This window comes from Ceratotherium simum, chromosome 1, assembly GCF_057802395.1.
Source record: "Ceratotherium simum simum isolate JZ-2026a chromosome 1, ASM5780239v1, whole genome shotgun sequence".
Lineage (NCBI taxonomy): Eukaryota > Metazoa > Chordata > Mammalia > Perissodactyla > Rhinocerotidae > Ceratotherium > Ceratotherium simum.
Window position 1 is genome coordinate 62,446,597 of NC_141900.1, and position 69,815 is coordinate 62,516,411.

The following is a 69,815-nucleotide window of genomic DNA, read 5'->3' on the forward strand; positions in this document are numbered from 1 at the left end:
CTTGCCAAGCAGCGCGTCGGTGCGCGCCCGGGATCCGAACCAGCGAACCCCGGGCCGCCGCAGCGGAGTGCGCGCACCTAACCGCTTGCGCCACCGGGCCGGCTCCGAGTCTTAAATTTTTGAATAGACCTTTTGGGGTAGAAAGCCTTTTACTGAAGCTTATTTCTCTTCTGCCTGGTGCTTTTTAGGCATTCATTATTAAATTAGACAGATGCTGGTAGGAAGGCTTCCTGAAAGAGGCTCTTTGAATCAGGTCCTGTAGGATGGACAGAATTTGCCAGATGGAGGCCACTGTAATGGTTCTGTGGTGGGGGAGGCGTGCTACAGCTCTGTGGGAGGGCCTTCAGCTGTAAGGAAAGAAATCCCTGACAGGAAAACCTGGAGGAAACTCAGTCCACAGGGCAGTGATCTCAGTCCACCCTCTACCTGGTCCTCCTGCTAAATACATCTCTAAGTGGGGCTGTCCCCTCAGGAGAATTAGTGGCACCTCAGGGGCAGAGCCTGGAGACCATACTGAGCGTATTGATGAATAAATTTACATGCTTTAATCCTGCCTCTTTCCCTCCTGCTACAGCTGCCTTCCCTTTGAGGTTTCCAGAAAGGCAGGTCACTCACTTTCACTTTCTGCAGTACCCAAGTGTGTGTGTGTGGTAGAAGAAGAGACAGGAGATGTTTCCTTGTTCAGTGGCTCCCACACCAGTCAGCAACAGAATCACTTGGGGGCTTGTAAAAAGTGCAGATTCCTGGATCCCACCCAGTCTGGAAATCAAGCTTCCCAACGTCTGCTGTCAATGAGTAATCCAGCTGGTTCCAATGTGACACCCAGGTGTGTTCTCAGGGCAGTGGGCCCCTAGCCAGGCTCCCTGGCTGAAATGTCACTCTGGGTAAGGACTCCCCTTGGTACCCCCAGACATGCCCCAGGCCGCCTCAGACCTGTGAAGGGGACGACTTGTTGTGAGTCTGCCCTTCACCTGTCTCTCCTGTGACAGCCCGCTTCTCATCCAGCTGCCTCACCACACATGCAGCCCCGTCTGCCACGGGGCTCTGAAGATGCTCAGGAAGTACGAGCGGCAAACACTGGGCTCCTTTCCCAGTTCTGTCTGTCTCTGAGGCCTGGATGGTGGGAAGTAGGGAAGAAATGGGGGAGGGCGGCTGAGGTTCTTGCATCCCATAAACCTCATCTGTCTGGGGGCCACTGTGGGCGTGGGCTCAGAGATGTGGAGAAGGCAGGTGCAGACTGCAGAAGCTGACTCGTTTCCAGTCCTCAGGCCTGACTCCCTTCGCCCCACCAGGACAGGTAGAAATGGATGCTGAGAGACCCACCCAGGTAGAGACGCAGAGCACAAATCCTTTTTCCTGCTTTTACCTTGTACTGTTTTGGGAGCTGTTGCTTCCCAACTAGATTTTGAGTTTCTTGAAAACAAGACCCTTGTCTTCTTCATAGTATTTTTTCCATACCTTGCGCACAGTGGTGCTCAGTAAATGGGGAGTGAGTAACTGGTGGACGCCTGTGCAGCTGGTCTCCGGGTCCACCTTGGCGTGTCCCTGGGAGCCTCTGTTTGTCCATCTGGGCCTCCCTCTGGCCCCAGGAGTGTCTGCCTCCACGTCTGTGAGCCTCCGTGTGTGTCTCTGCCTCTACCCAAGTCTACGTGTTGGTGGTCAGTTTCTGCGAATGTCTTAACTCCACTTTAAGTCCATTTACTTTTCTGCTGCTAGTTAACCTCCTCCACAGGAAACCGGGGGTCTTGAGGCTTCAGCCCTCTAGTAGCACCTCCACCACAGAGCCTCCCAGCCGGGGCCTCAGGGAAGGAAATGTCCTCCTCATCTTTCACTCCCCATCCCACAGATGCTCCAGCACCTGCCACTCCTGCTGGCCTGTTTGTCACTTACTGGCTCCTACCGCAGCAGGCACCTTATGGCCCCACTTTGATGATGGACTTGGGGCTTGGAGCCGTGCTGGGGTCAGGGCTCTGTCTGTGGTCTGTCACTGGGAGTGGGGCCAGCGACTGGTGTGAGGAATACCCTGTGAGCTCAAGTCTTCTTCAGCTTTATAAATCGAGGGGTGGGGGTGAAAGGGTTAAACAGGAGAGCCTCAGGGCCCGAGGGGTCTGGATGCTGGAACTTGCCAGCAAAAGAGGAGAGTCTGCTCATGAGGCCACTTCCCAGGAAGGCCAGCTCAGCCAGGGGCTGCCTGTGCTGAAGCAGACGCTAACGAGGACTGGCTTGGCTGCGAAGAACAGGTGCCTAACGAGGCTAACAAGTGGGGGACGCAGAGAGAGGGCCTAATGGCTCTGGTGGCATTTCAGGGTCAGATCTCCGCAGGGGACATGGCCAGGGTCCCCAGTAATGAGGGGAGGCAGGATCAGCGTGGGGCCAAGGAGGGGCCTCCTCCAAACTGGAGAGGGAGCAGGTCAAACTGCCTGCTGAAAAAAGGTTAGCGACTTGGATGCTCTTCACGGCAGGCCCTCAGAGAGCAGGGTCAGCAGGGTAACGAGCCGGGTGCGGCATCTGAGGAGCAGTGATGAGTGGTGGGACTTGGCGCTGAGGCTCTGCGGAGCCCTGGGTTCTGCTCTGATGAGCGCTCAGTGTCTTCCGGCCGGTAGAGCAATCAAGTGGCCGCTTGGGGCCGAGCCATTTGTAGCTTCATGCTCTACAAGAGCCCCCAATGATGCTAATGGAAGCAGCCATTACAATTCTTTATGTACGTGCACAGGAAGACTTTCCATAACACTTGAGTTCTGTCTTGTGGGAAAGCGCAGAGTGGGCGCTCCACCACCCTCCTGCTGGACAAGAGTGAAGCGGGGCTCACCCAGCCGCGTCTCACTCTGGTGCGCTGCCCAGCGCTTAACCCCAGCCCGGCCCAGACCCAGTGCCAGCAGGCACACAGGTGCCCATGTGCTGAGAAATTGAATGAGCGCATGCCCGGGGCAGCAAAATCCTTGGCAAGTCTGATGATTCTCAATTCATTTCTTTCAGCCAAATTTAAAGAGGACTAAAGTGGCCAGCTGACAGATCATTTTTGATGGTAGCTCACTATGCAATTTTTGGCATACATCTCTAAAGTTTGGAGAATTGAGTGACATCTACTTATTTGTGTGACATCTGCTGCTTTATGTGAAAAGGCTTCTCAGCATGTAGAGCTTTAAAAATTTTTAAAAATAAATGATGCTGAGTCCTGATTCATTCTAGCAATAAATATTCATCCATAGATTCATGAGCAATTAAATTCCTATCCGTTTCATTGAGATGTGTTTTCAATTAATTTTCCTTTTTAGGTTTAACACTTATTAAAACTTGGTATCTCTGTTGTTTTAATCAATTGGATACTATATTTTATATCAAAAAATAGTTACAATAACTCAATACAGAAGACTTTTTAAAAAACCCTTAGAACCTTTTGAACTAGGAAATTAAATATTTCAATGTCAATTTCTAAATATATTTTGTGGCAGAGAAGTATGATAAGGTGAGCAATAAAAGACTGCCATAAAAAATACTGCATTCATATAAAATTCTATAAGAGAAATAGGATGAAGATGATGCAAATTCAAAGAGAAAAGGGGCCAGCCCCGTGGCTTAGCGGTTGGGTGCGCGCGCTCCGCTGCTGGCGGCCCGGGTTCGGATCCTGGGTGCGCACTGACGCACCGCTTCTCCGGCCATGCTGAGGCTGCGTCCCACATACAGCAACTAGAAGGATGTGCAGCTATGACATACAACTGTCTACTGGGGCTTTGGGGGAAAAAATTAATTAATTAATTCACACTCTAAAAAAATAAATAAAAGAGAAAAGGAACAAGGTAAAATTTCCAACTGTTAAAAAAGAGCGGGTTGTGTTTTTTAAATAGGTCAGAGTAGGTATTAAATCACTGTTGTGTTTGAATTCTGTGTGATATAAAGCGTTGTGACAGTTTTATTTTAAAATGTAAATATTTACCAAATGCCAGAAATTACATCTCTTGCAAGTTTTAAAACTTATGGAAAAATATTAGATGTCAACTTAAAAACATGCAAGATGGGATACATAATTTAAAAAATTTAGGGGAGGCGTCCCTAGAGCAAAAGCGCTTTCGAATGCTGGCCTGATGGCTCCTCTTGCCCCCTGACCCCCACCCTTTCCTGGAGGGAAGCAGGGATGGAAGACGAGGTGTAAACCCCTCCGTGGTTGGTGCCCACGGAGACTGCAGGGCCTTGTCTACACTGCCCTCCAGATCCCAGAAGCTTGGCCTCTGTGGCATTCTGGGTGAGCTGCACTTCTCCCCTGTGTGGAATTAAACGGCCTTTGGTTGGGAAGGAGGGGCAGATAGTGGCCTGGGTGAATGACTAGGGACAGACCTAGTGGTGCACAGGTCAGAGAGGAAGAACTGGCCCCAGGCCAGGGCCAGAGTCTCTGCAAACAAGGATGGACCCAGCCCACCATCTTCGGCCCACAGCACCCCTGCGGATGCCTGGTCGACTGGACCTGAGGGCAGGCCGTTTCCACAGAGGCATGGTTTATTTCACAGAGAGTCGAGGTGTTGGTTCTGAAGGGGAGGCTGAAGCCGTCTCAGGTGGGGGCCGGGGGTTAGTTCCAATCAGCAAAGACATACTTTGGTTCTGCGATTTCTACCCCATTCCTTCTCCCAACCTGTCTCCCATGCTGCTTCTCCTCGTTTCATCCTGCCCTGTGTATCTGGTCAGCCTACGAGTGTACGGCTGCCCTGGCCGTGCCTTCCTCCCAACCTGCCCTCCCCAAGCCCCTGAATCTCTGGACTAGGCTGAGAAGATGTCTCCCAGAAAAGAGGCAGTATCCTTCATGGGGCTCCAGGGGCAGCAGGATGGCTGGGAGGGGTGGAGGGATGGTGGGGTAGGGTGGGGTGTGAGGTTCTCTGGGAGAGCCCCTGGGATGAACCCAGCTGAATTAATCCTTTACTCCAGCTGCTGTGCCTCCTCCAACAGCAGAGGGTGCCATTGAGCATGGAGGCAGAAGGCAGGGAGCAGGGCTAACTGTGACCCTGTTGCTGGCAGGAAGGCCCACATGGTGAGTGGGGCAGAGGAGCCCCGGGTCCACCACGAACTAGCTGTGTGACTTGGGCTGACCCTTCCTGGCTCTGGGCCTCAGTTTCCTCATCTGTGAATGGGGCTACAGTGAGGATCTAGCTCTCTGCCCCCTCTCGCACTGAGACTTTGGGCTCAGCTGGCCCTGGTTCCTTGGCGTCGCCTCGCGCTGCTGCACAGCCTCTCTCCTGCCAGGCTGGGGAGCCGGTCTCTCTCTTCCCTCCTGCCCCCACCAGGGCCTGCGTGGCAAGGAGAACCCAGAGCAAGGCAGTGAAGGAGGATGGGGAAGCTGTCCCGATGGAGCGATGGGTGAGGTGGGCGACTGAGGGGTCATACAGCAGCCGTCTGCTTGATGCTGTGGAAGCTGATCCGCGTGGGCGACGTGGGGATGGACATGGCCCGGGCCACAGGGACTCGGAGGGAGTGATGGTCCTGCCAGCGGTGCCACCTCTTCCTCACGGCCGAACGCACCTGTGGGAGAGGCAGAGGCTCAGCTGGGCCTGCGGGGGCCAATCCTGGGGTCCGGGACAGCTCTCTCTTGCTCCCCAACCCTGGCAGGGCCATCAAGGGAGACTGGGGTGTCCCTCTCAACTGCCACCGTCACACCCAGGGACTGGCTGGTTCCAAAAGCAGGTCCTTCCCCTGACGCTGCTGGACCTTGAAGCTCAGGCCTCCTCTGCAGCCTCTTCAGGGCCCCTCCCTCGGAGAAGCTCCACTGCATGCTTCCTTTGGACTCATTGCCTTCCCCTCCCACCTTGCTCTGCCACCTCACATCTGCCATGGCGGGACCAGAGGACCCGGCTTCGCGAATCCGCCCCTTGTGCTCTCCCGGGCACCTGCTGAAATCTGTGCTCCACTCTTGGCTGGCATCCTCCTCCCTCCTGAAGGACCCTCCTCTCACCTCCTCCGCAGCCCTGACCTCCACCTCCCTAGCGACCCTGCCTCGCTTACCATAACACGCACTGCCAGACAGAAAGCTAACAGTTCTAGTCGTTTCAAAGCCTGATGGTCGCTGGTGCCATTTTATTCTCATTTGCATTGTAATAGAAGAATTTTTCTGTAAAATGATCATGTCTCCCACATGCTAGCCTAGCATATGGTTGAACAGAATTAATGCTCCGTGAGCGTCCATTGTGTGCTTTGAAGGAGAAGTGGCTCCTTCTCTCCCTGCCCTCGAGCCCAGGCCAGCCTCCTCTGCTGGGCTTTCCCATCGGAGGTCTGCTTTGACTGACAGAGCCCCAGGCTTGCAGAGATACCCCACCATGGCGCTCTGCACAGGCAAGTGAAGCGGCCTTGTCCAGGCTTCGCATTCCTCTTGAGTGTCTGGAAGCTCTCTGGCCCTGGGGGCTGTGTCTGCTCTTTGCTCCAGAACCCACTGTGTGTCTTCACCCACCGCAGGCCTGCGTGAGCATCTCTCCCGAGTCAGCCGCTGGGATTCTGAGCCAACAGGCTGCACCCAGGGCCTCACCTAGAGCCCACCCAGAGGTGTGTGGTCTTCTTGGCATCGGGGGGAATGTGCTGGTATCTTTTCCGCTCCCTGGGTCCATAAAGGCCTGGAGGCATGGCTCACACCTGACTTGCTCCTGGAAGCTTTCTCCTCTCACCACCTCTGTTCTGGCTTCTCTCTTCTGTGAGACCCTGCAGCCTGGGCTCCCCTGCTCACCCAGATCACCGAGCGCCGTTTGTGGAGTGATGACATATTGTTTCTGGCCTGCATACTGACCTAAACTGGCTCGAGTCCCTCAGGCAGGATTCCTGTGCCCCCTGAGTGGTTTCTCCAGCCTTCCCCTCCCTCCTGCAGGGCAGAGCTGAACAGAGGGACCCCTGCACTCCTGAAAGGCTGGGCAGCTTGACTGGAACAGCCCTAGAGAGGGGTCTGAGGACCTCCGAGCCCAGGCCTCCCCGGAGCCCGGTCTCATACCTCTCCATTGAAGAAGCAGTAGAAGACAGACACAAAGAAACCCTGGAAAGGAAGGGAGAAGGGTCAGTGACCTGCTTGGGGAGCCACTCTACCTGGAGGGGTGGAGCAGGGACAGGATCGCCGGGGAACACACTGACCCAGGACCCCAGAGGGCCAGAGCTGGCTAGGGCCTCACCCTTTATGGTGCAGGTGTACCGGGGCCCACTGCGAGTGACAGGCTGCTAGGAACCCTCAGAGCAGGTGCTGGGCCAGCAGCAGGTGCAGACTACGGTGATCCAGACCCTGTCAGGGGGTGGACCCACCCAGGCCCTGGGGATGGGGTGACGGGGACCAGGCTGGGGTTCAGTGTGTGCATCTGCTTATATTTAGTGTGTATATAAGTGAACCACGTGTGTGCCAGTCCCGTGTGACCGTCTTTGTGAGGGCACGAGCACCGGAGCATTCCAGGTCAGGAAAGCTCACCGCGGCCCCCACCTGGAAAGACTGCAGGAAGGAGTTGAAATAGATGAACACGATCTGCGACAGGTCGTCCTCCCCAGGGTTGATGAAGAAGAGCATGTAGGTGATGCCCAGGAGGGGCAGGAGAACCAGAGTGGCCTTCACTGCCTTCCTGGGGGGCGAGACAAGACGGCCTGAGCCCAGACTGCAGGCCGGGCCTCACTCATGTTGGTTCTTCCCGGAGCCTGAGCGAGCTCCCTGGAGGCAGGGGAATGGCCCCGGCCTCCCCCTTTGTCCCCCGCTGGGGCTCACGGCACTCATCACCCACCTGTACTGGATCGTCTCTGACGTGGTGGAGGCTCGTAATTTCGTCATGAGGATCCTGACGATGTTGAACAGAAATACAAAGTTGATCTGGAGGGAGGGAGGCAGAGGGAAAAAGGAAGGACCACGAGGTGGGGATGAGCCCAGAGGCAGCCACCTCCCCCGGTAACCCACTGAAGACCCGCGTCCCACGCACACGCCTGTCCCACCTGGCGCCCCGGCACCTGCCTGGGGCCCCAAGGCCTCTGCTTCTCCCTTGTCGGGACAGGAGACATCCCCATTTGCTCAGCTCCCCTCCTGGGGGCTACAGGCCCTGCTTCTCCACCCCCAGACTGGAGGGAGGAAAAGCAGCCTGGGAGGCAGTGAACAAGAGCACAGAGCCACTCCTCCTGGGACACGAGTGCTCAGAGAGTCCCCAAGCCCCAGCCCTGCTCAGAGACGCCACTGGAGCTGGGCCCACGACTCTGCCAGGGCCCCTTCCACTCTGTGCCACAGGGTCCCCACTTGTCATCAAGGGTCTCCCTGAGGCCCTTCTGACTGAGGACAGCCCTGCCCCGATGGCACAGACCCGGCTGGATGGAGTGATTAATAACGGTTGCTGACAGAGTGATTAATCTCTCACCATCCATCCCCTGGGTCCAGGAGAACTCTAGAAACTTCACATACACCCCGGAGGCAATGAAGATGAACGGGCTGCTGGACTGACTCTGAGGCTCCTGGAAGGAGCTGATTTGTCTTCATTCTGAGCCGTCTCTCAGCATCAGAGCCCACTACACCCAGTCTCTCCCTGAGACCTGCCTGCGTGGCCTCCTGAGCCAGCCTTGTGCTATGTGTGGTCTCTGGGCGCCTGTTAATCTGTGTCAGCTTGTCTGCGTGGCTGTGTGCTGCCCTTGAAATGCTCTGGGTTGCGTCTGTGGGTCTGCTCTCAGTGCTGTGTGTGTGTGCCTCGGCGGGTGTGTTCACGTGTGAGTGTGTATCTGGGGACGTGGGCATGCCCGTGTTTCTCTTCATCCATCTCCAAGTGTGAGCAGACAAGAAAGTGAATGTGTGTCAGCCTGACACACTGGGACTCTCTCCCAAGAAAGTGCCCATGGGTCAGAGTGAGATACATATTAGCCCAGGGGTGTCTGCTGGCTCATGTGTGTACACATGTGTGAGTACACACACACACACACACACACACACACACACACACCCCTCCCAAGTCTCAGTCCTGAGAATCCATCGCTTCTTAAGCCCTCCTAAGTTCTGGATCCCAGGCTAGAAGTTGGAAGACATAGGCAGACATCACAGGGACAGACTTCCCTGTGGCCTCTGGATGACCCCTAGGCTAGAGGATGCTCTGGGGTCCTGGGGGGCTCAGACTCCTCAGCCACAGCCTGCTGCTCTCACACCCACAGTGGCACAGCCTGGTGAACCCGGGGTAAGGGGTGGAGTGGGAAGCCGTCAGCCAGGGCTGCCCATGGCCTGCTGCACACTTGCCTCTTAAGGCTGATCTAATTTCTAGCTCCTTGGTTTCTAGTATATTCCCTTAGATCTCAAGGTCACCTTAACACGTAGGTCAATCCTAATTTTCTCATACAAGTTGATACAAAATACTTGACCTTTTCTGATTCTTCCTGACTTCTCTGAGAGTAAAGGCTGTTGGAATCAAAATATATTCTAATTTCTGTCATATTTCCCTGCATTAAATCTTATTCATCCATCATCTATCAACCCACTAACCAATTTATTCAATTATCTACCCACTCTTATCCATGCATCCATTCATCCAGCCACCTATCCAAATATTTACTCAACCATCCATTCATCAATTTATCTACCCACACACTCACCCATTTATTTAATGGGTAACATGCACACGTCCACCTACCCATCCATCCAGTCAATAAACAGTTGCTGAGCACCTCCGGGCCACAGGGCCCTGTTCCACGTGCTGAGGCAAGAGCAGGACAGGGTCTAGTGTGGAGAGTCTGGGAGACAAGGCCTTATCCCCTCTCCTCGCACTAGTTGGTGTAAACACCAACTAGGGGCAGGCAGTTGGTGATGCTCGCACCCCATCTCAGCCTGGGTCTGTGCAGCCTGAAAGTCACTCTTTCCTTATAAGCGTGGTTCCCAGCCTCCCCCTTTACAACACCTGCTCCGCCTCACCCCCCACAGCACCTTCCTCCCTCCTCCAGGGAGCCGCCGACCACCCCAGCCCACACTGAGCTCTCCATTCTAGGACTCCCCTCTCCACCTACTCCAAAAAAATTCTGGCTCTTCCGTGAGCACTGGCTACTGTACCCTGGTTTCTGGTTTTATTCATTCATTCAGTGAATTGACTTGCCAGGTGCCAGGCTCTGAGACGGCCACCAGTGATGGGAAGTAGACACGGCTGACCCAGCTCCTGCAGGTAGAAGGCTTGTGGTCTGGGGGGAGGGGGCACTGCATCTTTCCTAAGGAGTCAGAAAGGCCTAGAGAAATGGCACGTGGGCCGAGAAGTGAAGGAAGGTGGGGGGGATTGTGTTCCAAACAGAGCAAAGGCCAGGGGAGGAAGCCTGGGGTTGGGGAGACAGGCCGGCTGGCGGCAGTGTGGCTGAGGTGAGCCAAAACAGTGACATCTACCTCCTTCTACAACAACCCCTGCAGGGCCCACCCAGCCCAGAATGTTCTTAGGGCAGCCTGCGTGGGGTGGGCTCTGGGAACGCTGAGGGGCGAGGGTGTGGGGTGAAAGGGTAAGGCCAGGCCCTGGAGAAGCTGCCCCTGAGAAGTCCAGCCTTGCATCATCCTGCCCCGTCTTTCCCGGTGCTCTGATGCTGGTGGCTCAGGCCCCCACCAGCATGTTAGCTCCCCAGGGGAGCCAGCTTTACCCCTAATGAGGTTCTGTGGGGGTCAGGGCCCCAGCCTGGTCACAGCTCGGTCCTGGCAGGTGGTGGTGGGCATCAGGTCACCTTGCGATCTTTTGACTGGGGGTCTGGACATTACAGCTGCTCCACGACAGACAAGGGAGGCCCACTGCTCCCTAATGTGGATCATTCCAGGTTTTGTTCCAAGTACTTCATGACTATTCCTCAAGCGGCAGCTTTATCCCCATTTACAGATACACAAGCTGAGGTTCAAATAGGCTACATCACTTGCCCATGCCACTGAGGTAGCAGGCGCTGGCGTCAGATTCCAACAGAGGCAGCCGGCCTCAGCATCCTTCTTCTAACCCCTACATCACACTGCTGCTCCTGCAGGGGTTAATGAAACGTGGGCCAGATGGACGGAGCCAGAGGGAAGGCACTGTTCACACTGCCAGGGGCGGGTGATGGCAGCTCAGGAGAGCACTGCAAGGCCCAGCAGCTCAGGATCCCAACCTGTGGCTCCAGGTGTTGGAGGAACTGCTGGGGGCAGAGCCCCAGGGCCACCAGCATGTGTCCCAAGCCACTAGTCCTCACAGTGACCCCGTGAAGCAGGGACTGGCATCCTCCTGTTATAGGTGGGAAACTGAGGCTCCAAGAGGGCAAAGGGCTCCCTCAGGATCACACCACAGACCCCACGTGGCTCCAGCTACTGCTTGTTGCACGACTCCACACAGCCCATACCCCGACCAGGCAGAGAAAAGAGACAGCCCTGCTCGCTGGTTCTTAACCTCCAGTGCTCGAGGAGCACCATTTGCCTCCCCAAGCCCTGCAAGGGGAGGGCACCTGCTAAGTCACGGTGCTCACGGGAGCCCCTTCGCTGTCTGCACGTGCGCAGAGGCAGGCAGGCAGGCAGGCAGGGAGGAGGGCCCAGCCCTTGGGGATGCCCTCTGCTCCCCTCCAGTCCTGGGTATTGAAGGGGTTTATTGGGGTGCTGCCATTACATCTCAGGTCCCTCTTGTCACCTCTCTCCAGCTCTCAGCTTCTTGTACAGCACACTCACCAGGTCAAGCAACACGGCCAGCCAGTCTGTCCCACCTGGGTCTGTGGAGCCTGGTGACTTGTCACCAGGGAGCCCCACAAGATGGAACTGAGGGTGCCCCCAGCAGCCTGGTGACCAGTCTGTTTCATGGCCCCAGCAGCCTGGTCCTCACTGGACACCTCAGTTTTCTCCGCCTGTGGGCATTTTTGAGGTAGGTGAAGTCTCAAAGGCCCAAGTCCGGAGCCCTACTGCGAGCCATGGAGAAAGGCCAGACACACAGCCCTCCCGCAGGGCCAGGACACCATGAGTCTCCAACCAGAGTGTGTGCATCAAGGGCACCGGAGGTGCTTGTTCCAAATGCAGATCTTGGGCCCACTCCAGACATTCCCAGTGGCAGGCGGGGGCCCTGGAATCTGCATTAGGAACAGGGCAGCTGGGGTGTTGCTGGGAGGAGCAATGAGCGAGGAGACACCCTCGTAGTATGAAGAGCCAAGGCTTTAGCCCAACAGACCTGACGTGCCACACACTGTAGGTGCCCAGCCTGGGTCCCCTGGGCCCCTGTACTTGTAGCTGCTGGGGACAGTTCCCAGCCTGAGGCTTTCTCTGGTGCCAGGGGAGCTAGCTCAGCCTGAAAACAGGGGCGTCTGGAAATGTGGGAATTTAACGTCCCAAGGGCAACCTCCACTGATGAGGCATGAAGTCTGTGAATAAGTAACCCAGCTTCCCGACCCTCGGGGGCAATTCTGAGATGACTCTTCAACATGGTGGCCCCCTGGTAGCCTGCTCATCACCTCACCCTTTGTTGGTTTCCCCCCTTCCTTGTCTTCTCCTCCCATCCCTTGCTGTGCTTCCTGGGACCACCTCCCAAAGGCGCCTGGCACCAAATCCTTGTCACATGCCTCTAACTGGCTATTCCAATTGGCATTCATGTAGCCTTGGGCAAGTTGCTTAATTAACCTCTCTGAGCTTCTGCATCCTCACCCACCCAACGGAGATAGCCACAGAGCCGGGCGTGGAAGGTCGGCACAGGTTAAAATACTCCTGTAGAGCACTCTGCCCCAGGCCTGGCCCAGAGCAAGGCCCAACAAATGCCACACGCCTTTCCTGTGACAACAGCAGTGACAATGGTCTCCTGCAAACTCAATCAGACAACTCACTTCCTGGAACCCAGAAATAAGCGTGTGTCTCAGCAGCAGAAATGCAGCTATAAACTGCTGGGGAGGGCAGGGGTGGCCCCGAGAGGACGGCAGGCAGGTGGTGGGTGACCCGCCCCTGAGTCTCAGCTCAGTTAGCTATGAGTGGTGGCCTTGGGCAGGCCATTCGTCTCTCTCAGTTTCTTCACCTGTAAAATGGGGAGCACAATCCCTACTTCCAGGCATCGAGGATAGGAGGATTGGAAGTAATGAAGACAGAGCTTCTGGAAGGGCTCAGCTTGGAATGTGGAAGCCCTGGCAGTGCAAACAGCTGCGGGTGGGCTGGGCCCAAAGGGAAAGACACGCAAAGGGCTCTTGGGCCAAGGGGTGAGGGTGGAACCAGAGAAGGGGCATGGAGAGGGGCCAGGAGTCCGGTCTCTACACTGAGCCCTCCACGCCTGTCTCCCTTTCTCTGTTCATTTCCTCACTTCCATCCAATATCCTTGCAGGGGGGCTCGCTCCCCACTATGGTTCATTCCCCATCCAGGCTAGGCCATCTTCCTTGGCGGGGTTCCAGGCTTACCAAAAGCCCTATCCTGAGGCCGGCCCAGTGGCGTAGCGCTTAAGTTCGCGCACTCCGCTTCAGCAGCCTGGGGTTCGCAGGCTCAGATCCCGGGTGCAGACCTATGCATTGCTTATCAAGCCATGCTGTGGCAGGCGTCCCACATATAAAGTGGAGCAAGATGGGCACGGATGTTAGCCCAGGCCAGTCTTCCTCAGCAAAAAGAGTAGGATTGGCAACAGATGTTAGCTCAGGGCTAATCTTCCTCACACACACACAAAAAAGCCCTATCCCTCCAGGATGGGCTCTTGGCAGCTAGCCAGGAGGGGAGGGGTCTTATGGAAACTTCTGTTCACACTGGGGGGTGAGTGACTCACTGCAGCTGTGACTCCAAGGACAACCCTTCCCCCACTGACTGCTGGCAAGGATCGGCTTCTGCCTCTGACATGAATGGAGCCCTGATGGTGGAATTTCAGGCAGTGGGTGAAAAACCTTCCTAGTCATCAAGGACACTCCAAAGATGGGGGTCAAACGAATCCCAGAAGAAGTCACAAAAAGGACGACAGTCAGGAAATAAAAGAGATAAAGAGTGGCTGCCTGCTGTGTGCAAGAGGAGGATGAGCCCTCTGTTTCCCACAAGGGGCAGGTGGCCCTTTAAGGAAGCTGGTACATACAGGAGCCTGAAATTACCGAGCCTGAAATAAGTCTTACGTAAATGCCAATTTCTTACGGGGCTCTTTTGTACATCTCTTTTTTTAAATGTATGATATATAATGGATTCGTTTTTGCAGAATGCAGCCTCTACTGAAACTCTACCTTAATTAAAGCTCGTTGTGGATTAAAGACGTGGCAGCAATTATGCCTTAGATGTGAATACATTTGGCAAAGGCAGGGGGCTGGACAGGAACAATTGCTCATTAGGCTTCATTCTGGCACCACTGTTCCAGGCAGGGGGCGGTGGGCGGGGCCCCAGACGGGGTTCCTGGGGGCGGAGGGGGATGTAGGTCAGGGCTGAACAGAAGCCCGCACACCCTTCTCTTGCCACCAGCTGCCCCGTCGCCTGGCTGTCTTGGCATTGTACCTGGCAAGGGGACTCAGATGTGGGAGGCACTAGAAGTCTGCCAGTCAAGCCCATTCTCTGCCCAGAGAAAGAACTCGAGGTCCAGAGAGGGGAGGGGGCTGCACCTGGGCATGGAGTGTGGGTGAGAGAGAGCTGGGAGGGGGGGTGCCGGGTAGGGGGGTGGTGTGTACAGAGTGTGCTTGGGGGGCTGCTCCAGGCCACATCCTTCCCCAGCGTCTCTGCTGTTCCTCTGGTGCCCAGCCCTGTCTCAGTCCCCACTGAGGACCTACCAGGAGCACAAGGATGATGGGGCCCTGGTAGATGTAGTCCACCAGATCACCGGGCTCCTTGCCAAACCAGCACCTGCAAAGATGGAGTGGTTGTAAGTGGCCTGCTGAGTGGCCTGGGGACCACTGTGGACTGGGGCCCAGGGTCCTCCAGCTTGACCCTTCCTGAGACCCCATCTCCAGGGCTGCACCTTCCTGAAAAGCTGGGGTTCCCTACAGCCCCCAGCCCCACTGACCACCCTGCTCACCCCTGGGCTGCCTTTTGCCCTGCATTGAGGGTCTGGTCTCCCCAGCTGGACTTAGGGCAAGGAGACTGGGGTCTCCTCCTTCTCCTCACTCACTCACCCCATCTCAGACTGCTGGGCCCAGGGCTGGGCGTGCAGGAGGCTCATGAATGAAAGGAGAGCCGGGCTCCCCCTGGCTGGCCCAGGGCCCAATCGCCCTGTACCACCTGTACCCGCCTCGGTCAGAACTCGCCGCTCCACGCGCCAGGCACTTAGCCACACAAGCAGCAGATGTGCAGCCTTATCCCACCTTGAACCCCGGCCTGTCTCCAAGCTGAGCCTCGTTCACCCAGTGAAGGGGGCCTGCTGCTACCAGAGGCTTCATTATCCTCTGAAGGAGGAGAAACTTCAGGGTCCGGGGAAAGGCTGGGCCAGGACCTGGTCCGGCTCTGCCAGCAACTCCGACTGGACCTCGAGAAGGGCCATATGGACTTCGGAGGACTGTGTCCTCCGCAACCTCAGAGGTCATCCAGTGCACAGTGCCTCAAATAGGATCTCCCTTGCTGCCTCCCAGCACTGAGGTTTCTGGTCTTTGCTTGAACACCCCCTTCGACAGGAAGCTCACTACCTCCCAGGGCAGCCCTCTTATTCTTGGGCAGCTTTTATCGTTAGGAGCTCTTCCTAATATTGAGCTCCTAGAACCCAGCCCTTCCTGCCCCCGCTCCCAAGTTGCCTCTGCTCTCTCCAGCCTTGGCAACTCCTTGGAGATCTGTATACTGAGACTGACGTTCTCCTATTCCCTTGTCTCAGCTGGTGGCGCCCGGCTTCCCAGCTGCTCCTTGGCTGGCCTGTGGCCAGAGTTGCCATCATCTGGGCTGCAGCTTAGTGTATCAACGTCTCTGGTACAGGGAGGGTCCCAGGGTGGGACACTGCACCTTAGGCAGAGACTGGGATGCTGGAATAAGACAAATGCTCACTGCCCCCGCCCAGGGGTCTGTGAAAGCCTCCAGCCCTTGGTCCCTGGGCCAGACCTGCCCCATTCAACTCCGAGGAGGAAGCCTTACCAAAGGCCAAAGGCGTCATGCACTGGGGCCCGTACAGGAACCACGATTGCTAACTCAATTCAACAAAGTTGACTTGACACCTACCACTTGAGGACCTCCGGGTGCCGGGATATTTTTTCAATTTAAGAACAATGGGAGGGCCGGCCCTGTGGCTTAGCGGTTAAGTGCGCGCGCTCTGCTACTGGCGGCCCAGGTTCGGATCCCGGGTGTGCACCGACACACCGCTTCTCCAGCCATGCTGAGGCCGCGTCCCACATACAGCAACTAGAAGGATGTGCAACTATGACATACAACTATCTACTGGGGCTTTGGGGGGGGGAAAAAAAAGGAGGAGGATTGGTAATAGATGTTAGCTCAGAGCCGGTCTTCCTCAGCAAAAAGAGGAGGATTAGCATGGATGTTAGCTCAGGGCTGATCTTCCTCACAAAAAAAAAAAAAAGAACAATGGGAAAGTGAATCCATCCTGGCATGGCTGCAATTCCTGCCCCATGGCTTGGCTGGACTCCATGGCTGACCTGTCCTCACATCCCTCTGACCCCCGTGGCTGGCCTGTTCTACTTACTGTTCGTTCTCATAGTAGAGTTTCCCAACAGCCCAGGCGATGATGATGGGGCAGGGGATGCCTGAAAGGAGGACAGACAAGGCTGCAGCGGCCAGACAGATGGACAGGGGACCCTCCTGTAGAACACAGGTGGGAGGACCACAAGGGTCTGGGATCATGTATCCAGTCGCCCAACTGTAGGCCATCCACGACCCCGGGGGCCTTGTCCCTAGACCTCACCCCCATCCTTCCCCCACTCTCAGCCATCCCCTCCAAGCAGGTCAGAGATGAGGGGACCACGTGATTTTCTGAGATTTTTTGACAGAAGTGGAGCTGGCCAGCTTCTCTCTTGAAGTCAGACAAAGGTCTTTGGCTTGGCCGTTCCAGGCAAGGAGAGGAGGGCTATCTATGGAATGTTCTTTTGAAGGAACCATTTGCTTCTTCCTTGCCAGCATGGAGGGGAGTGACTGCATCCTCGAACTGTCCTGAGGATGGTTGGCAGGGCTGTGGTCCCATCCCTGGACCCAAGATGAAGGGAGGTGACCTTGTCAGCAGTGCCCCCTCCCCGCTAGGCCCTGCTGGCCCCCGGGATGCTCACACCATCCGATGAAGAGGAAGAGCCACTTCCGCAGACACTCGGTGGAGTAGGTCATGACGATGGCCGTGTGCAGGTAGCAGCCCTCGACGAACATCCAGAAGAAGTTGGTCACCACGAAGTAGTTGAAGATGGTGGTGATGCAGCGGCACCAGACCTGCATGGGGCAGGCGGTGGTCAGGGGCTGCCTGGGGCCAGGGCCCAAGGGTGCGGCATGGGCGCCCACGAAGGGAAGGTCATTTTAGGTCAGGGACATAGCATTAAATACCCCCGAATTTCATTCTGGGAATTCATCCTTCGTCATTGCCCCTTCTCTTTTCCGGATGAAGTTAAAGCGCCAGTCTCGCTGGTGCTAATGTGTCTTTGACTTCTCCCCAGAGCTTTCTAATCTCCTTTTTTAATAAAGAAAGAGGAGTCTGGCTCCGAGCTTTCTGCAAAAGAGGCTAGAATTGAACAACACTGTTGTGTTTTCATTGTCATTTTTTTGTGGGTCACATTCAATCCACAGCAAGTCGGGCTGGTTTCCACTTAGGGATGGAATATGAAATTTCATGTAGAAAAAAAGTTGTGAGTCAATCAAAAGAAAATCGTTATATGAATAACAGTACATGGCCTATGCAGGTGAACTTAAGCCACGGAGGAGACGCTCCAAAATATCTGGTTTGGGAGATTCTGGTTTTAGTATGATCACTGCCAGCTCTGGAGGGAGACTTGCCAACTCTGGGGCCTCTGGCAAGTGGCTGTACCTCTCTGAACGTCACTGTGACATGGAGAAAATAATGATGCCGTCTTACAGAGTGGTTAAAGGAGATGAAGGATGGCAAAGGCAGGCACCAAGAAACGAGTGTTGTTGCCATTTGCCTTCCCAGCAGAGGGGAATTGGTCCCTGTCCCTCTGAGCAGGGCTACCCTCCCAAGTACCTTGCAGAGGCAAGACAGGGTGCGGGCAGAGGAAAAGCCTGCCCAGAGCCATAGTGAGCCACAGCCAGGTCTCGGGCCTCCAGGCCAGAGCTCTTCTCAACAGACCCTATCTGGCCATCTTTCCCAGGGATTCGTCCCTGGCATCCTCAGGGCTGAGATTGGGATGTAGGGAGTGGTGGCTAGTGGAGCCCTGCAATGGGGAGCTCTCTGCTCCCATGCACAGCCCAACCCCTCTCTGTCCGGCTGTGACAGCCCTGGCTGTCAGATAATCACCCCGTGCTGAGCTGGTCGCTGCCTCCGTGGCTTTCCCCCACGGTCCCAGTCCTGATCTTGGACTGCATGTGGCTATCTGTCTCCTCTGTTCTGGGCAAGTCCTGCTGAGGTGGGAAGCTAAAGAGCCCCTCTCCCAACTCTGCTTGTTCTCCAGGTTAAGTGACATCTTATCAGTACAAGCCAATAGTGGGCTGCAGGGCATCCAAGATTGGATTGATCGCAGTTGGTGCTGGAGCAGGGCTTTATGTGGGGCCAAGTTAGGGGTCGCACCAGGCTGGGTGTCTGCTCACGTCCAGCCCTCCAAAGAGAATGTACTGAGAAGTCTCTAATGGCGTGCCAAAGAACTCTGCTTGCCCCATTCTAGTCTCCGGTTTTACAATGACTTGGACACAGTACAACAGCAGTTGACACAAGCCTGGGGTGGGCAGCCAACACGTGGGATGGCCTGCACAAGACCTTGCTGGCCTCGACGTAGAGCCATCATTACAGTGTCTCCTGACCTCTCTGAGCCTCAGTTTCCATGTCTGTATAATGTGGAAAATAATCCCTACAGGTCTGTCAATGGAATTTAAGTGAGATAAAGCTCAACAGAGGTTAATTCCAGCCTCCCTTCCTCTCAGGGGTCTTTGGGAGGTTCTGAATTCACGAGACAGGGGGTGGAATGGGATAAACCAAAGTCTGATGTCAGGTTGGTGCTGCTCCAAGACCCTGGCCTGGCAGCAACCCCCTGACCCTCTGGCCCCAGCTCTGGAGGGACAATGACTGGGGTGGAGGTGAGCTCAGGTCCGGGTCTGCACCTGAGGATTAGGAAAGAAAGGCGGGTGTCCCCAGAGCCCGGAGCCCCCCAGGCCCAGCCCCAAGCCTCCGCCCAGCGACCTCGTTGCTCTCATGCACTTCGTGGTCGATGAGCTGCAGCAGGAACCACATGACATTTCGCAGGATAAAGGTGGTGATGAGGTTCCAGTGAATCACGTTCCGCAGACAGCGGATGCTCCTGTGGGAGGCCCAGGTCAGGGGTCAGACAGGATCAGCGCTCAGCTGGGACAGGCTCCACCTGGGGTCAGAACTCGGTTGGGGCTGGGATCAGGGGTCAGCTGGGGTCAGGGGTCAGCTGGGATGGGGGCCCCCCTGAGGCCAGGTAGAGACTCAGCCTGGGGTGAGGGCAGGGCTGCACCAGGAGCCACACGCCCACTCATGGTGGCCCTGGTTGGGTCTCTTAAAGCCAGCTCCCCGTCTGCACGCTGCATGTCTGCCAGCGGTCAGTGCCCTGGCTCCTCCCCAAACCCCGTTTGTCCACTGGCTCCAGGGCCCCTGCAGTGAGGGTGACATGTCTGGGAGAGGTGAAGGGGGCGCTATGGGAGGAGGGGCAGGGAAAAAGCGGGGGGCAGGATGGACTCACCGCAGGGCCAGGAAAAGCAGGAAGGCGGCCACAAGGGCCGCCACAGAAACGCAGTGGCCCAGGTAGTTGACAACGAGAGCGACACGGTAGTGCAGGTCATACTTCCTCTGCTGGACAGACAGACAGACACAGGGCAGACGGAGGCATGGGGCATGTGGAGGGCAGGGCTGGGCACCCTAGTGACAGCCATGTCGTGTCCTGACGTGGGGCAGAAGTGGCTCCTGGTGTCATCGCCATGCCTGGTCCCTAGAGCTCACTCCTATCGGCCCTGAGTGGCTCTTGGTACAAATGGCCGTGGTCAGGCCTCCCAACATGCAGCTTTGGGGCAGCTCTGGACACTGTGCATTCTGAGATATGCTAGAGGTGCTGGTACGTAGATTTTCTTTTCTTTTTAATTCTGGAGTTGCCACACCCATCTTTAGTTTTAGCTCAGATCCTGGCTGGCTGAGCAACTGGGGGTGAGTTGATTTGTATCTCTGGGCCTCAGTTTTGACATCTGTATAATGGAGCCAACCTGCCCTCCTGCCCCTGAAGCAGCGACTATGAGAGGTCCGGGTGGGGGGCGCCTTGGGCTCACTCTGCCCTGGGTGCAGCAACAAGGGGGAGAGTTTAAGAACAGTATAAAACCAACTGAAAGCCAGTCTGCTTTTTGTCATCCCCATGTGCTGGCAATTCTAAACAGAGGCAGTGACACTGCTTCCTGCCAGGGCTGACTATCCCCCCACTCCACCCGGCACCCACTTTGCTTTGCCACCACTCAGAGGGGCTGAAAGATGGAGAGGTGGGGACAGAGGACGGGAGGGGGCCGGCCCACTTGCCACTCCTGCGGCCCTCAGTGCAGACCCTCTTTGGCTCACATTTTGTAGCATCACTTTCTCAGAGTAGACAAATGTTTTTCCCCTGGACTTGGACTTCTTTTGGGGAAATGCTCCAGCCCCGCTGGGGCTGTAACGGGTGAATGAGGAGGGGGATGGAAGTGGGACGTATCACTGTGGGTCAGGAATGCGGTGTAGCTTCACTTCGGGGGGAGGCAGGCAGCATGGAATCCAGTTCCTGAGCAAGGGGGGCTGGTGAGGTCTGAGCGGGGACTCAGCTTCCCGTGGGAACTGCGCTTCTGGGGGCTGCACTTGTTTCCACGTGGAGTCACAGAATCAGAATCCCAGATGGAGAAACTGAGGCCCAGAGGAGGAAGGACGTCACCCAGCCTGTTAGATGTGAGGGCACTGGTTGTATGGTACGCTCTTCTTGTGGCACGTGCCATCCTGGTTGCATCCTCTGCCAGCCCGAGCTCTCCCAAAGGCGGGGCTCCATGTCGCCCTTCTCTACCCACCACAGTGTCACTGAGCACAGGACAGGAGGTGGGGGCAGGGGCAAGAGGTGCAAAAAGGAGTGGTTGGGCTGCACAAAGACTGGTTCTGCCCCCCTTGGGGTCCTCTGTGCTCAACCTGAGTCCTAATACCTGTACAAGGATCAGGGTCAGATCAGGCGGGGGCCACTCACCTTGTCATCAAAAATGGGCTCACACTGTGAGTAGTTGATCCGTGAGGCCCACGTCCCATTCTCCAAGCACTCTCTGTAGGCATTCCCTACAAAAGACCAAGAGGCAGGTTACTCCCCTCCTCAAGAACACTCCCTGGTTCCTGGGTGCCCACAGGATAAGGCCCATACTTCTCAGCCTCTCTAGGCCAGGAAACACAACGCATGTCTGCAAGTTCATGTGAAAATTGCACAAAAGGCTTACCACACATGGTTACTAAAAGGCAGGATAAAACCCATTTTTGATACAATCTTTGACCAGCATTTCATATACTTTCTTTAATTTTGTTTGAAACCAAACCCAAGTGTGAGCCCTGGGTTGTGACTGAAGATTCACTGTTCTCAGCACTCCAAATAATTTCCATCCTCATCTCAATCACTTTACGCTTATGAGATCCATACTTCTTCCCACCAGTGTCAGCACTTCCATTTTAATAAAAGCTCCCATTTACATAGCAGGGGTTTTCTGCATACCAGATCCTCCTCTAACTGCTTTATATATGCTCGTCCATCCCATCCTCACAGTAACCCCGTGAAGTAGGTACTGATATCAACCCATTTTACAGAGGAGGAAACCGAGGCACGAAGAGATTAAGCTGCTTGCCAAAGATACAAGACCTGGCTTCAGGTTTTATGTTCTTAGCCCCTAGGCTACTGAGCAGTGGTAAGATAGGAATGAGGGAAATTTGGGGAACCAGGACTATGCTGCTGACCTGGAGCTGCGACTGCCTGGGAGACTACCATGTGATGTCTCTAAATGTTCGAGAACTGGCCTTTGTATTCAAGTCGGAATGTGATGTGTGAAGAGACGGTTCCGAGCATCCATGTCTGATGTACAGAAGTGTAGGTTTTATTGAAGGGGAATGTACGAAGGTCAAAGAATGCTCATACCTACCTTTCTTTAAATCCTAGCTTGACATCAAAGTCTGCTCTGCGTGGTACCATTAGTTTGTATCTTACTTTCCCAACTTGACTGCAAATTCTAAACACTCCATTGTTGGGGGTGATTTGTACCAGGGTTCTGCTCGCTGGCTAATGGGCAGCTGTTTGTGGATTTTTCTTTTGAGTTATGTTAGATACACAATCTAAAGCTAATTAAAATAAATAGCTCACAGAGCTGGAGGGGGAACCTTAGATTGTTTTGGGAAGCAGTGAGTTCTGAAATAATTAAGTTACTTAAAAAGCCCACTTCCGTTGAGCCGACAGTGAGTTAAAAGCAATCGAATTATTAAGGAGCACTTGCCGAAGAGCAGAAACAATGGGGGAGATTCTATTAGCTTAATTGTTTTTTAATTTGGTGCTCTGAGCTCATAGATTTTTCAAATTCAGGGTTGTTACAGTCCTGTTCCTGCCTCCCCAGCCTGTCAGCAGGGGCCTGGGTGTGAGTCAACCAGGACAATGATGGTCTGACACTGATTCTGACCCCAAAGTGAGGACACAGGCTCTTCACCCCTGACTATAGCACCCAATTCCCCACTAGGGTTTTCTCCCTCCTCGGGGTTGTTTTACAAGGAAAGATTGTGTGTTAATAGAATTTGATGCACAGGGTCAGTGATGTTACTGAACTAAAGGACAGAGTGGGGTGAAGCCAAAAGGACCCACGCAAAGGTATCTTGGGAGGGTGGGTCCTTTTGTAAAATGAACAATCCCTTCCTGATGGGGGTTTAGAGTCCCTCTCAACAGGCCTGTGTGAGGTGAGACAGATCTTGATCCTGGCTGTGGTTCAAAGGGCAGAAAAATTGATCTTCTGGGGATGTGTTTGTAGATGTTATCTAGCTTTCCTGAAGTTCAGTGCTAAGCCCCTTCCTCCAGGAAGGCCTCCTTGATTGCTCCCATCTCACCAATTTCTTTCTCCTGAGTCCCTCTCCCACCACTGGCCTGATGTCCTGACAGCCTGAGCCCCACACTCCAGCCCTTGCTCATGACTTGGCCTGAGTTGTTCAGGTGTGTGAGTCTGGTCTCCGATCAGTGCGGGGCTCCCCAAGGACAGGGCCTCAGAACGGTCATTTCCCAAATATGATATTTTGTGGTGGGTTTGCAAATGGGAGGGAGTCAGGATAGAGATGCTGCAAATCTGAGACCTTTCTGGTCCCTTAAATCAATGCCCTGGCGTACCAAGTCCTGTGGATTCTGTCTCCTCTTTCTTTTTCCGGAGTCCACCCTGCTCCTGCCCATCCCTCCGCCCTCTCTCTAGTCAGCCTCCTATCTTGCCTCCCTGCCTCTTCTCTTGCCCCCTCAATTCTCTCTATCTTTTACTCTGACTGACAGAGTGATCATGTTGATTGCTGCTTAAAAGCCATCAGTGGCTTTTTATTGCTCTTGGGAATAAAGTCCAACTTTCTTGGTGTGGTATTCAAGGCCCTCGACACTCGTGCCCCAGCCTAACTTTCCTGGCCCATCTCCACCACTCTGCACGGCAACTGACATTTGCATTAGCAGGCCTGGCACATACCCAGCTCTATGCTGAACCACCTCTTGAAACATCTTCCTCACTCTGCCCCACTGCTCACTGACAAACTCCTAGCTATCTTTTTTTTTTTTTTTTGGTGAGGAAGATTGTCTCTGAGCTAACATCTATGCCAATCTTCCTCTATTTTGTATATGGGAAGCCACCACAGCATGGCTTGATGAGCAGTGTGTAGGTCTGCACCCAGGATCTGAACCCGCGGACCCTGGGCCGCCGAAGCAGAGTATGCGAACTTAACCACTAAGCCACCAGGCTGATCCTCTACCTAGCTTTTAAACTCCAGATCATACGCCACCTCCTCCTGGCGGCTTCCCCAACACCCGAGGTATTAAGCAGTCTCTTTCTTTTTTCCTCTAAACACCTCCTCTACGTCGTCTCGTCTCTTGAGCATAGGCCTTCACACTCTATTGCCCTTGAACCGCAGCAACGTATCCATTTCTTATCACAATCCAGTACACACACATGACTGAATCCAGTTTCACAAAGTGAAATTTACCTTGACCACAGCTATAATATTTTTCTTTCTATTCTATTCTAATGAATTCTATTTATTTTATACACAAATGCCGCTCATGACCCACTAAACTGACTTCACAATCCACTATTGTGCTATAATCCATAGTTTGCAAAACAAAAATCCCTTTTAGAGCATTTGCCATAATTCTCTATGGACTTCCTCTCTTTGGACTTGACCTTTCTTTTCTTTGCTACTGAACTTGAGCTCCCTGAGTACAGACAAGCAGGCAGAGATCATATTGGAGTCACCAGCTCCCCCCTCAGGAGTGAGCTGTCGAGTACACATGGGCTGAATCAATTTGACTCAGATCTTTCGAAACCTTGGAAAGCAGGGTCTGAGATGTAGGATGTAGTGGTGGGAGGGGGTGTCCCTATGGAGGCCCCCCCACACCTGGGATGAGGTTCTGGCTACAGACACTGGGTGCCAGGGGACTGAAAGACAGGTGTTCCTAGCTCTCTGGGGGAGCTGGCTAATGAGGACACTGAGGCTTCAGGCACAGCTTTGGACAGGAGAGGGTAATACAGGAAAAGTTCCCCCTGGGGAACCATGGGAGGATGGGCACGGAAAGTCTGAGGGCAGGTGGCTGGGCCAGAATGTTGGAGATGGATGCAGACAGGTGGGTGCCTGTTACCACAGCAACACAGATGCGCCTGCTGAAGATCGAGTCGATGGTATGTGGGGTGGCCTGCCAGGGGCACTGGGGTCTGGATGATGCAGGCAGGATCTTCTCTTCCAGGGCTCTGTGGCCTGGGAGGCCTGAACCCTATCCCTAGCAGTTTTCCAGGACTCTGCCTCCAGAGTGGCCCTGGCCTGTTGAAAGCACCCATTACAGTGGGCTCCCCCCTTACAGATGCTGACACTTTGATAAGAGTTCCTGGTTCAGGCAGTCACCTGAGTGGTCCAAAAGCCCAGCTGAGAGAAGTTGGAGGCCTATATTCTAGCTGTAGTTTTGTCTCTGCTAGCTAAGTGACCTTGGCTAAGTCCCTTCCCTTTGGGTCTCAGTTTCTCCTCTCATAGAAAGTAATGTAAATTGTTTCTCAATGATGCTACTGGCATCTCAGGGGGGTCAATTATTTTTCGTATGGGACTTTTGTGTGTGTGTGTGTGTGTGTGAGTGAGGAAGATCAGCCCTGAGCTAACATCCATGCCAATCCTCCTCTTTGTGATGAGGAAGACTTGCCCTGAGCTAACATCCGTGCCCATCTTCCTCCACTTTATGTGGGATGCCGCCACAGCATGGCCTGACAAGCAGTGCGTTGGTGCGCTCCCAGGATCCGAACCCAGGCCACCAGCAGTGGAGCACGCGCACTTAACCGCTATGCCACAGGGCTGGCCATGTACGCGACTTTTCAACCTGCTAAATACCAGCAGTACCCTCGAGCCATTGTGACAACCCCAAACATCCCTACATCACTTTCAAGTGCTCCCTACGTTGGCACTTCTGTCTCTGATAGTCTAATTGGCAAGTTATGGGAGACGGGGACCATGAGGGACCATTTCTGGTGGTAGCTATAGGGGAAAGAGTGCAGGAGACAGGTTGGGCATGGGGAGAGAGTGGGACTGTGGGGCAGCAATGTGGTCATTAGATATCTGGAAAGAAAATGACAAGAAGTGAGGGCGAGAAGGTTCTGGCAGGGAGGCGGGAAGGGCCAGAAGCAATATTTACTGAAGGAATGAGGTCATTGTGCAGGACCGAAATATTCAGCACCATGGACAGCAGAATGCGATTCCCTCCTTACCCTTTATGCAGGTGGGGGACCTTGGAGAGCTCCTAAGACCCAGCCCTCCTACTCTGCATTCAGCCTGTGGCCCTGGGCCCAGGCCAAGAAGGTCAAGCCAATTCATGTCCCTCTTTAAGGCCCAGCTTCAGCCCTAGTTCCTCCAGATGCTTCCGTGACTGCTCCAGCCCCACCGAGGGTTCAGCTGCTCACTTCCCCTGGCTCACACTGGGCCAGGATTATTCTCTCTCAGTGACCCCTGTAAGGGGCCATGCTTTCCCAGCCAGGCCAGGGGGGCAAGGCCTAAGTCACCCTCCCCTCTGGCTGTTTCTTTCTTTCTTTTTTTTTTTTTTTTTGGTGAGGAAGCTCGGCCCTGAGCTAACATTCGTTGCCAATCTTCCTCTTTTTGCTGAGGAATATTAGCCCTGAGCTAACATCTGTGTCAATCTTCCTCTATTTTGTATATGGGACGCCTGCCACAGCATGGCTTGATGAGTGGTGCGTAGGTCCACGCCTGGGATCCGGGCCGCCTAAGCAGAGTGCACGAAGTTAACCACTACGCCACTGGGCCCTTTGGCCGTTTCTTAAGGGCTACACAGAGCTGAGTACACAGGGGATCAGGATGGACCAAGGTGGTGCTGTTGCCTAGGTTACTGGGGAACTCTGAATGAAGATGAGAGGCTCGGAATGGGCCAAGAGGACAGTCTGCCACCTGGGACACCCAGGCTCTGCCAAGCTGCATGGCAAGTGCAAAACAGTCACACCTGCAGGAGGCACCTGGGGTCTCACACACACACCACAGGTAGCCTGAGCCCCGCTGCCAGAACTGCTGATGCCGTAAGTCCAACCCCATGTAGGGTAGGGGTGTCAGTCTAAAATAGCAAACTTGTGGTCAGCATCCTCCAGATTCCAGGCAAGAAAGCTTCAACTGTTCCCAGGAAAGTGCACTGGAAACTGAGTCAGCAAGCATCTTTTTGGGAATTTAAGAGGGGAAGGCAACTTCTCCCTCATTTGTTCTGGAGGGGCCCAAAGAGGGAGAGAGACATGTCCAGGGTCACCAGCAATGAAAAGCAGAACAAGATCTCTCTGCTCTGGGACACACTTTCTCAAGGGGGAACCTGGAGTCAGTGTTTTGGGAAGGGAGAGGCTGTCCCTGCTACACTGTGTTCTGGAAGATGCAGCCAGCTGTGCCACTTCTGCAGTGTCTTAGCCACTTAGTGTCGGGATCCCCAGAGCAGAAAACGCCTTAGGGGCCAGATATCCCACCCTCAGTTCCCTTGCTGCCTTTCCCTGGAGTTGGGCTACTCCAGACCTAGCCATCTTCTTTCTGTCTGGCTTGGGGCCTTGCTGGGAAATCTTTGATCTTCCCCTTGGGTCACATTTCTTACCTTTTGTGAGAAAACCCTCCACTGTCTGGACGGGGCACTGATGCTGTGAGGAATGACCAATTGCTTTTCACCTCCAGTTAAGAGACCATTTGAGGAAGTGTGGCAGAGTCACGGTGCCAATAACATAGTTCCCCTGAGCTTCCCAAACAATGTGTGTCTCTCTGAGTTAACACTCCTGCACTGCTTAGATGCTGCTGCGCTGACTAGGGCCGGCCAGCTCTGGGCCCAGCTTGAACCTTTCCGGTCTCAATCTGACATAGCACATTGAGGGGGTGGAGGTGGGGGCAGCTGGTGATGCTCACCAAGCTCAGAACAAGCCTGACTGGGAGTGCTGGGTTGAGAGACTGGGAGTCTGCCATTGTCAACCCAGTCATCAGGTTGGGCAGGGCCTTCCCAGGGCCGTCTCCTTGTGCCATCGGGGATGAGGGACAGGGAACTCCTATTTAATTTTTTCAGTGCTGTCTAGACACCGCACTTGGTCCCAAATGTCCATTCTGGACCTTCAAAAACCCTCAGATCCCTATTTCCAAAGGACTCTTCATTCATGATGCCCTTCCATCCTTGAGTAGGCATGGTAGAGGGTAAATGTCCATACTTAAAGCAGACAGTGGTGAAAGTGAGTCAGGGAGGCAAGGAGCAGTTTAACAGAGACCATGCTGGGCCCATGAAAAAGGGAAGGGGTGTGACTGGAATCCAGCTCACTGTGGGAGATCACTGCCCTCCCCGGGGAGGTGTGAGGGGGAGAAGTGCCTGCCCCCTACTCCAGCCTCTGTTGTGCAGGGCTCCCTCCTTCCAGTCATCCCTAGCAACACTCAATGGGCTTGTCGCCATGACACTGGCCCACGGAGGGAGGCGGGGGGAAGGTGAACCGGGGGACCCCTGAGGCAGAGGCTTCTGGGGAATGGAGGAACATCAGGGGAAGGGGGCCACGAGAGCTCATCGAGCTTGCCCCCCGCCTAGAACAGAGAAACTGAGGCCCAAAGAGGAGAAAAACCTGCCCAAAGGTGAGACAAGCAGTCGGTGGCCAGAATTAGACCAGGCTCTCAACCAGTTTCCATGAAGTAGTGTGGGGTGAAGACTCTACCTGGCACAATCCTGTCCTCCCTTTAACTCAAGGGGCTCGGGGGTGCTAAGGGGCTACCTCTCTCCAGACCGTTTTAGTGTAGACAGACTGCCCTCTCCCAACACACCATCCAGAGGCCACAGAGTTGTGGTGCCTCTCAGGGGCGACAGGAGGCCACATGACCCCAGAATAAGGATAACCATCCTTGGTGTGAGCGGGACCCTCGAGGACATGATCCCAAGGACACGACTGCTCCTCCTTATGGGCCCCAGGCTACCCTCTACTCCTCTTGCTGACAATACCCTAGCTGTGCATGGGGAGCCCCAAGCAGCCGTGTGAGGCCCCCACGAGGTCAGAGTACGTTCTGTGCCCTTCACACAGATAAGGAAACTGAAGTTTGGATGAGGGGGACCTGCCCGTCACTCAGTGAATCACAGCACAGCCAGGACTTAGATCAACCCTCCTGAATCTGGGCCCAGGTTCCTCCTGTTCTTCCTCACCCCGCCCCCGCCCCCTGCAAAGGAGCTCCCACCAGACTCTGGAGCACCGGTGGGAGGTGGGTGGACTGCACTTGGGGCCCTTTGGGGTGGGCCTTGAGAGTCACCGGGGGTGGGGCTTTGCTGTGAGGGTTCAGACTCTGCTGTGGCTGCTGGGGTGCGGAGGGGGAGCGGGCAGGGAAGGATGCTGCAGCCTCTGACTTAAGGAGCAAGAGGAAGGGCGGAGAGGGACAAGGTCAAATTCTCAGCCAGCCTGGATTTAGATTTAGATGGTACATCCTGGAAATCAAGCAGCGTCCTTCCGGAATATTCCAGTCCTGCACCCTGGGGCTATGGACAAGCAGCCAGGGCTCTAAAGCTAGCAGAACTGAGGCCCATGGCCTGGTCTGGCATTCAAGGCCGCTCCGACCCGGCCCCTGTTCCCTCTGCCCAGCTTTCCTCTCCACCTCTGTTCCCACTCTCCCTTCCAGCTGACACATCACTGGCCCAATTTTGCAAGGCCCTGTTCAACAACACTCCCTCCGTGAAGTCCTCCCAACTTGCTTTCCCCTCCTTTTGGAATCGGCCTCTTCCCGTGTGCTCCTACAGCCTTGGATGTGCTGTTTCATTTAAGAGCAAATATCAAAAGTTCTCTTTAAAGTCTGTCTGTCTCTCACTCTCCCGGGAACAAGAGCCCCTAGAAGGCAGGCTCAGGTCTTATGCATCTTTGAAGAGCTTGTTTCTAGTGGGGAGAGGGCAGCATACCCACAAACCCAGTAAGAGGGGAGCCTGGGCAGGAAAAGGGCCATGAAGCGGCTGGAGGATTCCTGGGGAGAGAGGGAGGGAGGATCAGGGGTGGTGGTACCTTTTGTCCTCCCTGAGATGAAGGGTCCTTCGGCAGAGGGACAGCTAAGACTCCACCATTATGCTTCTCGGCTGCCTGGGCCCCACGCAGGCAGAGGTGGAAAAGGCTAGAGCATGGACCAAGGGCTCCCAGAGCCAGCAGAGGACACGCAGGGCCCTGGCAGGCTGTGGGATGCAGGGCAAGTGTCTTTTCCTCTCTAGGCCAGTCATTTCTTAACTGTAAGTAGCAGTGGAGGGGCGGGCTGGACTCGGCACAGAAGGCCTTGCAGCTGGAGGCTCTGGGGGTCTGGATGGCCAGGGGGGCGTCCTCTTCTGCTCTATCTCTTCCTCCCTCCTCCTTTCAGTGATGGCCAGGCATGTCCCCCTTTCCCTCTCTCCCAGCGGGGAAACAGTTCTCACACACAGGGTAACTTCTGGCCCTTGGGCCCAGGGGTCAAGGTGTGACCAGGTCTCACTGGGACTGAGGATGCAGACCTGAATTTCTGGATTCACAGCTTCTACTTCCTCAACCCAGGGCGCAGGGTCTATCTGGGGCCCTCCCTGAGGCTCCACCCCTGCACTAGGCCTGTCCTCCACAAATGTGACATCCCCACTGCTCCAAGACCTTCAAGGCCCACTCCTATCCCCTCCAGGAAGCCTTCCAGGAATGCCCCAGTGCCCAGCAAGCCCCTCTTTCCAATCCCTGACTGTTGGTTTGTGCACGTCTGGCCTTTAAGCAGCCTGGGGTTCCCTGAAGGCAGGGCTCAGCCTTTCTTATCACTCCTGTCTCCTCAGAGCTCAAGAGGGGATTCCTGCACAGGCAGGCAGACCCAACGGGAAGACTCCTCTGGCTGGAGACACTCAGCTTAAATGTTTCCATTTTACCACAGCCAGTGCTTCCCTGTGTCTCTAGAATGGGGTTCTGGGAAGTGGAGACCCCCAGTCCTCCCCACGGGGTTGGGATAGATGCAGTGTCTTTTCTTCCCCTGTGCTGGCAGATGCCTCAGTACAGATGGGCCCAGCCATTCCCACCAGGACATGGTGGGAGCCTGCGTTCAAGGAGGCCGAGGACGAGCCGGGCTGGGCTTAGCGATTCCGCAGGAGGAAAATGGACCTGGTTCAGGAGAAGGCAGCAGGACCCTCCTTTGCAGCGAGGACCACAGGACTGAGGACCACAAGGACCAGAGGGACAGGTAAGAGGAGTTGCCAGAGTAGGGCAGATGGAATGAGCGGAGGGAGGAGGCAGAGACAGGATCTGGGGAGAAGGGAAGGAGGAGGATGGAGAGGGAAGAGAGAGAGAGAACGGGAGGAAGAGAGCCAGAGAAGGAAGAGAGAGAGGGAGAGATGCATACATAGAAAACAAGAGAGAAATGGAGAAAGATATAGAAAGAGACAGAGAGAAACTACACCCAGAGACAGAACCGCACACACAAAAAGAAACAGAGACAGAGGCAGAGAGACACGCGCACACAGAGATGAGCTCTGAGGAGTCTGTGTAGGATGTTGGAGGTGGGAGGAGATGGAATATAGTGTCCACCTCTGACCTGACCACTGCTGGGCTAATGCATTTCCCTCGTCCCTGCAGACAGGGAGACTGAGGCCCAGGAAGGGGATGGACCTGCCTCCGGTTATGCTGTGTATGGACATTATGATAGCTTTGGGTGGCCCAGGATTTGACCCTGCTTCCCATATGGACTTGGGGAAACCTGCGGGGAGGCAGAGGCCGCCTCCTGACATAAAGCCGAAATGCCAGGTCGTCACCTTCCAGGCTCCCCTGTAGCCAGAGCTGGAGTGTGTGACCTGGAGCTCCACACACTCCCCCACCCCATCAGAGGCACCTGCCCAGAGAGAAATAGTGAGCTGGGGGCCCACAAAGTGGAGGTGGGGAGAAAGCCTCCCAGGGGGCCACTGCAGGAAGCTTAAGACCCCAGGACAGTAGTGGCAGCAGGGCTGCCTACTCAGGAAGCGTGGGGTTCCCTCACTGGGCCAGCTCCGCCCTGAGTTTTGGCTGGGGGCTCCAAATCTGGTTCTTCAGCCTCCCCCAGTGATTCCATAAGCTCCCCGAAATCCTTTCAACAAATCCCTTTTCTGTTTAACGCAGCAGAGTTGCTTTCTGAGAGGCAGCAGAGCATGGGTTAGAATCCTTGTTCTGTTACAAGCTGCGTGACTTTGGGAAAGTCACTTAACTTCTCTGTGGGGTCAAATGACAGTACGGACGCATGGAACCTGAACCACTGAAGTGGCAGCATGGGTGGTGGGGAGGATCCTGCAGGGACTTGGACACATGAACACTTAACTTGGTTGTGCCTCAGACTAGCAGGTGTGACCATAGACAAGTCCCTTCCCGTCCCTTGGCCATTGCTGTATCTGGAAATAGTTCTGGGTGAGAATAATCAAGCTTCTGACCCAGCCTCCCACACTTGCTACCTGTAGCTGTTAGCTAACCACACATCGAGAATGCCTTGTCTCCAGCCCAAGGTGCAATCCTGGGCTTTTCCCTACCCAGCCAACTGTGTCCTGGACAGCTCTACTCAGATGTCCCTCCAGCAACTCAGAGTCAACATATCCTCACCTGTGCTCAGCAATTTCCGGGTGTCATCCCTGACTCCTCCCCCTTCCCCACCCCACCCCAGTCTTGTCAGTTACAGGCGCCCAGGGTCTCTTGCATCTATCCCCTCCTCTGCTCCTACAGCCTCCACTCTACCTATCGAACACGACCACAGACCACTGGACTCCCGGGACCAGCTGCAATAGCCTCCTAACCTCTCTTCTCTCCTCCAGAGACTCTGTGCCCCAAAAGTGAGCTCCTTTGCTCACAAGCTCCCCCAGGCTCCCTCCTACTCTGCACCGACAGAAAAGTCTCTGCAATGCCGGGCACCGTCTGACCAACATCCATCCGTCTGGTCTCATCTATTTCTTTCTCCTACTACCTGTGCTCCATACAACATTCACCAGTCCCCAGGCACAAAGCACGGTCCCCTCCCCTCCTCTATACCTATTACTTTCACCTGCTAAAATCCCACCTGTTCCCAGAAGTCCAGCTCAGAGGGCTAAGCCCACCCTGATCCTCCTGGGTGGAGACATGAGTCTTTTTCTGTCCCTCTAAGCTCTCCTCACAGAGAGCAGAGGAATGAATGACTTCCTTGCTCCTTCCCTGTCCTGAGATTTTAAAACTGTATTTTTAGGATCCTGTGAGCTGGTACGGGGGGGCAGGGTGCAGTGGAGATCAGGGTCCCTGACTCTGCCTGGGCCTGGAGACTAAGGGCTAAGTGAGGTGACAAAGCCTCTCAGCTCCACAGCAGGTGGACCTGAGGGAGTTCTGCTCTGGTTCTACCCCAGCCTGGGCTGTCTCTTGTTCTCCCCAACCAGCCTGGAGCTCCCCAAGGACAGAGCCTGGGCCTCTTCTTCATGGCAGAGTTGAGCACAATATTTATTCAATCAATTTATTAAACACCTACCAGGTGTCAGCCCCTGCACTGGCACTGAGGCCCTCACTCACAACTGCAACAGAAGAAAGGAATCCTGAGTGATAAATGCCCTGACAGGGGAGGCAAGGGGGCTGTGGAGGGTGAGAGCCTGGCGGGGGGGAAAGGGGGGGAGGCAAGGACAACTTCCCAAGGAGCACGTCCCAGACCACTCACATCACGTCAAATGAGAAGCTGAAAAAAAAGTCAGAGCGCCACTGAGGCTGGCAAATGTGCCAATTAGCCCCTGGTATCTAATGAACAATTTTCTTCATTTGGACTAAAGTGCTGCCCATACTGTAGCTGCTGGGAAGGGAGGCCGCGGGGAGCGTTGCCGTTACCCAGCGCGGCCGCTGAGGTGGGAAGAGCAGAGGCAGCTCATGGCAATGGAAATCAGTGATTGATTTCGCTCCTCCCCTGCCGCCTCACCGCTGCTTCCTCCTGCTCTGCCTTTTCAGTGGGATCCTTCCTTTAGAAAAAAGAACGCAGAGAAGAAAACGGCTCCTGTGAGAAGCCTGGGAGAGAGGAGGAAGGGTCCTGGCTCCCCTTCCTGCCCAGTGTTCTTATGTACAGCCAACCCCCCCCACTGAAGCCCTGTTCTTTAAAAGGCAGGCGCTGCCCAGGTGGGAGAGCAGCTGAGGCTGTTAGTCCCCGCGAACTTCCCTCCACTCCGCTGAGCACAAAGAATCAGCCACAAAGCTACCAAGTGTGGATCATTTTCTAGGTGCCAGCTACCACCCAGAGAGCTTTGCATACATGGTCCCACTCATCCCCATCTCCCTAAGGCCCCCTGAGAGATGTACTTCTTTTTTGCCCATATTGCAGACCAGAAAACTGAGGCTCAGAGACATGAAGTAACTTTTCAAGGTTGTAATCAGCTCCTATGCAACAGTGCAGGCAGGGGAATCCACAGCCCTCACTCTTGGCTACAGGGCAGTACTGCCTTCCTGACAGGGAGGTCTGTTTTAATCATGGATAGTCAGCGTGTCCTCAGATGATGCAGAAATCTTCCTCCACAGCCCCACTACCTCCACCTCTACCACCTCCTTCTATGAGGAGCACCTCTGCCGTTGGACTTCTCAGAGCACGGCTGCTCCCTGAGCCCACCAGAGCCTTCCGCTGGTACAGACAGGGGAGGGCCACTGGGCATCAGATGCAGGCGCCACCTTGCTCTCTAACTCTGCCTTAGCCTCTGAGAGCTTGGACAGGCACATGTATGTGTGCGTGTGTGTGTGTGAGGTGACGGGGAGCTGTGCCACTATTCAGACAGACATTCAGAGAAAGGTTGCTGAGATGTTTCCAGGATGAGGGGCCTCAGACAAACAGCCCTCCACCCCTCAGCAGAGAGGAGGCTCTCTGCTGGTGGGGTGGGGCTGGAGATCGTTCAGGGTGGGCCAGCGATTGCTGCGGTCACACAGCCTCACAGGACACTCCCACCTGGCTCCCATCGGACATTCCACATGGCACAGATTTAGGCACCTGGGCACCCCAGAACCAGAGCTCATACCCAACAATCCCACCTGGACGCTGTGACTCCAGCAGCCTCTGCCGCTGTCTTCCCCAGAGTGTCAAGCCAGACAGACAGCTCAGGCCAGGAGGAAGGAGGGCATTGGCTGTTTCTCCCTGGGAGGTGGGGGGTGGTCCTGATTCAGACACTGCGCATTACCTGGGGCCCGGGAGTAACGCTGCCCACGTGCCCTGACTCACAGCCCAGAGGGCCAGTCTGGGGACATCCGGGTAGGAAAAGGCGACACTCCACACTCTGGCCCTGCAGCTCTATGCTCTGCATGCCCCACCCCTCGAACACAAGCTCTCACCCCATCTTTCCTGTCTCCTGCCCTCCTTTCTGGTAGTAAAGAGTCTGATCACCGCACCCACCCTAGGGGTTGGGAACTTAGTGTATGCGTCCCCCTTGGGTGGGGCGCTGGCTAAACAAAGAGAAGACGCCCTAATGGGGAAACTTTAGGCACCCAGAGCAAACAATGTGGGTAAAAGGTTTGCCCTCAAAAAGAAGGAAGTATTTCCTTCTCCCCTTTCTGGGCTCTCGCCGTATGAAACACGGGAATCGTGGGCGAATCACTGCCCTACTGAGGTCCGGAGCTACAGTGGGGTAAAGGCAGAGGCAGCGCCCCCAACATTACAAGGGGTCTTGAACGCCTGCGGCAGGACGATGCCGCGGCCCTCAACCAGTCTCCGACGCTGGTCCGGAGCCCTCCCCCTTCCCTTAACCGTCCTCCTGGGAGGCAGGCGCAGAGCCCGCGGCGGAGGGTCCGGGGGCACTCACGGGTCGTGTTGTACTTGACGCCGTTGAAATACTCGGGGCACGGCCTCTCCACCAGGGCTCCGGCCGCGCTCCGAGGCCAGCACGTCCCGATCTGGTCCAAAGTCGTGTTGCAGTAGGAGTAGGGACCTGGCGACGGGAGAGAGCGGAGCGGAGCTCAGAGAGGTCGCCCGGCGCGCGGGGCGCTCGGAGCGCAGGGTCCCGGGCGCACTCAGCGCGCCAGGGAAGGAACCTGCGCCGCCTGGGTCCGCTCTCCTCCCGCCTACCCTCGGGGTCTAGTGGCAGCCCCCAGCCATCCAAGAGCAGCTCTTCGGCCAGCGCCAGGCTGCAGTTGGCTTCCAGCAGGCTGTGGAGCAGTGCCGCGTCCATCGCGCCCCGGAGCTGCGCGCCGAGAGGAAGTGTGAGTGCGCGCCCGGCGTGGCTGCAGGGACTGGGTACGAGAGTGAGCGGCCGAAGGAGCGAGGTGTCCTGGCCCCTGCCCGCCCAGCCCCGACCTGCCGGGCAGCCTTCGAGCGCTGCGCCCGATCGCCGAGAGCTGCCAAGTTGGGACCTTCCCGGAGAGGAGCTGCGCGGCGCACGGAGCGGCGGGTCCTCCAGCTCGGCGGCGGCCAATGGCGGCGCCAGGGGGCGGGGCCGGGCGGCTCCTCTCCGCCGGGTCCAGCCTCCAGCCCCCGGTCCCTCTGCCCTGCCTGGAGTCCGCCTTCGCCGGCCCTGGCAAGGTCCGAAGGAGGGCGGCGGGGATGGAGAGCTTGGGCCTGAGGTGGCGGAATGCCCCGTGCGAGGATATCAAGCCCCGGGGCTGCAGGTGGTAGCAACGTGCGCCCGCGTTCCCGCCGGAGGAACCCACTGCAGCCTCTCTAACCGACAGCCAGAACTGGCAGCTCGCAGCCTGAGTTTTTTCTCCCTGAGCGAGGATATTGGAGGGGGGCCACAGGGGGAGCAGAGAACCCACACTCAGATCTGCGTTCTAGAAAAGCCTGTGTGGCCTCTGGGAAAGAAGTGGATTGGAGGGGCTTCAAGGGAAGCAGGGAGGCCACTCAAAAGTCTAGTGGGATCCAGTGGCCTGAGTGCGTGAAGACCGGGACCGGGCCGTGGGCGCTGGGATGGAGAGGCATTTTGGAGGGAGAACTAGCCCTGGTCGGGAGGGACTGGAGAGAGTATGTGGGTGGCTTCCAGCAGGAGCCAGGAGGCAGGGATAATACCAGGTCTCCCGCTCCTGCGACCTGGGGGATAGTGTTGCCATTTAATGAGATGGAGAAGTCCAGGGCAGAAATTGGCTGAAATTATCTAGAGGACTTCAAACACCGGGGTCTTACTGCCCTGGGCTCCAGCGAGACTAAAGTGAGAGGTGAGACCCTGTCTCTCTTCCTCCTGGCTTGGGCCGGCCTCCTGAAACTGGTTTCCGCACCAGTGTGTGTGTGTGTGGGCGGGGGGGTGGGGGGGGTGGCACAGGGAGGGAGGGCTTGGAGATCAGGCCCCAGAGCAAGTGTGGAGCAGCTAAAAACCTTTACATGGAATTTGTCTAGGCCCCCTCAGGACTGCCCTCTCTGTAATTCGTTTGGGCTCCACTCTCAGAGTGTCCAGGGTGGGCCCGCTACTCATGCCTGATGAATGGGAGATCTGGGTTCAGGAGACAGGGCCTGGGGCATGGTATGCTCCAACTCAGGCTGGGTTCCGGTCCTGCCTCTGTCTCTACTCTCCGTGCATGTTACTCCAATTCTTGCCCTCCTTTCTGGGGCTGTTTCTCCGTCAGTGAAATGCTTTGAGGCCCCTCCCAGTGCTGAGTCTCTGGTTCTGAGTTATGAGAAGCAAAGGCTGAAGAAGATTTACGTGTATGTGAGTGTGTGTGGTGTTTGTTTCTATCTTTAGAGGGCAAGGAGCTGGGACCCAGGCCTGTCGCCTCTGCCACCCTCCACTGGGAACCAAGGCTGCCACAGAAGGCTGACACCACCCTGAGCCAGCACCAGGCCCTGAGCAGGGAGAGGCGGGCTGGGCTGCCTTTGTGTAGTCCAGTCTCACCAGCCTCCACATTAATGCTGCTGTCACTGCCCAGACAGAGCCAGAGAGCACCAAGACCAGGACTGAGCGCTGGAATATCTCCAGGGCCAGCTGGCTGGCAGCTACAAGGCACAGACCTGCCAGCCAGGTCTGTCCTCTGCCTCCTGAATGGACATTTATAGCCCCTGGCTCAGCTCTGGGCAGCTGCAGAGGCAAAGGTCCCTTGGTCTCCACAATAACCAGTGCCACGAGCAGGAGAGGATAGGTTGAGTCCCAACTCCAGCCTCAGACCTGAGTCCTGTCCCCAACCCTGGGCAGAGTCCTGTCCCCAGTCCCAGGCTGAGACAGCCTCGGTCCCAGACTGAGTCCTGCCCCACAAAGTCCCACATAGGCTAGAGTGTGGCTGGCAGGGTCTTCAGTGGCAAATAGTCTCCTTCATGTACAAAGGAGGGCCCTCCATCACAGCACAAGGGAAAGAGATAAATCAAGCCACGCCAAGTTATTAACTTGCTCATTACCAAAGCTTCCACACAGGGAAGCAGCCATCTCAGTGGGTGATGAGCACCCAATATTGGAAGCCAAGGACTTCTCATCTCACACACAGCTTTCTGCAGAATAGAAGGTTGGCCTGGATTGCTCCTAATTGGGAGAGTGTATGCAATAAAGTTTCTTCTGGGAAGTGACCATTTCCGTGGCAGAGCCAAAGGCCATTCTGGATCTTGACTGGACCATTGGAGCCTGAGCACAGACCCACAGACACAAGATCTCCTGGTTTCCAGGATGCAGGGCCATTTCTTCATGGATCTTATCATTATAGGCCCTATTGTCTGTTACTCTAGATGTGACAGAGACGAAACTGCAAAAAGGAGCAGCTTTGGAACAAACTGATTTAACAGCTCACTTTAGTGTTTGCTAATAGGTAAATGAGGAAGAAATTGTAGAGAGCTAAAACTTTCCTCAACTAGATTAAGTCCAACTACAAATAAACAAAGTCTGGGACCTTTTTGCTAACTAAGGAAGCAAAGGTGGATGGAAAACCCCTGGGATGGAGGTGGGCTCCCAGGCCAGGCACTGAGGGAGAGGTATTTGGGATAGTCTGTGTGTCCCCGGGCTGGTGGGACAAGTCACAAATAAGTTCAAGGAAGTGTGACAGGTGCTGGGGAAGATACTGTGTGTCACGAGCAGCATGAGGTGAGGCAGAGGCCTCTGGCCCACCTCTGCTGTGAGCTGCAGTGGCAGTGGACAGTTCCAGGCAAGCTCAGACACACATCATTGTCCTCCATTAGGCACAGCCTAATGCCCGGCACCAAATAGGCATGCAGAACACAATGGAAACACACACAGCATCACAGACAGTCACGTGTCTTCACAGCATGGTACACATTCTCTCTTTCATCCCACCACCCAGCAAATGTCACCTGGAAAACAGGATGTAAGGGCACAGAGTCTGTCTTTGCACCTCTGAGGGGCTGTCCTCGGTCAGACTGAAGAGACAGGGAGTACACAGAGCTGGGACAAAGTTGTGGGGTTTGCTGGGAGTTACAGTGGGGCCACTGAGGGCATGGAGGCTTGGGGGAAGCCTGAAGGTGCCCCACTCTTGCCCTGTGGCATTGGGGACAGTGCCCCCAGGCCAGACACATCCTCCCCACCCCACCTCTGTGCAGGGGAGATGGCCTGGTTTGTTCATATCGAGCCATGAGACCAGGCTATGAGACCAGGAGGGGCCCTCAGCGACCTTCCAGTCGCACGTTCTCATTTACAGATGGGCAAAGGGAGGCCCGGAGGAGGAAAAGGAATCCCCCCCCCCCAGCCCCTCCTGGACCATCCTTATGTCTGCAGCAGCCCAACTGGGCTCCCGCTCTCCTCCACTGGGCAGATGGAGCGATTTCTCTACAATTAAGACCATGTCACTCCCCCTCACAAGAGTGGCTCCCCATGGCCCTCAGGATGGAGCCCACCTCTTTAGCCCTGCGGAGAACATTCTTCATGGTTGTCCATCCCTCATCCTCTCCCTCCTGCTCAACTGGAGACACCCTTTGGAATAACTTGTCATTCCCTGGAACCATTCTATTCCTCCACACCTTTGCATGTGCTGTTCCCTCTGCTGGGAAGGGCCTCATGGCTCTACACTCCAGTTAGCCTGGCCAACTCCCACTCATCCTTCAACCATTCAGCTTAGCTCTCACCTCCTCTGCCTTGTCTGGGTGGGGTGGCCCTCCTTGGTGTCCCATCTGCCCGGGGCTGTTCTATGCCACACCAAGGTTATTGGTTTTTCCACTGTCTCCTCTGCCAGGCTGTGACTCCCCGGGGGCAGGGCTGGTGTGTTCGCTAATTGGCCCCAGCACCATCAGAATGCTCCAGACCTCCCGCGCTCAGAGCCACGACTGAAGGAACAAATGCCTTGGCAGCTGCCCTGTCTCTTGGGCCAAGGATCTCTTCCCATTTGACCAGCCCTGGGGTGTGTGTGTGCATGTGTGTGTGTGTGTGTGTTGCATTGGGAAGTTATTTCAAGGGATCCTTGAGCCCATTTGGACCCTTATACTGCCTACGGACCAAATAACTAATATGTCTTACTATATACGCCCTATTAGATGCCTCTGTGATGAATAAAACAGAAATAACCCATTTAAAGCCTGCCTGAAGTCTCTTGTGATTATGTCTGTTTTTCCTTTATTTGGACCTCAAGGGCACACAATTTAATTGGTCACAGCCTTTGATTCATGACCCCCTGTCATCATTAGCCCACACATGGCCTAACTTTATTGTATTGCAGTCTTATTTTCCATGGAAGTTTATACGTAGTAGTAAATATAGTGAATCTGTCACCTAATCCGAAACTAGACCATTACCAACCACTCACATATTTATCCACATGCTCCTGCCCCAGAGGGAACATTCTCTGGAATATCATGTTTATCATTCCCTTGCTCTTATTGTTTTTTCAGTTTTATCACATGGATGTATGTCTAAGCAATAGATTGTTTGGTTTTACTTGTTTTTGAGCTTTGTTAGTCATTATGCATTTTTTCAATCAGTGGACACTAAAAAGGAGATCACTACCACCATGTGGGGACCTGAGAAACGATTCCTGAAGTCTAAGGGCATCCCAGTAGCCTATTTGGGGCCTGGTTAATGAAGGATGCCGTGTTCCCATGGCGGCTGCCAGGCAGCATCACCAACAACGCGCTGGATGAACATTTCATGACATGGGGAACATTTAACGACTCTGAGTTACAAGAGGAGAAAGCAGCTTACAAAATTGTGAACATAGCAGCATCCCAGTTTTGTGGAAATTAAAAAAAAAAAAGAAACAACATGAGGCTCTACGGATTGATAAACTCCTGGGGGATAGAAATGTTATAAAAATTCCTGGGTTGTGGCAAAATGAGTACTTCGTGTCTTCTTTCATTTTTAAAAACATTTTTTCCATATTATATATATAATATTCTGTTTGTAAACAGAAAAATGATATTACAAGTTAAGCAGGGGAGGCTTTGTGTTTGGAGAAGTTGGGACCCTCTCCCCTAGACTCAGAGGAGGGGAGGATGGGGTACCATCCATCAGGGGTCACAGGAAGGTGAGGGTCTGTGCCACATGCTGCAGGGGAGGGGAGGGCAGGGAGAAGGTGGTGGGTCTGCTTGTGAACGAGTGCTGCCTCTGAGAGCAAAGAGCTCTGGTGAGGGGAAGGTTGGGCCCTCCTGAAATAGGGGGCCTCCATTTCCTGCTGCTCGACATGGCCCATGCTGGGGTCTCCATGGTCTCTTGTTCAACCTTCACAGTAAGCCCCTAAGGTCGACTTAGCCCCGTTCCTAATGGATGAGGAAACTGAGGCTCAGACGGTGTTATGGGTTGAATTATGTCCCTCAAAATCCATATGTTGAAGTCCTAGCCCCCAAGACCTCAGAATGTGGCCTCTTTCGGAGATAGGTAATTAAGCTAAAATGAGGCCATTAGGGTGGGCCCTAATCCAATGAGACTGGACTCCTCGTAAGAAGGGAGATTAGGACACAGACATGCACAGAGGGAAGATAAAGACACAGGGAGAAGACGGCCATCTATAAGCCAAGGAGAGAGGCCTCAGAAGGAATCAACCTTGCCGACACCTTGATCTCAGACTTCTAGCCTCCAGAATTGTGAGAAAATACATTTCTGTTGTTGAAGCCACCCAGTCTGTGGTACTTTCCTGCAGCCCTAGCAAACTGACACAGATGCATTAGGTGACTAGTCCAGGGTCGCACTGCTGCTGGGTGGAGGAGCTAGGATCCAGACTCGGGTCTGACCCCAACACCTGAGCTCGTGACCATGCCACTGTAAGGAGGGCAGGCAACAAAGGCTTTCCTCTTTGAGGTGCCACTCAGGCTGTGTTTGGTGCTGGGTCCCAGTGTTGACTAGCACCCTTGTCTCCTTGTGCCCTGGCAGCAGCTCCGGGTCCCAGGGGCACCTCCCTACCCCATCTTCCTCCTTCCCTGCTGCTTCTATGGATGCAGACCTGAGAAGGCCAGGACACTGGGTGGGGCCCTGGGGACATCTCTCAGGAGCCCGGGGCCGTGAGAGCCCAGGGCTGTTCTGAGCTCTGCAGCGGCTGACTCTGACTCTGAATCAGCCGCCAGGAAACTCTGAGACGTCAGAACCCAGGGGCCCGGCTGCTGCTTCGCCCGCAGGTCCTTAACCAGGAGGTGACGCTTGTAGCTACGGCAACCTGCGAATGTGTTTTACACCTTCTGCTGGCCTCGCTCAAGTTTGAAAGCAGAGGGGCGTCCCCTCCTCAGGCTCTTGAGTGCCAGCCCAGCTGCTTCCTTTGTGTGCGGAGCAGAGAGCTGGGAGAGGGAGCTGGGAGCTGGAGGAAGACTCCCCGCCAAGCCCTTCATCACCAGTGAAGAGCCTGAGCCCCACCTGGGGAAGGAGCCTGCCCAAGGACGGAGACAAGAGCTGGGACGGGAAGCCAGTCACTGTCCACCCCCACGGAGCTTGCGCTGGCCCAGGAGAGCTGTTTCCTCCCCCAGGTCCCGAGGCCCACCCTCATCTCCTGGGGTCCGCTGCAGGGTGGTGGCAGGGGCTTGCGTACCTGAGATGTTGGCGAGGGTCGTGACCGCATGGCAGTACTGCTCCAGCAGGGCCCACAGGGGCTGCTCTCTGGATGCCTGGCTGGACCCAGCTGCCTAGGGGATAGGAGGGATGAGGGTCAGAGGTCAGGCCCTGGCTAGCCATTGACAGCACATGTCTGTCCCCCCTGCCCTGTTCTCACCCTTCCCCTATTCCTCCCAAGACCACTATATTTCCTATTCCGTGACCAGTGTGTGTGCGAATGCACGAATTTGTGCACTAGTGCATGTATATGCGAGATGACTTGGTGTGCCCCTCTCAACCTTGACATTCCTAATTCCAGAATTCCAAAAGACACTGCCCCACCAGTGGGCAGCCCCCCACCCCCACCCTGCCCTGCTTCCCCTGCCTGTCAGGTGTTCCCTCCCTGGCAGCTGGATCAATGTTTGCCCCAGGATGTCCCTAGGGCCAGAGCCTGCCAGGCCTCAAACATCACGTTCCCCACATAGGCTCGGTCCATTTCCTGTGCTGAGGCCGGAGGCCACATGCTCTGCCTCACCACGCTGGCCTGGAGCTCCTAATTAATGACCCCACCTGGCCAGATAGGACAGCACAGTCCCCTGTCCCTGGAGAGTCCCGGGCGGCACAGACCCCACTTACAGGCACTCACTGCACCTGGAATCTGCCAACTCTGCCCACAGTGCAGGGTGCAGAGGGAGTGCAGGGAAGCAGGGGCGTATGCTGTGTGTGTGTGAGGCGTATGTGTGTGGTGTGTGCATTATGTCTGTGTAGCGTGTGTGGTTGTGTGTATGAGTAGTACGTGTACAGGATGTGCAGTGTGTGTCTGTGTGTGGTGTATGTGTGCATGTGTCTGTGTGTACTGTGCATGGTGTGTGTGTGCATGTGTCTTTGTGTAGTGTGCATGGTGTGTGGGGTGTGTGTGTGTAGTGTGTGTGTAATGTGTGTATTTGGCTGCTTTAAGGGGCTTCCTGAGCCGTGAGCTGGGAGCTCTGGCCTCTTGGCATGCAGGACAGGCACTGGGGGCCATGGTCTTGCTGTTCACGTGTCCCAGGGCCTGCCAGGAGCTCCTCACCATCAGCTTCCTGGGCATCAGGAAGGCCTTGCTGGCCCAGTGAGCCCCCGGCCACCAGGTGAGGTGGGCTGGGGAGGGGAGGGGATTCTCTGGGTCCTGGATCTTCCAAGAGGAACTGAGACCCACCCAGCTGGGTCTGGGGAGAGTGTGGGCCCTAGGCCTGGCTCCGCACCCCCTTACCAGCCCCCTTCCTCTTGTCTGAGAAGAAGCTAGTAACGCCCTCCCTGGGGGCACTGAGTTCCCAGGGAGTCGCCAGCCTCTGGAGGTCATGGCAGAGGCAACGCTCAACCCAGAGGCATGCAGTGTTGACAGTGGACCCTCAGGCCGACCAGATTTTGCATCTTAGATGCAAGTTCCTTCTCTCAAAGCCCTCAACTGCCACACTATGACCCTGTCACTCAGGTATTTCATGTTCAACCTTGGGGGAGTCTGAACATCTGGCTCGGAAGCCATGGAGTGGAGTCAGGGCACCCTCCCCCAGGACTCAGGCATGGCCGGGCTGTCCTTGTATCAGACACTGTGGTCTGAGGCTGTGGCTGAGCCTCCTTGCTGAGCAAAGTGCTGGAGCCCAGATCGCTGTGCTCAGCATCGATGTGTGCTGCTAGAGCCTGGGCAAAATGGGCAAGCGGATCTTGGAATAACTCCCAGATCTGAGCTCCATCTCCTGTAACTTCTCTGCTGGTCCAATAAGCTGGCACAGCCAAAGACACTCATTCTCTTCAAGGGGATGGTTGGGTGGATTTGACTTAGTTCAAACCCACAAGATACCCTGGAGGTGCCTATTTTGGGCAGAGCTGCTGCTGGTGGTGGTGGTGGGTAGGCAAGGAGGAGGAGGAAGAGGCCGCTGCCCTCAGAAAGTGCATGGTGGGCCAGGGAAGGCAGAGACACAGCCATGAATAACTACACCCCAAGATCTGGGTGACGAGATCTCGAAATGGGGAGACTGCAAACATCCCCATGTTCAGGGCTCTGTGGATGCTGCTTCTTAGCTTTGTGGTCTTGGCTAAGTTACTTAACTTCTCCGAGCCTTGGCCTCCTCATCTTTAAAATGGGGATAATACGAACCCCACAAGGTTTTTGTGCGCATTAAACAAATTACCATATGTCAAGAGAAAGCATGTGTTAAATGGTGGCTCTTGTCAAGGACTTTAGGAGGGGTCCAGTTAGAGAGCTCAGAGATGGAGGGTTCAAGCCCCCTTGTGGGGAGTCTCAAGGTCCAGCTCAAACCCGTCGCCTCCAGAAAAGCTTCCTAGAAACCCTGTGTTCCTCCTTCCCCAATTTTCCAGATTCCCCTCGGCCCGCAGCAACCCTCCCGTGGACACTGGGCCCCCAAAGACGCAGCCTGCACCCCCTCACTGGGCTCACCGCTCCGCAGTGCTCAATGAGTGCTGGGTGAGGAAACTGGGGGCTCCATGGAGGACTGGGCACTGGAGCTGAGTCCAAGAGGATGGAGGACTTGGTGCAAGGCAGAGTGAAGGGTGAGAAGAGAAGAAAGGGGTCCCAGGGGCAGGAGCTGAGCAGGAAAAGCTGGGAGGCTGGCAAGCGCAGGGCCTGCTCAGGGAACAGCAAGCCTCTGGCTTGAGGATGCCATTAAGAGGGTGGAGGGAGGCAGGGGGAAGGAGCAGCGTCTTTGATGTGAAGTCGGCACTGACTATGTGCTAGACACAGCTCTAAATGCTTGACGACAGCTCAGTTAGTCCTCACAACAGCCTCTGAGGTAGCTGTGAATAACCCCACTTTACAGATGAGGCAACTGAGGCCCAGAGAGGCGAAGTTACCTCGCAAGGCCACACGGTAGGGAAGGGGCAGAGACAGGACTGGGCGGACAGTCTGGTAGGTTGTGGCTTGGTCAGATACACACAGAAGAGCTGGTCCTGGGTGAGGAAGTGATGGCCTGTGGTCCATGGATGCTGAGAGGACCCCAGCCCCAAACCAGGTGGCTGTGGGTCTTGGGAGGCCACTCCAGTGAGGAGCCGCTCTCACCACAGCAGAGTGGGGGCCTCTAGGCAGACAGCGGGGTCAGAGGAGGAGCGGGGGCAGACCCAGCCAGCCAAGCAGGGCCTTATACAAGGGAGAAGTTTGGGTTCTACAACGTCCGAGCCCCCTGGAGACCTCATTAATCTCTCTTCTGAGGGAGACATCTTGGACTTCTGTACTGCTCAGCTCTTGGCTGTCCCAGGGACCAAGAGCTGCTCCCCACCCCTCACACCTGCCCCATGAAACTACAGGCTGCAGGAGCTCAGAGACCTCATCTGTCTGGCTCACATCCATGTCCCCAGTTCCTGCTCCAGAGCCTGGCACACAGCAGGTGCTCAATAAATGCTTGTTGGCTGACTGGATAGATGGATGAGACCATGGACCCTGCAGCCAGGTATAGCTGCACCCCTGCCCCCAATCCTGGGAGCTCAGGTTCTGGCCTTTCCTCCTTGTCAGATTTCCTTCTCTCTAAATTTTCGATGTGAGGTCAGCACAGGTCCTGGTTCCGGCCTCTGTGTGCCTGGAATTGGAAGAGCGCATGGCAGAGACCCTGGCAGGGAGAGGAGGCAGCAGGTCAGAGCGAAGATGTCAGCTGTCGTTCCTCCACCTTGGGCCCTGTCCAGGCAGAATCTGTGCCCCAGGGGCCAGGCAGGCCCCAAGGTGCCACCTCCCTGGAGCCAGGAGGTCTGGCCCAGCCTAGTGCTCCCTCCTGGCCTTGTGACAAAGCTTTGTCTAAATTTAGCCCCTGGTCCATGCCTGGGAGCTTTATGGGACCACAGGTCCTGTGGCCGGGCTGCCAGGAACCAGAGGGGAATGGGGTGAGCTCTCTTCCCGCCTCTCCCTCTGCCCAAGGTCAGAGAAGGACTCATCCGGAGGGAGAGGATGCCTCCCCACTGTTTTCTTTCCTTCATTCGTTTCCTTTAGCCTCAGCTAGGGATGGAGGAGGAAGCAGCTCAGGCCCTGCCTCAGGGAAAGAGGAGGAGACAGGGCAAGAGGAGAGGGGACCGTGGAGAGCTGGAGAGCAGGAGATGGAGAGGAGAGAAGGAGAGGAAGAGGAGGGAGGATGGGGAGAAAGGAAGGGGAGGAGGAGGTGGAGGGGAGGAAGAGGGAGGAAGATGAAGAGGAGGCAGACACAGAGGAGGCTGAGGCTGGCTGAGGCAGAGGGTGAGGGACTGAAAGTTATATGAAGGATATAACTTCCTTCATATATGAAGAATCATGATAGGTAATGATTTCTGATACATCTGGGCAGGCGTCCTGGAAGGGGAGACTTTAGATACTCGGTTCTAACTTATTGGGTGCTGGATGTCAAGTGAGGACCCCAAGAGCCTGCAGCAGCTTCCAGCAGGCTCTCCTACCCCTGAATCTCTGCTCTAGCAGGTCCCTCTTCCTAAGACGCCCCACTTCCCTTCCAGCCCTAATTCAGCCTCCATCTTGCCTGGAGAAACTTCCAGGCTTCTCCTTATCATATGTTCTTTCACCTCTGGAAACCCATGGCTCCCTCTCTCCTCTGTCCCTCTCCCCTTACCTGTGTCAAGCCCTGGGCCCTGCACACAGCCATCTGGGGGGGGAGGGCACCCAGGCAGATGCAGGAGGAGGGAGGGACTACCTTGGCCCAATAAAGGGGGCGGGGCTGGCCGGCAAGAGGCCCTATAACAGGTCACTAGGCCTAAAATTATCTCAATTATCAACTCATTGAATGTCCAGTTTGCCAAAAAGTTATCCCTTTCTGATTTGTTTTGGCATTTGTCTGAGTGTCCTAATTAAATTTTTGTGAAGAGAAGGGAATCTGGATTAGGCTGTGTGGTTTGAAGCTGGTCCCTGTGACTTACCAGCTGAGTGACCTTGGGCACATGACCTTGCTTCAGCTTCTTATCTGTAAAATGGGGATAACGATGGTCTTAGCCCCTAGGGTTAGTGTGAAGCTAAAATAGGTAATGTATGTCAGTGCCTAGAACAGTGCTGAGCATGTGGGAGGCCTGCGTAGCTGCTAAATAGAATAAACAAAATAAGCTTATTGAACAGTCTATCCTTTCCTCCGGTGGATTGAAATGACATCTTAAAAAATTAGAATTTTGAATAAAGTGACTTTAGACAAACCGGTTGAGGAGTCCTAAAAATTGTTAAAATTAGATAAAGTAGAAAATGACAGCTAAGAGGATATAGAAGAGTCCCGTAATTGGTAAAGTGCTGTAAATTGGAGACTTACTAAGAATACAAAATTAAGTAGGTAATGCGCTCAGACAAATTGGTTTTTTAAAAAATACTTAAACATCTACAAAATGGCAAAAACAGAGAGACTAAATTAGCTGATTAGGTTAGAAAACACTCAGAAAGTAGTTGAAGTTTTGGAAAAAGTCGTTAGATGAGTTAGCTTCTGGCAAATGGCCCTTGAGCCGCCCACCCAGCAGACCCTGGTGTGTGGGGGTATGTGCAGGGCCCTGGCCTTGGTCTTGGGGAGGGCCATGCAGGTCAGGAAGGTTCCAGGCTTCTGGGGCCCCGGGCCCTGGCGGGGATTTCTCTCTTTGCTGAGGCTTCTCAGGACAGATGGCCCCGCCCAGAAGCCCGGACTTGGAGCAGGAGGCCACAGAATTGCTGTCCTGAGACCCTGGGGTCAGCGGGGAGTATCTTGCTGCCCCTCAAAGGTCCAAGGGGCTGGACCCAGCCAAAAGGGGCTGGTAGACTCCTGGGATCTTCACAGAGGAGGAGGCAAGCAGCTCGAAAGGTTAGAATGGAGGGTTTTGGAATCCAGCAGCCACATTCCTCAGCCTCACTGAACGTCTGTTTCCATCTGTAAATAACCGATCCACTTTCCCGATGTTTTAGTAAAGTGCTTAGCACAGCACTGGGTGCCCAGGGCAGGCTGCATGATTACAGCGCTGCCCCCAAAGCAGCTTCCCAAAGGCCTCAGAGGGCACCCCGAGAGCACCAGGGTCAAGGCTTGGCTCCTCCGGGCTCTTGCGGTGTGGGCTGGAACAGGGTGCAGGGTGTCCTCCCCACCCAACCACCAGCTGGAACTTCCCCAATTGCAGATTAGGTCAGGCCCTTCCCCTCCACACCCTTGGGCTAGAAATCGGAGCCCACTAGGGACCCACCATGCCCCCTGCAGCCTCACACCATCTCTTCTCAGGGTCGGGGCTCCGGGGCCTTCCCCGCTGCTTGCTCTCCCCTCAGCCCTCCTCTCCGACCATCCCACGGCCACCCCTGCCATCCTGCCCACCTGTCAGAGGCTCTCACACTTGCACACGCTTTTTCTTAGTTCCCGTGGCCAGAGTTTGTAAATACACACTTAATTCTTCGCCATTATTTTCTTCCTGCCAGGGTCTCCTTCTAGGCTATGACTCCATCGGGTGGGTGTTTTCACCCTTGTGTCCTCACCGCCTGGTCCTCCTTAAGCACTGAGTGAATAAATGAGAGGGCTGGAGGCCAGGCCCCTCCTGGGTCACCTTCCCTCCCCACCACCTGCTCTGGAGCAGAAATCTCAGAATAGTTGGACCAGGACCCAGAAATAAATCCCATTACCATGAAGGCTCAGAGCAGGGAAGGCTGCGCTTTGGGGCCAGAAAGACCGCAGATTAGTTCCTCTCTAGCTGGTTACATGATGAGTAACTAGTCTCTTGTCTCAGACTGGGGTCATGGAGGGAGCTAGGGGCAGGGCCTGGGCTGATTCTAAAGGGAGTTTAAAGGGACTGTTGCCTCTGAAGTTCCCGGTTCTGGCGTCCCCAGAACTCAGGGTACCCTGCCACAGATCCCTTCTGCCTGGCCTTGCTCTGGAGAGCAACCAGAAGCCCTCTCCATCTAACCAGCTTGGGCGGCCAGCATCATAGCCTCCAGAGGGGAGGGCCGAGGGGCAACCCGGGACCTAACACCCAGCTCTCTTGGAAGGCACACACCCTGGGAATGAGTGGGAGGGGACAAAAAGAGCTTAAAGCCCAGGACCTGGGGGTGGTGGGTGGGGGGTGGGGGTGAATCCACCGCACAACCTCCCCCCAAATACAGTCTGCAATGTCACTACAAGGGCCTGGCAGGTCTAGGGGCAGCCTGACCATCGGGGCACTGACCACACCTCAGCATGGTGCCCACCCTTCCCCTCCACGTGACCAGACCCCCTGGGAGGGCAGGGCCCCTGGTGTGGTCACACTTAATCTCTAGTGCCGGGCACAGAACCATAGCTGCATTTACCGAGTGCTTGCTCTGTGCTGGGCATGGTGCTAAGAGCTTTCCTTGTATATCTCATCTGTTCCTCACAACAGCCCTATTCAGTAAGCACCAACACCATCCCCATTTTACAAATGAGGAAACTGAGGCTCGGAAAATTTGAGTAATGTGTCCAAGGTCACACGCTAAGCAGCAAAGCAGGGATTTGAATAAGGTCTGTCGGAAAAGCCACTTTGCCACAGTCACTGGATGCTTGCTACCTGTCTTGAATGAATATTGAATGAATGAGTCCTCGGTGTACATATGGGGACATCGAGGCCCAGGAAATGGGCCCCAAGGCTGGTCTTTGTTGGAGTGGGGACAGGACTAGGCCTCCTGACTTCCAGCCTGGCTCTGTCCCTGGCATTGTGTGGTCTCCGGGCCCCTCTTTGCCCTCTGAACCCTTTTAATGCCGTGGCTCTTCATGAAAAGTGGGGCCTAGGACAGGTTGCTCTCTCTGAGCCTCAGTTTCCCCATCTGTAAAATGGGGAGAGGGTTAGAGGGAGATTCCTCCCGCATCTGTTTCTGGAAATCACTCCCTCTCAGCCTCACTTCCCTTCTTCAAAAGCTCCTTCCTTATAGCTCCTCTCCATCCCTTTGCTCCAGCCCCCACCTGCAGACCCGGACTCTGGGCAAAGGGCACCCACAGTTTTGAGAAACCACCCCCGTGCTCCCTCTGCCCCATTGCTCATTTGGTACTGGGGTTGCCTGGTTTGAGACACTAAGAAGAGGGTGAGGACAGGGTGCAGGGGATGGGGGCAGCTCTCTGGGGGTCCACTGGGAGGAAGGGCCAGAACTGGGGTGGGGTGAGGAAGAGACTTGAGGCTCCTGCAGGGGATATGGAGAAGGATCCATGAAGGAGGGGACAGAATGGACAGGGAAGAGGGAATTTGTGGACCCGAGGAAGGGCGTGTCATGGATGCTAGGGCGTCACTCAGAACGCTCTGCTCATCCACAAGGGTCTCCCTGTCCTATCCCAGTCGTGTTCGAGTTCCCTCTCCTCTCCACCTGCCCCCCTCCCTAGGCAGGAGATCTCCATCCCATGATCCGCACAGGGATCCCCAATCCCAACCCGGCGCACAAGCCCACCCAACTCATAACAGGGCTGAGTGAAAAGGCCGAGGAAGCGAGCACCAAGACTCCCTCCCAGCCCCTAGTCCTGAGAGCACGGAGCTCCAGCTCCCGGCGCCCCCACCCTGAGATCCGACCCCCACTCCCCGCACTTACTTCGAGCAGCGGCAGGAGGAGGCAGAGCAGGCAGAGGAGAGGGTGTGGGGCGTGGAGGAGGCGCGGGGGCCCCGCGGGACCCCCCATGCCCCAGCGGCTAGGGACCGGAGCACACCTCCCAGCGCGGCTGTTCTGCCCCGCCCGCCGCTCCCCCGGGCCACAGCCGCATTGGCCTCCTCCCTCCCCACCGGCGGAGCAGGCCAAGGTAAGGCCCTGGGCACAGGGGGTACTCTTCCTCGCCCCCTCCCCCAAGGCAGCGGTGACACCGCCCCACAGCCCGCCCCTCCAGGTTATTTATAGCGGGCGCTGGGCAGCTGCTTCTGCCCCAGCAGCCAGGGGCCAGACTCTGCCTCCCGCCTGCAGAGAAGGGGTTAATGCCTTCATCCGCCACCACCTTTGCCAGGGCTGTAGCTACCCACCGCCGGGAGAGAGGAATAGAGAATGGGGGCAAGGAGTCTCGCTGTGGCTGTGGCCAGAGCATAGGTGGGCTGGGTGGGTCTCATCCTCACCAGGTGTCCCAGCCCTGCAGGCATGTTCTGACTGTCTGGGGTGCTTTCACCGGGCACCAGTGCCCACCGGGACGCTTGCAAGTTGAATGTGGATGCCGGATTAAATAACTGTATCAGTGTTCAATTTCCCAGTTTTGATAACTGCACTGTGGGTAGGTAAGAGAATGTTTCTGTTCTTAGGAAATACACATTTAGGGCTAAAGAGGCAGCCTGTTTGTAACTTATTTTCAAATGCTTCAGAAATATACACACAGATATACATATATAGAGAGAACAATAAAACAAATGGGGCAAGAAACAATCTGTAAATCTGGGCAACGGGGATGTGTGTATACTTTGGATTATTCTTCCAACTTTTCTTTAAATTTGAAATAAAATGCTAAAAATAAAAACCCCAAACAACCATGACAACAAATGCAGCAGTGCCAAGCCCCACCCAGAGATTCTGGTTTCATAGGTTGGGGTGGGACCCAGGCACTAGTATGTTTCAGTAAATTTGCCCAAGGATCTTTATGTCTGGCAGGGCTGAGCAGTGTTGATCTTGGGTGGGGAAAGTTCTAACCTGGGGCTGGGTCAGGGCTCAGGAGGTGAGGCCTGTTCTGGGGGGGCCTCTGGAACTATTCCAACAGGTGGGCCTGGTGCAGGGTGTTTAAAAACTTACGCAGCATTTCCAGCGTCGTCGTCGTTAGGATCTGAGGGGAAAGCATTTGAGGAATGCGATTAGTGGGGCGCTGAGCTTTTCCTGGAGGGTGCAGACAAGGTGGGTACAGGTCCCGGAGAACTCAGCCCGAGTTCAAGAAACTCAGACACTGTGTTCACTCTAGTCTGTCTGCCGGGGACACTTTTCTGTCCCTCAGGTCCTCCTCCCCTCCACCTCCTTCCTCCAAGCAGCCTTTCCTGACTGTTCCCACATCGCCCTCCCCTGAAATCTCACAGGCTTGAGCCTGAGCCTCTGGCTCCTCCCCCTACCCCCATGTGGACTGTTCTCTAACTGCCCCTTGGATGAGGCTGGTGGTCTCCAAACAGCTTGGTGGGGGAAGGCACTCCTGAGGGTAGAGCCCTGGTCTCTCCCTCCTCTTTTTATCTTTTCCCCTCCCTTCTCTGTTGCACAGAGCCACTGGGGATATGTGGTGCAAGGGAATCTTTATGGGAAAAGTTGAGGAAGTGTTGACCAGATCTCCCCATTCATTTGAAGATGATGGGGTGGAACTTGATCAGAGAGGATCCTGGCGGGAGATGACCACTCAGCCAGACTTTGATGGATGTGTAGGTTCAGAAAGAGTTGATGGGTCAGCATGAGGTCCAACAGTTCTCTTCAGCATGTGTTCCTGGAGTGTCTCCATGGCCAGCCTCACATGGACGCTGTGAAGCAGAGAGCAGAGGCTGGGACCTCAAGGCCAACCTTGTAGACTGTGGGGAGTGTGCCAGCAGAGGGAAGGGATGTGGAGCCCGTGAGATCTGGGCACAAGTAACTGCGATGGGAGGTAAGAGGTAGCACAAATGCTGGGGCAGCTCAGGGCAGTGAGGGAGGGGGCTTTGGGGGGGAAAAATGCTGCAGGAGCATCATAAAGAATTTAAACAGGCGGAGAAGGGGACACCTTTACTCTGGATGGAGGAGTCAGGGTGAGCAGAAGCAGGAGCTAGGCAAGTGCAGGCTGGCTCAGCCGGGGGTCTGGCTGAGGCTGGGACAGTGTAGGGCCAGGAGTGGGGGACAGACTGGACGAGATCTAGTTCTAGGAAGATCTACGGAGCAGGTACGTTGGTGATGGCCGGATTCCTTGCTGGCAGGGCTTTCCCTGTGCTTCCAGATCCATCCCCTCCTCCCCGACCTGGAACACTCTTAGGAAGACTGCCCTTGGACAACTACAATTGCTTTCTGCACCAAGGAGGGGATCCCCAGGTACCCAGGAGTTTCCCCAATCCCCAAAGGCATGCCTAGCCGTTGACTGGCTGGTGCTCCTTTGCCTGGAGGTGGATGAACTCCAGGTGTAATTAACACCCGGGGGCCCTGCGGGGTCAGGGGAGGCTAGGACTTAGCTTGGCATATCTCACTGCTGCCGGACTTCTTTTTCTGTCCTGGTTTGCCCCCTCTCTTACCAGTCTCTCCTGGGAACATTTCCTTTACAAATCGCAGCAGGCGAATCCTCATCTCATCCTGAAAAACCTGACCTAGGGGAGCCTGGAAAGTCAGGGAAGTCTGGACTTGACCCCTCTAAATGCAATAGGTTCAAAACAAACAACAACAACAGTAAAAAACATACACAACCCTTGAGCCTCTGGGATGTCCTCTGGACAGCCCTTCTCAGCTTTCAGGGGCTGCTGATGTTGGAAGACACCCTGCCTACAACTGTGATCTGGGCGGGCTAATTAAAATTGTCGTTCCAGAGCCTGCCCGGTGACACCGCGGTTACGTTTGCGTACTCTGCTTCGGCGGCCCGGGGTTCGCCAGTTCGGATCCTGGGCGCAGACCTACGTACTGCTCATCAAGCCATGCTGAGGCAGTGTCCCACATAGAGAGGCTAGAAGGATGTACAACTATGACATACAACTATCTACTGGGACTTTGGAGATTAAATAAAAAAGGAAAAAAGTGGGAAGATTGGCGACAGATGCTAGCTCAGGGCCAATCTTCCTCAAAAAAAAAAATAAAAATTGTCATTTATCAGCTTTGTGTGCCTAAGGGCAGACTCCAGGGCAGAGGAGCCTTTTTATTTTTGAAATGCCTTCATGACCCTTATTGGTTATGAAAGACCAACACAGGGTGGTCTACCAGGGAGGTGGGTGATTTGCTTTGTAAAGTGTGGAAATTCCTAGATCTGGCTTGGCACGCAAGATGGCAAAGGGGTAGAAGGGCTAGGATCTGGGCTGGGGGTTGTCCCAGGGACTTAGAGGGAAAAGAGGGGGCAAGGACTGCAGGGCAGGCCAGGTCTGAGGAAGGATGGGCTGGAAGGGCTTCCCTGAGGTGTGAATGGTCAGTGAACGTTAGCAACGGGGCTGTGATTATCCTCCACTCTCCTCCATCTTCAGCACGAGGCCACAGTACAGGACAGCCTGCGTCATGTGCTTGGGGAATGAGGAGGAGGTGCTGCACCCGCGTACGGATCGAGGGCTGGAGAGGAGTCAGCAGCTGCAGGAGGTGGGAGGATGTACTGGACATTTCTTTGTTTTGTCCAGAATGGTCCTGTCCTTCTGAGAGATGCTCCATCCTCTACTCCAGTGTTTCTCAACATTTTTTTCATTATTAGCACCCTCCTGAAGGAGGCTTTTTAATTTTTTTCCTAATTGCCCTCCCTGCTATGAAATTGTAATCCCACAGACATACTGTATATCTGGTTATGTACTGTGGTTCTTTGGAGGACCACAAACCATTGTAAGATCTAAGATTGTTCTGCCCTCCCGGAACTGCTTTGTGCCTCCTTGGGGGCATTATTCCCCTCCTTGAGCATGCCTGCTGTACTCCAACCATGTGATTTGATTGGCAGTGGGTCACTGTGGATTGGCCCAATGCCATCGACCAGGCCGGACAAAGGAGAGGACCTCACGCGATGACTACAGTTGGTTGGTACAGGAAGGGACAGCTGATCTGAACCAACTCAATCAGAGTCCCTCCCTAGGATTTTAAAACTTTGCATCAAAGAGAGAGACCATTCCTCTCTCTTGGAGAAACTGAGAGATGCCAAGTGCAGCAGCTGCGTGGCTGTTGGCTGCTGTTTGGAGAAAGCCAAGCTGGAGGAATGAGCTTCCACACTCCAGAGGGGAGCAGAGAAGAGAGGCCTCTGAGGCTCTGGTTCCTGGCCAGCCAGAAGCACGCTTTGCCTCTGCCCCGGGTTAGGGAGTTCTCCAATGAATCTTCCCTGATGCCCGAACTAGTTTGAAGTGTGTTTCTGTTTCTCACTACCTTAGGAATTCTAACCAACACAGAAGGGATCAGGAATTGAACAGGAGTAGAATTCATCATAAAAGGTGACCAGGAAAATGGAAGACACTCCATCCCCGTGTTTGGGGACTAGAACTGTTGGGGAGAGCCCAGACTTTTCTGTAAATCTAATGGGCTCGGGGCAATTGGGTCACTGTATGTGTCTATGAAAGGAAAGGGTGACTTTGGAGGACTGAGGTTCTTAAGGACACTTGCGTTGCATGTGTCTCTGAGCAGGGGAGGGACAGGGTTGGATCTACGTTCTAGAAGGCTTTCTTGAGCAGCAGGGTGGTCTTGGGTTGGAGATGGCAAGTCTGGAGTTAAAGAGAGAGCAGAGCAGCTGGTACAGCAGCCCAGGCAAGAGAGAAGATGGCATCTCAGTTGGAGTGGGGTCTGAGGGAAAGGTGGGGCCTGTTTCACAGAGGGGACATCAGCCAGACTCTTTGTCCTGCCTTGTGGGACCACCACACTAACCCCATCTCTCATCTGGGACTGAGGCTGCTCAGACCAGATGCCAGAACAGATGGGGGGGAGCTCCCCTCCCCCACCTTACGGCAAGGTGACATCTTGTCCCCAGGTTTGTGAGGCTATGTCCTTATTTTAGCTGTGGTGACACCTGTTTAGCCTCAGTTTGGCAGACTGCTCATACTGCTTTTTGATGCAATTTCAGAACACAATTTTACAGCATTTCCAAAACAACAGGCATTGATTTTGCTCATTTTTTATTTTTATTTTTTTCTTGTGGGTTAGGTGGGATATTACTTTGCTCTCTCTTTCTTTTTTCTTCCTCCAAAATCCTGGTTCAGGGAGGCCAGGTCCAAGTATGAGTTATGATCAGCTCTCTTGTCACTCGTCTCTAAAGAAAAGCAAGTCATCATGCTTGATTAATAGGGATTGAGTCAGCTCTGGCAGAGTTTTTACCTGCTCATGAAGGAGCCTTGAACTTTGTGCCTGGAGAACAGCTGTGGGGCTCGTATTTTCCGGAACACTTCAGGCTTCAGTGCCGAGTGGCACTCAGGCCTGGCTCCTGGTTGTCGTGTCTGTGGTTTCACAGCTGTCCCCCTGTCCGCTGTGCAGGCTCCTGCTAGGAATAGGCGCCATGGGCTGGGCTGGGCAGAAACCCATGGAGGGGATCCCAAGTGTGGTGCGGGACCGGCCACTGCTGTTCCCTGGGGAGGTGTCCTGTCTGCAGGGCCACCTCTGCCCCTGCTCCAGTGTTTGCTGTGGCCCCTGTGATGCATATCTCACTCCCTCCATCTTTTCCTTTCAGTTCCCCTACCTGTAAAATAAAATAATAACACTGACCATGAAAGGGCCATCATGAGCATCTAGTGAGAACAGATGTAGACCACTGCTTGCCAGAAATTCGAGGGAATGTCATTGTTGTTATTTTGTTTCTTCCAGTTCAAAGTCAACAAAAATTGAGGACCCACTGTGTGCAAGACCCTGTGCGAGGCATGACCATGGGTGCCTGGAACGGAGTAGGTTCTTCACAAATTTTTGTCGAGTGAACGAATTAATGGGGATGAAAGGAGTCTCAGGGTAAGAGGCTGGGAGTGGTTAGGGACAGAGGGATTTGAGAAGCTCTCGGCACAATGGGTAGAATCTGGATGTTTCCACGCCAGTCCGCCTTTCCTGGACTCCTACAAGAGCACTGGGCTGGAAGGCAGAAGACAGTCCTTAGTTTGAATTCAACATCTTTTTATTGAGCACCTGTGACGTGCAGGGTGCAGGGAGAGAAGACACAGCGGTGGTCCCAGAGTAGTCGGGGAGACCGACCAGCGAACAGGCAAGGGCGAGTATGGAGTCACCAGCACCACACAGCCACCGGGGTCTCGGAGGATGCACAGAGCTCAGCTGGCTGAGGGTGATGGTGTGGAGGCCAGTGGAGGGGGTGTTCAAGGTGGAGGGAGGGCCTCCCAGAGGTGAGCGAGAAGGAGACACACTCGGGACCTGCAGGGAGTTTGTGGGGATGGAATCAATCCTGGATGGGGGTGAGACTACTGAGGTGAGGCTGAGCAGTGGGCAAGCCGTGGCCAGGAGGTATGTGGGCTGGTGATATTAGTCACAGGGGTGACATGGTTATATCGGCATTGTAGAAAGAACAGAGTGGAGAATGGCTTGGCTGGGACACACCCAGAGGCAGGAGACCCATCAGGAGGCTCTGCAGATATGTAGTGGTGGTAGCCTGAGTTCTGGTCCTGATGCTTCTCCCAAGAGAACGTCAGAGCTGGAAAGGACTGTAACAGTCACTCAATTCATGTTCCCATTTGACAGGTAAGACACTAAGGCCCATGAGGCCTAATGCCTCACACTTACAGGAGGGCTCCCCCCTAGGAGGCTTCTCCTTGGCTGCTCCACCAGCCCACTCCTCTCCCCTCTCCGTCTGCAGAGTGACTTAAGCCAAGGACACATTTCCCTTCCTCCTCTTCTGGGCCAGGCTGCCTCTGCCTCGGGCTGACTTGTGGGTGCCCCAGAGGGCAGGAGCCCGAGACACAGGTTAATAAAAGGTGAGTGGTCTGTGAGGCTGGCTGGGCCTGGATTCAGCCCTTTGCTGGGCAAAGGTCAGGCTCAGTGGCTTGGTGGCTTGGGAGCATCTGACGGAACCTGGGAATGTGAGCAGATGTGGGGACAAGGCCAAGGCCACTGGTGCCAGACTGGCAGGGCAAAGAGGAGCCTTTGCTAATGGAGTCTCCTTGGGCCACGGGAGGACAAAAGAACAAGCCAGGGTAAACCCGAGTAGGACACCGCGTCTACTCCGGACTGCTCTCCTGGTGGCTGGCGGGACGGGGTGGCGGGTGTGGTAGTGAGGCCAGTGGCCTGGAAGGTTTGTCCTCTGCCTTGCTTACTTGGTCCAGGGCCTGGACTGGGAGGGAGGGTTCCAGTCCTGCTGCACAACTTACCAGCTGTCAGCCCTTGGAAAAAAGCTTCAGCCTCTGGGCCTCAGGCTTTTCCTCTGTCAGGTGGGGATAAGGATCATCTCTGTAGCTTGGCTGCCTTATGTTATCTCCCAGATTAGGGAAGAGGCTGAAGTTGAGACTCCTGGGGGTCTGGCCTCCCTGTCAGGGTCCCCTGGTCTCTGCTTGGCCACTCTCCATGCTGGGGGCTGATGGCCTCTCGGGCAGACCCTCTGCTAACCTTCCTGGCCCGGTGGTGGGTGGCAGCTCTGCTTTGCTCCCTCCGCCTGAGCCAGCCTTTCAGTATCGTGGGGTGGAATCCACTGCCTTCCACTCTGATCTCCTCTTCCCCATGGTCCTCAGCTGTTCCTGGAACAAGACAAGGCCCTGAAAAGTACAAATTAGGGGACACGGAGGTTATGACAGCTAAAACCTAGCACCTCCTGATCCACACCTCCCACCTCCCCAAGATATACGAAAATCGCCAACAGAGCTGAAGGCTAGAAATAAGCTAGAAACAAGGAAACACTGAACAAACCCAAGCTCAAAGAAAGGCCTGAAGGAGGACGCCAGGCCTGCTCTGTGCCCTGTCTTCCTGCCAATGCCTTGGCCTGTGGAGAGGAGGGAAGCTGTGTCCCCACCATGTGAGGGCTGCTTTCTCCTCGGCCCCCCATGTGTCTCTTTCCCTGTGACGACAGCTGTCCTTTGAGATTAAACTCAAGTTGGTGGAAGCATGCTATCCCGCGTCCCAGGGGAGGTTCAGTGAACTCCCCGGGAGGTTCTGTATTCCAGGGAGCTCATGTTCTCATGGTCACCTCTGGTCGGAGTCCCAGCTGCTGCTGGCCTGTTGATGCCTCTCTTGTCTCTCCTCTCTGGCTTGCACAGACTCACACGTGGTTTCCCCCAAGCCCCCGACCACGGAGCGGGGTGCGGCTACTCCCGCTATGGGGAAGCTCTGCCGCGAGACCATCCTCCACCTTGCTGAGCCAGAACACTGTGACTGTGCTTGCCACTGAAGTCCCTGCAGTCTGCTGGGAGACAGGGAGGGAGAGCAGCGTCCTCCCTGCGGGTTTTCCTCTGCTAGGGGCCCCACAGCAGGGTGCTACTGGGCTTGTTTACTGGGACAGCTCCAATAATGGATGAGCATGCCCGCAGACCACCAGAGAGGCGGGGTTGAGACAGTTCAAATAAGAGCCACGGTGGCACATTCAGGCCACTCCTTTCCCCTGGCCTCTGGCCTGCACGATGTTCCCTCAAAGGTCTCAGAGCAGCCCTGTCGTTTCACTTTTGCCTGTGTTACTCAGGGTTCTCCAGAGAAACAGAACCAATAGAATGTATATATATATGTATTCTTAATAGTAATAAAAAAATTATTTTAAAATGTAGGACTTGGCCTTTAGCAGGAGGAGGTTGGTTATGGCTTACTCTGGTGGAGCCAGGTGGGGTGGGTTAGGCTGGGCATGTAAGCAAGGCTACCAGGGAGGAGACCTCAGGCCTCCTGACCCCCGGGCCTGGACCTTTTGCCACCTTGCTGCACAGCCTCATGGTCTCCATTTCTAGTTGGAGACTTGGAGGCTGGAGGCTACAGGGAGAATGAGGCCTCTGGGTTAATTCAGGGCCTGGAGACTGGGGTACCTGACCCCCCACCACATGCAAGCCCCCAGGGGGTGGTGGGAGAGAAAATATTGAGAGATCTGCTTCTGGGTCAGTTAGGACAAAGTGCAGAATCCTGGCAGGCGTCAGAGAGAAGAAGTCAGCCCTTCTAGGGCTGGTGGAAGCCATGCTTGGTAGATGGCTTTGCAGAATGGAAGGCTGTGGCTAGTGTTTCACCCCAGAATGTCTTCTCAGCGACCTCGTGCCCTGTGGTCAGTCAGTCCGAGCTAGTTAGTCCCCTGATCTCTTCTGTCGGCCCAGCCCTGTGCCAGCTCTCCTCAGGGAGGAAGGGAAGAGGTGACCACGGCCAATTCAGGGGGATGAGGGGTGTGGGAGGCGAAGCAGAGGAAAAGTCCGGGTCCCATTCTCAGGGAGGGTGACCCCCTCGCCCCCCCACAGCAGACAGGAAGTAGCCCAGGCTGAGGTGTGATAAGGAGAGCTGGGAGGCCATGGGGGCTGGAACAGTCAGTGAAGGAAGGTGAGGAGATGGACACAACTGGACGGTGCAGGAAAGAAGGGAAAGAAAGTCATTGCTGTTGCTTTGTGTTCAGGGAAGGCCATCACACTATTCTTAGAAGGGAGCGTATTTAATGAGGAAGTGAAATCCCACCTGTCAACCCTTGGCTTCTGCATTTCCCAATAGCGGGCTTTGTGAGTTACCTGAAATTGTAATAATAACAGCAGATGCCTATGTAGCCTTGTTCCCTGCTAGGCATGATTCTAATCCTTTTGCATATACTGTAGGACTTATATAATCCTCACCAAACCTTGCTGCTGTCTCTGTTTTAGGGATGAAGAAACTGAAGCATGGAGAGAATAGGGAACAGGCCCAAGGTCACAGCCAATAATAAGTCGTGGAGCTGGGAGTTGGACCCAAGCTGTCCGGATCAGGAAGCCATGCTCTTAACCACCATACTAGGGTGTCTTTCTGTAGGAAAGGCCACCTAAGGCCTGCATGTCCTTAGAAATATCAATTTTATTTTCTCAGGATTTGCTATGAAATAAGAACACCAGCTATCCCCCCACCCAGCCCTCCTGCTGAATTTCAGAGCCCACCTGGCCATCAACGACTTGCCCCTCTGGTCGGTATTACTGGGAGGCTGTTTGTGAAGGGAGAATTGGAATTTCCCTCAAAAGCTTTTTCTTTCTTTAAGAAAGATAGTGCTCTCCAACTGAGCACTGCAGCCATTGATTCGGGGATAATAGGAGTTTTTGTGCAGAGAATTGCATCTCTTCGCACAATTTGCTAATGTTCTCTTAGGCGGGTATGTAGAGTATTGACAAAGGGAATTCAGATTGTCCTGCATTTCCCCTGGCTGCTCAGGAAGAAGGGGAAATTGGTTTTTGAACACAACATGAATACCATGACAGGTGTTCCCAAATATTGATTCTGTGCAGGGTCTTATGTCATAGGCGCATAGTAGGAGCGCAATAGAAGTTGAGTGAAGCCAGCCCGCCAGGTTAGAATTCTGTCTGCTGCCTTCTAGCTGCATGACCTTGGGGGAGTTACTTCCGTTCTCTGAGTCACAATTCCCTTTGTAAAGTGGAGCTCAGAATAGTACCCACGATAGGACCTACCTCATTCAATTGCTCTGAGGATGACGTGGGTTAACCAAGGCAGAGTGGTTAGTTCAGTGCCTGGTTCGTCATACATCCTCAACCGCAGACTAGCTCCTGCTGTGACAAGCTTTCCATGGGAAAGTGACTGGAAAATGTGGCTAGGATGGAGGAGGTCACCCCGGCCACCCTGCTCCTGAGGGTGGGGACCAGAAATGACATTGATCTTTTATAGATGTTTGCATTGTGACGAAAGTCTAGCAATAATTGGCAAATATACAGAAGAGAGAGCTTTGCAAGTGACTTTAGAGAACATCTTGTTTAATTCCCTTCATTGTAGATGTGGAAAGTGAGGCCCAGAGAGGGGAAGGGCTTGCTCAGGTCCCCAGAGTGAGGCCCTGTCAGAGCTGGGACTTAAGTCCCTCTAGATTGGAGGCCGCACTGCTTCTCCAGATTCATTTCTCTATCCGTGACTGTGACCTGATCATAGGTTTGAACATCAAAGAATCAACAGGTCACCTTTGGGAAAAGACAAACAATTCAAATTAGCAAATTTGATACTGAGGTGGTGCCAGGATTCATGTAGGAGGGACAGCAGCCATCAGTTTAATAATCAGACCTCTTAGCTATGTGACTAGTTAATGGGGGAATTCTTTCCAAGAGGATCTCATCATGATTTCTGTCCTGGACATTGGCAACTGAATCTGTGGGGCGATATGCATTTTTTAGATCATTGGAACCACAGTGATGCCATTGCTGGGTCCAGAGACACCTTTCTGCCCAGTTCATAGGGAGGGAAAGTGACACCCTCCAAAATATTATTTGCCTCTTAGGTAGTTGGTAATAGATTTAAAGAACCCAGATTGCTGACTTCCCAACCAGGAATCTGACTGGAAGGAAATGGTACTTTTCTCAGCAAGCCTCCTGTTAGTGATTTTCCCAGTAGCAAAGTTTTAAAAAATATTTCAGAAAATCCCCCAACTCTGGCCCTTATAAAGATGAGCCCTGTAGACATGGGAAAAGGGATTTGATGCTCATCCAGAATTGAGGACTGTAGATGTAACAGAGAGAGGAGAGAGATGACTCCCTGGGGAAGGTAGTGTTAGGTTGTTGGTCATCTTTGTCTGGCTTGTGACTGGTGCTGAGAGTTAGTTAGGAGGGTCCAGCCTAGGGTTACTCAAAAGGGGTGTCCATGGATGCTGTCACTTTGTAAACTTTTGGCTACTGGTCTGCAGTAAGTACAGAAATTGAGAGTAAGCATAAGGAAACTTTTACGGCAATTGATAAGAGTAGTTTTATGCTTGCTGAATCTAATAATAAAAATGTGAGCATATATTTTGTGTATCTTTATGGTTTATTTCATTTTTTCTAGAAATCTATTTTATTGTATTTCTAAAAAGTGTTGGTCTACAATTGATTGACAATGATAAGGAAAAAATACAGGTGCTCGGCCTTGGACAAAGTATGAGATGCTCTGCTGCCTGCGTCTCTTCTCCGGCGATTCTGATGTGATTGGGCAAGGACGCAGCCTGGGCACTGGGTGGTTTCAAAGCTTTCCAGGTGATTCTAACGAGCAGCCAGGACTGAGAAGCACTACTATCCCAGATCAGCGGCATCAGCATTACCTGGGAACCTGCTAGAAATGCAGACTCTTGGCCCCACCTCAGACCTACTTAATCAGAAAGTCTTGGGTGTGTGTATGTGCAGCAATCTGCATTTTTAAAAGTCCTGGAGGTTATTCTGATGCAGGCTCAAGTTTGGGTACTATTGCCTTCGACTAAGTTCCTTAAGGTCAGGGTCTCTTCACCACCCAACTTGGCTCAGGGCCTGACCCGATCGCTCGGCACAGATGCGCACATAGTGATCCAGTGAACATCTGGACCCGAAGCCCAAACATACCCTCCAGCTGCCTAGACCCTTTCCCCTCTCCAGCCCCACTCACCCAGGCATACCACCCACGCTTCATCAGGCTGAAGAGGAGGGCAGAAATCTCCTCTTTACCTCAGTAGAGAAGATAACTTCTCTCTCTCCTCCTTTCTCTCTGTGTAGAAATTCAGCATTGCCTATGTTTTACTTAGTCATTGCTTGTTCATTAATTTATTCCATCATTCATTGAACCAAAGCCTTTTGATCTCTCTCTGTGTGCAGGTGCAGTGTGGGTGCTGGGATGCAGAGTTGAAGGGAAGATGCAGATGGATGGGGGTTGGGGTGGGGTGGGCATGGCACCTTCCTTGTCCTGGTTCTGGTCCCTGTGCGCCTCTGGGCAAGTCACTATCCTGTTCTTATCTCTAAAATGGGTGAAGCGTGGACTAGATGAACTCTGAGGGCCCTTCCAGCTCTAGTGGCTTAGGCTTCTGAAGCAGGGCAGGTGACTGAGGCAGGGTGCTGAGCTCCTAGGCACACCGTGAGTTGTCAGTCATTATTGGATGAGTGGGAAATGGATGGATGATCGAATGAATATGTGAATGAACAGATGAACCAACAAGGGTACGTGAGGATGAGTGTGAAGTCTTCCGGTGGGGCAGGAGGGGTGGTGTGTGTGTGTGTGTGTGTGTGTGTGTGTGTGTGTGTGTGTGTGTACAGTCCTGAGGCTTGAGCAATGGGGACACATCAAGTCCTGCATCTCTGCTGTCCTGCACCCTGGCACCCTAGCCTCACAGGTAGAGCAACCAGGACTTCTCAGCAGCCCAAGAAATCAGAGCACGGGAGAGGCTCGGGGTGGGACCAGCTCTCTGAGGTTCCCGGTGCCACTTCCTGTCTGGGCCGGAAGCTCCCCATGCAGCCCTCAGCGGCTGGGCGCCCAGCGTCAGCTTGGACAGCCACTCCTCTCCAGCCGCCCGGGTCTCACCAGCCTTTGTGGGAGGAGTCTTTCCTCGACCATTCCAGCCTCCCCAGATCTTCCTACCCCTGTGCTCCCACAGCCCCGAAGTCTAAGCCTTATACTCCAGCCCTTGCCCTCCCCGCTGCCTGGACTCTTCTCAGCTGCCCCCACCAACTTAGAAGCGTCCATGGGCATTCATAAATACTTATTTTAAAAAATATGTTTAATAATATAAGAAGCACACAAATACATTATCATTATTAAAAAATAAAAATAAGAGAGACAAACATCTCCCTTGGCCCTCCCAATACCGTCAGCCTCCCTGGAGAACACTTTTTATCAGTTTCCTGAGTTCTTTTCCACACCTTAAATTTTGCATTTATGTCAAATTTTTATCTTTGTATTTTTTTGTGAGGTTGTTTACATAAATATACCATACAGGTGCTCTTTCACTTAACAATATGTCTTAGAGCCTTCCGTGTCAGCGCTTTTGTGCTGTGTGTCATTTATGTATGTCATCTACGTGTGTTATCTATGCTATGGCATAGGTGTGGCATACAACACCATTTATAGTAACGGTTGCCTTGTGTACCAGAGCAAGGATACACTGCTTTTGTTAATGGAGGTGTGCTGCATTTCCAGCGTTTCGGTTACTGACAATGCCGCAGAAAACATTTCTGCACATGCCTCTTTGTGTAACATGCAAGTATTTCCCCGGGGTACAAACTGAGAGGCGGGGTTGATGAATTGGAGGATATGGATGTTTTGTGTTTAATAGATCCTGCTAAACCACCCTCCAGATTGCTTGCTCCTCAGCACCTGAGACCCCCCAATATGTCCTCCCCTGTCTACAGCAGTCATGATCAATCTTCATTTTCCCAATCTGATAAACAGGAAGGTGAATTTCATTCTTGCTTTAATTTGCGTTTGCTTGGTTACTCATAAGGCTGAGCATATTTTCATATGGTTATTGGCCATAGTAGAGGAAATGCTCATTGAATGAATTAGGGGCTTAATCAAGATACTGCTCAAGGAGGAGAAGAGTAATGTAGCCCTGGGAAGATTGTTCTGTGAGTTCCGGATCTCTGGGCTGGTCCAGGAGTGATGCTCATGGGACCCGGGTCGAGTGCAGAGTGAGGAAGGCGTTTCTGACACTTAGAACAGTAGAGTCACATGGCCAGTCAGAGACAAGGCTGGGACCTGAACCCAAGGCCTCCTCAGCTCAGGGGTGTCTCTCTAACTGGATGTCCCTCACTATCGGAACTTTTGCTCTCTGAACTCAGAAACCCAAGAGACAGGCGTAGAGAGGAGTATAGTCTTTCAGCTGCAATTTATTTCAGTTATCTATTGTTGCATAGCAAACTCCCCCAAAACCTAATGGTTACAAGAACAGCAATCATTTGTTTTCTCATGCTTCTGCCATTTGGGGAGGGCTCAATGAGGATAGCTCAGCTGTCAATGGCCAGCCCCATGAGTTGTCTGCTGGGGCTGGAACATTCAGGAAGCCTTCTTCAATCACATTTCTGGAGCTGGGCTGGGCTGACTGGCCAGCTGGGGCCTGGATGGGCATCTCTCTGGGGCCTCTCCAAGTGGCTTAGGTCAACCTTCCTCACAGCATGGCAGTTTCAGGAAAGTGACATTTTTTCATGGCAGCTGGCTGCCCCCAGAATGCAAAGGGGAGGCTGCTAGGTCTTCTTAATGCCTGTACCTGGAAGCCCCAGAATATCGTTGACGCCTCATTCTGTTGGCTAAACCTGTCCCAGGGCTGGGGGAGGGGAAATAGACGTCCCCTCTTGGTGGGGGAGGGGTGAGGGCCCCTTGCGGAAGAGGACGTGGGCTAGGAGAGACTGTGATGCCTCAGAAAGACAATCTAGCACACAACTGAAATCCTCTCCAAGCAGTTTGAGAAAAAAGAGGAGAATTTATTATAAGGACACAGGGTGTCTCAGAGAAACCCAGGCCAGGAAATGCAGTGGAGGGAAGGTCCGGATTGGGAAAATCCATCTAAAACTTAGGCTGCGTCCCCCTGGCCTCCCTGGGGACCCCATGGTCTCCCCTGCACACTGGCTTTGTCTGCTTTTCTGTGTTCATGGACTCTATGAGGCTGCCCAGGATCACACCCTAGGTCTCCAAGTCCTCAACTGCCCCAAGCTTTTGTGAATCCCAATTCCAAATCCCGAGAATTTGACTGTCCAGCCCTGGGCAGGTTTTCTCCTAGACTGGGAAAATGAGGCTCAGAGACTTTGCAGATGTTGCTCAGTTCTGGTAAGTGTCAGAGCCAGGCTCTGAACCCTGGAACCTCCATCTGACTGCAGAGCCAGGCTCATTCTGGGCTGCTTTTGAGTGCTCACCTTCCCCTGCAGCCCCTGCCAAGCTCAGAGCTGTGGGAGCTGAGGGGGCTGGACCTGACAGCCAGGCCTCCTCCTAATCAGCAGCCTCCTCTGGTCCCTGCTCAGAGGGGGCGGCACCCTGCCACGCAGGGTGGGTGGGGGGCCACTTAAAAGTGTAATTCATCTCCGGTGAAGGGCTTCAATCATCCCAGCAGGCTTTCTGCCTTCCCACTCTAGCTCCAGTGTGGGCTGAGAACACAGAGTTTCTGAGAAGAGGGCAGGCAGTAATGCTTTCTTCTGAACCTCCTTCGTGAAGGCAATCCATCTTTCTGGAGCTCTGATGAGGAGGCTTGTTCTCATCAGAGAACAAGGGGTCTGGCTGCCTGGCTGGGATGGGGCTCCCCTGGGCTGCCTCTGACCTCATACCTTCCTCTATAGTCTATGCAAAAACCTGGTTTGTGGTCCCACAGTCACCTGCACCACCTTCCCGGCCCCACCGGGGGTGGGTCTGCTACAGGGGACCCCTGCTTCAGGTCACCAGTCCCTTCCTCTTCTCGGAAGGGCCTTGGCTGATGTCGACCCACAGCCTGGAATATCCCTCTCCCCTGGCTCTACCTAAGCATATCCTCCCCACCCTCCAAGGCTTGGGGCCACTTCCTCTACGATGTCTTCTTCAGGTTCCCATGAGAACCGTTTTTACCTCCACTTGGACATCTGTCTCTTTTCAACTTGGATCACTGGGATTTTGGACACTGGCGGTAAGGTTGGCACATCATCATAACACATGATTTACTCATTCAACAACTATTTATTGAGGGCCTACTGTGTGCCAGGCACCGTGGTAGCACTGGGGAACAGAGGGGTGAAAATCCCAGTCCTCATTGACTTGAGACTCTCTTGGGGGAGGCAGGCAATAAGCAAGACGATTAAGTCAAGTGCATGGTAAGTCACGTGGAGATGGGTGCTATGGGGTGGAATGAAGCAGGAGAGGGAGGTTAGAGTGTCAGGCAGGGGCAAGAGGTGCAGTTATAAAAGCAATGAGAAAAGCCCTCACTGAGAAGGGGACGTTTGAGCAAAGACTTGAAGGAGGTGAGGGGGTGAGCCATGAGGTTCTTTGGGGACAGAGCCAGGCAGGGAGCAAGTCTGTCCCCATGCTGCTTCTGTTGCCTGCAAATGGAGTCTGGGGAGGACCCCATATGCAGCTCAGGCTCCTTCTGGAGGCCCAGGTTGGGGAAGGCACTTTGTTGTGTTCAACAAAGAGCTTTTTATTCTGGCCTTTGCGTGGGGAACCATGAGCCTGTTCCCTGCCACCTTCCCTTTGTGTGATCCCTGAGTGGGAGCACCAGCCCAATGCCGTAGGAACTAGACCCGACATGGAGAGGAGCTTCGTTTCTACCCCCACCCCACCCCTGCACGGGAGCTCAGCCCTTGCCCAGGAACCTATGTGGGCATGAGGCTGCTCATGTAGGCAGAGATGGGACTTGGGAGCAGCTAGGGGTTGCTCTAGCCAAAGTGGGGGTTCCCCTACTGGGGACAGAATGATGGATTTGTGGAGAAGGAAGAGATATTGCTCTGACCTCACAGCCCAGCTCACGGCCTTGCCTGCCCTTTAAAGCCCTGCTCACATTTCACCTCCTTGGAGAAGTCTGATGAGACGGCTGGAAGGGTAATGAAGGATTGCACTGTTATGGACTGAGTGTTTGTGTCCCCTGAAAATTCATATGTTGAACGTGATACCCTCAATGTGATGGTATTAGGAGATGGGGCCTTTGGGAGGTGATTAGATTTAGATGAGGTCATGAGGGTGGGGCCCCATCGTGGGATTAGTATCCTATGTATCTACTCCCAGCACTGTGATGCTTAAATGAGATACACACAGGCTGAGAACAGGACTGAAAACACCATGGCAAAGGTTACTTTGTTTATTTTCCATTTGGCAGTCTTCAGTGATTCACAGAGCCTTTCCCTGGAAAGGCTTTCCTGGTGCAGTTTATTGACTTGGAGCCCACACCGTGGCCACTCAGCGCAAGTCAGCTGGGAAAGGCCGTGTGCTTTTCAAGAAAGCTCCTCCTTCCGAGGCTCAGCTTGCAGGGGAAAGGGCCTGGGCCAGGCAAGCCATAGGCAGACACCTTGGGCCACAGTCAGCTGGGTTCTCCCCTTCTCTCACCAAGATCCAGGATTGTCAATGGCTCCCAACTGCCAGCAGACCATGTCCAACCTCCTCCTCTGTGCATGCAAGGGGGGTCAGGAGAAGCAGGCCGGTAGGGAGGGAAGTCACATGCAAAGGCATGGCAGTGTGACCTGGTGTGACTAACTAGAGTTACTGTGTTTCTCAAGGGCTGACATGGAGTGAGGGTCAGGGAACGAATCTTCTCTAGTAATTCAGCACTTTCTGCATCTCTTGCCCTGGCTGCTAGAGGCCAGTAGCACTCCTTGGGCATTTTGATAATGAAAAATCCCCCGTGGAGGGGGCAGTGCCCTCCCAAGTGGAGGATCACAGATGAGCAACCGTAACTGGCACGCTGGGTGGGGGCTGGATGCCTGAGCGAGCAGGGGGAGCAGGGGCAGGGGGTGTTGTGGGCAGAGCTCGAGCCAGGGAAGGAGCTGTGCTGTGTCCCATGTCCTGTCCCATGTGCTCCTCTGACTCCCAGAACCAAAGCAGCAGCCTCCTCAGCCTCCCCCAAGGCCGGGCCTTTCCCTCTTCCCTCCCGGAGATGCTGCTTCCCCACTGCTACCGAGGTTCTCCTCCTGGGTGTCAGAGAGTGAGACAGGGCAAAGAGGGGAGGACAGACTGCAAGGAAACCCAAGGTGCCAGAGACAAGGGTTGCCCTTGGGCGCCTGAGGACCCCTTCTACCTTTGGAGTTTTGTTACATGTTCACATCTGACTTATCTAAATTTAATATCATTTAAAAAAATAATTTCAAGTTGCAGAAGAGTTGCAAGAAAAGTACAAAGAACCCCGTATACCCTTTACTCAGATTCATCAGATGTTAACATTCTGTCATATTTATGTTATCCTTTGTTCCCTGTGTGTGTATACACCCATACGTACATATGTATACATCACGTATTACATATATCCATATATATTTGTGTACATTATGCCCCAAATACTTCAGTGTGCATTTCCTAAAAGCACATTTGTGCATTTCCAAAATGTTTGTGGCAATTTGTCACAGCAGCCCCAGGAAAGGAATACGT

General features: G+C 54.3%; 1 protein-coding gene across 5 annotated transcripts; it reads right to left on the reverse strand.

Annotated features, from left to right (window-relative positions):
* Window positions 1–5,228: 5,228 nt before the first annotated feature.
* CRHR2 (corticotropin releasing hormone receptor 2) lies at window positions 5,229–51,017 on the reverse strand. 5 transcript variants are annotated; one of them, XM_087429228.1, is made up of 13 exons: window positions 50,931–51,017; window positions 42,459–42,552; window positions 35,399–35,524; window positions 21,143–21,228; window positions 19,643–19,749; window positions 19,120–19,237; window positions 17,054–17,207; window positions 16,477–16,537; window positions 14,630–14,702; window positions 7,722–7,807; window positions 7,430–7,565; window positions 6,956–6,997; window positions 5,229–5,505 (listed from the first exon to the last, which is right to left on the reverse strand). In XM_087429228.1, exons 1-13 carry the CDS (start codon window positions 51,015–51,017, stop codon window positions 5,365–5,367), a joined length of 1,311 nt encoding a protein of 436 aa, XP_087285354.1. In that variant the 3' UTR covers window positions 5,229–5,364. The 5 variants fall into 5 exon arrangements, with proteins under 5 accessions (XP_087285354.1, XP_004418920.1, XP_087285371.1 ...); XM_004418863.3 differs by having other exon boundaries at window positions 19,643–19,752; XM_087429245.1 differs by lacking the exons at window positions 42,459–42,552; window positions 50,931–51,017 and adding an exon at window positions 35,662–35,895.
* Between the last annotated feature and the right edge of the window lie 18,798 nt (window positions 51,018–69,815).

Excerpts from the sequence above, each read along its gene's own strand:
- CRHR2 (XM_004418863.3), bottom strand. The coding sequence starts at position 51,017 with ATGGGGGGTCCCGCGGGGCCCCCGCGCCTCCTCCACGCCCCACACCCT. Across the intron at positions 19,238-19,642 it reads CTGCTTTTCCTGGCCCTGCG|GAGCATCCGCTGTCTGCGGA; the intron begins GTGAGTCCATCC and ends GGCCTCCCACAG. Across the intron at positions 7,808-14,629 it reads CCATCATCCTTGTGCTCCTG|ATCAACTTTGTATTTCTGTT; the intron begins GTAGGTCCTCAG and ends CCCTCCCTCCAG.